General features: G+C 44.6%; 1 protein-coding gene across 1 annotated transcript; it reads left to right on the top strand.

Annotated features, from left to right (window-relative positions):
- The first annotated feature begins 37236 nt into the window (after positions 1 to 37236).
- On the top strand, positions 37237 to 70980 carry LOC309555866 (regulator of G-protein signaling 9-binding protein B-like). Its single transcript, XM_082258033.1, has 3 exons — positions 37237 to 37540; positions 40046 to 40355; positions 70624 to 70980. The coding sequence occupies exons 1-3, from the start codon at positions 37445 to 37447 to the stop codon at positions 70920 to 70922; spliced, it is 705 nt and encodes a 234-aa protein (XP_082114159.1). The 5' UTR covers positions 37237 to 37444; the 3' UTR covers positions 70923 to 70980.
- The last annotated feature ends 1109 nt before the right edge of the window (positions 70981 to 72089 follow it).

Genomic DNA, 72089 nt, shown 5'->3' with positions numbered 1-72089 from the left:
CGTGGATAATGTGCAATAAATGTAATATAGTGCAAAAAAGTGGTGAATAATATAATATCTGGCTGAAAACTATATATTTAGTCCTAGTAGCCGGTGATGGTGATTGGAATAGTCCCAATATAGAAAAAAAGTGGAAGATCTGTGAAAGAGAGATCCAAAAAATGAATACAATAGGATTCAGGTGACCCCGTGGTGGGCAACTGGTGAGGTGCAGGGAAAACCCCCTAGTAAATGCCCTACTAACCAGATGTATCCACCCCTCACCGGGGTAAAGGGCGGGTATTAGGGTGTAGATGGAACTCCTTCTATTGGATCTTAGCCTCCTGGATCAGGGGGATATTGAAGGCCGTCCTTGGGGGTCCCAGGGGCTGCAGAGGACGTCGGATGATGAAACGCGTACAGCGCCGTTGCATCACTTCCGGTTCCGGTATTTCGGTGGAACGCAGTGCGTTCCGGGACGCTATTACCCTGCCTGTACTTTCCATTTAGATTGTGAGTACCCTGTTTTATTTACTGTCTCAATAAAGAAGCATTACGGTATTACACTATCGAGCCTTTCTCTTGCCCTGCATGATTGATTGCTGAGTGGCCAGCCTATATCTACGTGCTTCACACCATCCCTATTGGAGAGGACCTTAGGATCCCATTTGTTCCTACGGTGACACCGGGACCCCCAAGCCATATCATGAAAATGAAAAAATCATGATTTTGTATAGCCTCGTTTGAGTAGGCGTGTTGTCAGGGCATCAGATTCCCTCTGAAAGTCTTCATACTTCGTACTATTGCGTTTAATGCATAAGAATTGACTGTATGGAATTGAATGTTTCAATGATGTTGGATGGAAACTTCCTGCATGTAGGATGGTGTTTCCTGCAGTTTCCTTCCTGTACAATTTGGTATTGAGTTTCCCATGCACATCTTTTTCTACACTGGTTTCAAGGAAGGTCACATGATTCGCACTATATGTCATTGTGAAGTATAAATTGTAGTTGTTTTGGTTCATCTTTTTGAGGCGTTCCCCTATAAGGTGTTCAGGACCGCTCCAGATGATGAACAGGTCATCAATGTACCTCTGCCACAACAAGATGTATTGGGAATATTCAGAGTTTTCTTCTTCCGCAAGAAATTCCTGTTCCCACACCCCCAGTTATAGGTTGGCGTAGGATGGGGCACAGCTAGTCCCCATCGCTACGCCGCAAACCTGGAGGTAATGGGAGCCAGCGAATACTGGGAGACTTCTCCCCTTTATTCTATGTTTTCATATGATATGATATTCATGTATTTTATTTATTTTTATTGTTCACTGCAGCCTTGTGAATGCATTCCATTGTGCAGATGGTCCTCCTCTGGGAGGGATATGCAGACATCACCCGGGCCCCACCAAGAGCTGCACCCGGCACGGCAAGCCCCTTTCAAGAGGCTTCTCTAGTTGCTCAGAACATCCCTGGTACCACCTTTGGTGGTCCTCGAATCCAGTGATCACTGGGTCGCTGCTACTTATCTCCGTGTCGGCGGCACTTCTGTTTGTGTGAGCTGAGGCGAACGAGACTGACAGGCTGCGCACGCAGCCTTCCGGTGCATGCGCAGTTGTCGGCCATTCGGCCGAAGCCCTGGACTCCAGGCATCACGCAGTGTGGCACGTGCATTCGCAATGCATATAAATAGACGCCGGGGATCTCCAGAGCGCCATTCCTCACCAGCCAGCGGGGAATGAACATCTCTGAGGTCAGCGTGAGCAGGAGAATACCAGGACACCACTGAGGGAGACCAATACGTTTCAGCCACCCCTGAACAAAGTGAGTTACATTTTGGTTATAAGGGAATTGTCTGGCAAATTGGCAGTTCATTTATTTAGCCTGTTTTAAACACCCCTCCCGCCTTGTTTTCAGGGGACGGTGAAATCCCAGTAACAATCCACTGGGAACCTCTATACACAGAGCAAAGTAAGTAACCCCCCTAACACATCCGAGATAACCCAAATTATTGGGAAACCCTGGAGAAAATTAACACTAGTCTCTTTACAAACGCATACATACTAATATATATATATATATATATATATATATATATACTGTATATATATATATGTCTCCCAGGCCCCCATGTAGACCTATTCTTGAGATCTTGTTGCAGCCCTCAAGGCCCTTGGGTGAAGCTGCCCCCTTAATCCCCACACAGGAGTCTCTGCACAATCTGTTATGCACTAGGAATAAAGATTATGTTATGATATAATGAAGAAAGTTTAACACATTGTCACAAATTTCATGTCTATTCACTTTTTAGAGTTTGGTGATTACCTTGAAAAGGGCATTTTTTTTATTTAAAGCCGAAACGTGTCAGACCCTATGTTTCAACATCGAGAATCACCATACCTGCACCGAAGTAATATGGAACCATGCGGCCTAGCCGCTACTGTTTGATATGTACAGCACTTGTATGAATATGAAATGAATGTTTTTTCTACTTGATGATTAAATAAATACTATTTTATGTATAATACTATTGCCTGCACAATCCCAATTTTTCTTGGTTTGCGGAACCAACCACTTTTGTTACAAATTATGTCAGGGATGATGGCAACTACTTATCCACTTATATAGCTCTAGAGATAAATTAATTTAATTTATTAAATGCTTTCTTCAGCTCTGTATATACAAAGGAGCATGGGGAGCTCATGACCATAATGAGGATTGTATTGACGCAGCCCCAAAGGATCCACAATGGCTCAAAAATGATATGGTCCAGAAATATTTTGACAGAATAAGGGTGGATAAAGCTCCTGGACCAGATGGCATCCTCCCACGCATCCTAAAAGAATTGAGCGCTGTAATTTCAAAGCCTTTGTTTCTAATTTTTAGGGACTCGTTAAGGACTGGAATAGTACCACTGGATTGGTGTAGGGCCAATGTGGTGCCTATATTTAAAAAGGGATCAAAATTTTTGCCAAGTAACTATAGACCTGTTAGTTTAACTTCTATAGTCGGGAAGATACTGGAGAGTTTAATAAAGACCACATACTGTAGATGAGTTCTTGCTGGAAAAAAATATTTTAAGTAATAGACAGCATGGATTCATGAAAGACAGAAGTTGTCAAACAAACCTGATTTCTTTTTATGAGGAGGTAAGTAAAACCTTGGACAGAGGGGTGGCTGTGGATATAGTATACTTGGATTTTGCAAAAGAGTTTGACACAGTTCCCTACACACGGCTAATGTGTAAGGTAAAGTCTATTGGCTTGGAAAGATTGATTTGTAATTGGATAGAAAATCGGCTAAAATATAGAATTCAGAGAGTAGTGGTTAATGATTCTTACTCTGAATGGTCTATGGTTATCAGTGGTGTACCCCAAGGTTCAGTGTTGGGACCCTTACTTTTCTTTTTATTATCTTTATAAATGATATAGGGTCTGGGATTAAAAGTACTATTTCAGTCTTTGCAGATGACACCAAACTTTGCAGTGGAATAACTTCCTTACAGGATGTCTCCAACTTACAAGCTGACCTCAATGCACTGTTTCATTGGGCAACTATGTGGCAAATGAGGTTTAATGTTGATAAATGTAAAGTTATGCACTTTGGGGCTAAGAAAATGCATGCATCATACATACTAGGTGGAGTAGAACTGGGGAAAATTCATAGCGGAGAAGGATCTGGGTGTTCTGGTAGATCATAAGCTTAATAATAGCATACAATGCCAAGCTGAGGTTTCCAAAGCAAGCGAAGTCCTTTCTTGTATTAACAGAGGCATGGACTCCAGAGAGAGAGAGATATCATTTTGCCCCTGTACAAATCATTAGTAAGACCTCATCTGGAATATGCAGTTCAGTTTTGGGCACCAGTTCTTACAAAGGATATCGGGGAACTGGAGAAAGTGCAGAGAAGGGCAACCAAACTGATAAGAGGCATGAGGAGGAGTTCAGCTATGAGAAAAGATTAGAGGAACTGAATTTATTCTCTCTTGAGAAGAGGAGATTAAGGGGGGATATGATCAACATGTATAAATACATAAGGGGTCCATATAGTGAACTTGGTGTTGAGTTGTTCACTTTAAGGTCACCACAGTCACCACAGGGGACAAGGGGGCACTCTTTACATCTAGAGGAAAACAGATTTCGTCTCCAAATACGGAAAGGTTTCTTCACCGTAAGAGCTGTGAAAAATGGGGAATAGACTCCCTACAGAGATGGTTCTGGCTAGCTCACTAGATTGCTTTAAAAAAGGTCTGGATTCTTTTCTGGGTGTACTTAATATAAGTGGGTACTAAAATTTTTTTTTAGGTAAAGTTGATCCAGGAAATCCGATTGCCTTTCGGGGGATCAGGAAGGATTTTTTTTCCACTGCTGTAGCAAATTGGACCATGCTTTGCTGGGGTTTTTTCACCTTCCTCTGGATCAACTGCGGGTATAGGATTGTGTATATGGGATTGTATGGTTGGGTTTTCAATACTGTTTTTTTTTTTTTTTTTTTTTTTTTTATTGGTTGAACCAGATGGACTTATGTCTTTTTTCAACCTGACTAACTATGTAACTATGTAAAAATGCCATAAATCTATCCCCTAGTTTGTAGACGCGATAACTTTTGCGCAAACCAATCAATATATGCTTATTGGGATTTTTTAACAAAAAAATCTAGCAGAATACATATTGCCCTAAATTGATGAAGAAATTTGTTTTTTTAAAAAAATTTTATTGGATATGTTTTACAGCAGAAACAAAAAAATATTTATTTTATTTTTTTTTTCAAAATTTCAGGGTTTTTTTGTTTCTAGCGCAAAAAATAAAAAAAACCACAGAGGTGACCAAATACCACCAAAAGAAAGTAGGTTAGCAAAGAATATTATGGGTACTTCTTCTCTGTGAATTGGGGGACATGGAAAGGATCAGTGGATGGATGTGACCCTCTTCTGATCCCGTGTGTGTAGACGGGCACATTCAATGCTTTTTTTTTTTTTTTCCACTTGAAAGGACAAGGAAAATGAGCCTCCCACAACAGAAACAAAAGTTAGCCAACAAAAGCTTTGTCAGGAGAAGGAAGAAAAAAGGAAGCATGTGGGACTAAGCAGCCCCCATCCACAGAAGATCACCGATCGCTCTCTTACCTTCCTCCAGCACTGACTCCTCATAGGAGCCGGGCTCTCTCCCCTGCCCTGGATCATCCATAGTTTTTAATTGATGCTTCCTGCCTCTTCCCTCTGCTGCCGCCCGGAGAAGATGGAGCCTTTTGGCATTAGAGGGAGGTGGGTGGAGCCAATTATAGGCAAGGAGGAGGAATTTAAATCCTCCTCCGCTCTGAATGCTGGGGCCTCGCTCTCTCCAGGCTGTCATGTGACGACGATGACGTCACTGGTTGCTAGACGCCAAGCAGCAGGCGATACTAGCAACCAGTACAGGAGAGGCCGGGCCAGCGGAGCGGAGGATCGGATTGGGCCTGCCTGCCGCCTGGCCTGGACTTGACTTGCAGCTATCAATTCAGGACCAGCACCATGAGACCCGGGGCTTTTTGGGGGCCCACTCGGGGTTATAGCCCCGGTTAGCCATCCCCCCCCGACGCCACTGGTTGTTGTCCTAATAAACTGCTTTATTTTACTTGCATCTTCGTGGGGTCTGGTTTCCTGGCACCCTGACACCTCACAAATGTGCTTCTGGAAGAATGGTCAAACATTCCCGTAGACACACTCCTAAACCTTGTGGACAGCCTTCCCAGAAGAGTTTAAGCTGTTATAGCTGCAAAGGGTGGGCCAACTCAATATTGAACCCTACGGACTAAGACTGGGATGCCATTAAAGTTCATGTGCGTAGAAAAGCAGGTGTCCCAATACTTTTGGTAATATAGTGTAGCTTTCAATATAACTGAAACAATTGCTGAGTTTGGGACTTTTCAAAATATGGCCAAGATGATGCATAGGATTTATTTGACACCCCATATGTTGCATAAAATGTACCTGAAACTTTCTCCTCAGTGCTGGAGATGTTTGAAGGAACCTGACGATTTTAAACATATATTCTTGACATGTACAAAAATACAAATCTTTTGGGCTGAGGTTACTCGGTTCATTCCTGAATTGACCACTGTGGTAACCAGTTCCCCTACGTATAGAGGTTTCTTACTGGGCTTAGTGAGATCCCTAGCCCATTGCAGGGCAAATAGAACCTTTCTTAGCCTACTCCTTCTTTATGCCCGCAAAGCTATCATCCTAAAATGTAAGTCAAAGGAGGCCCCTACTATGATCTTTTGGCAATCCTTGATTAGTGCCGTGATACCTTTATAAGGCTACTTACCTCTCTCGTGGATGCCCTCACAAGTTCTTTAAAGTGTAGGATATTTGGCTCGACTCCCCCTTGAATGCCACATCCTGAAACACTACGATCCCCCCGGAAACAGTTGGGGAATGTGCTCTTTGGGGTTATTGTAATTTGTGTATTAATCATATGTTCAGGGCCATCTTACCGAATGGGCACGCTGGGCAGTTGCCCAGGGGCCCCACTTGCCTGGGGGCCCCCACTTGCCCAGTGACCCAGCCCCAGCCAAGCATTAGTCCTGATTCCCGTGTGCATCCCACTGGCAAACTTAGCAGGTGGCAAGCGCATGTCGGCCCTGTGCTACTGTCAGGCCACTTGGGCCATGCAGGGGGAGCCCACAACTGCAGGAATGCCTGTCTGCCTCCACAGGAACAGGCACACACAGGACAGTCAAGTCTGACTCCCGTCCCTGTGTGTGTTCACTGGACCCAGCCGCCGAACTTAGGAGCTGTCATTAGCCTGGCACTGCTGTACCAATAAATATCACCTTATGGATAATTTGCATTTTTATTCTGGTGGGTGATTGTGTAGGCGGGGCCCCAGTGCACTGTATTGCCCGGGGGCCTATAATGCTCTTAAGATGCCACTGCATATGTTTTGAGGGTGCATATAGTCTCAACCAATAAAACCTTGGAGATGTTCTGTACCATTTCTTAGTCTCCTATATACCCCTTCATTCAGCTCTGAGCAGAGAATTGGTTATGTTGTGTAATCTTTCTGTTTTTCTTTTTTGCTATTTTGAATTATTTTTTTTTTCTTTTAGTTGGGATATGCCCCGAGGCCCAGTTTTATACTCTTTGCTTTACATTTTATGAAACCAATAAAAATAATTTTTATTAAAAAAAAAATAAGGTCAAGATGCTAAAGTGATAATTTATTAAAAATATATTTTCAATGACTCTAATACTACAGTATATAGCTGTCTCAATTTTCATTCCTGAGCTTTCTGAAGTAAACAAAGTAAATCAAGCTATTTAATGCCATCTAGTGGAAGATATAAATTATGCAGAGAAAGATTCAAGAGAGTCTAAAAAATAAAGGCCTAGCATTAGCACTGAGTAATTTACTACATAGAACAAATATTGATGTTTTTCATATATTACATACACAAGAAATTGTAGACCAAGATCGCAGGAAAGAGGTAAATGTAGAGACAATTAGAGCCAGAATAGAACTTTTTTTAAACTGACCCTACTGCTTCCAAAAATCATAGGCCTCATTCACATAGGCGTTTAGGGCCAGGCAATAACTAGTGGATTGTGTATAGAAATATGCTGCACTAATTCATATATAAAAAAAAACAACAGCCAAATCAAAATAATGCTACATATAATCATGGGTATAATTATGATCCAAAATCACCATATAATAGCCCTTCATACCAAAGTCAGTGACTAAAGTTGTGATACAATCCGCCAATCATGATCAAGTCCATATAATTAGTTCAATTTGGTGAGAACAAATTGTGTAAAAACAGAAACCTCCACCATTCCCCCTTTGCACACACGCTCACCTTATGGATTGTCTCTCATTGGGAGGTCTATATTGCACCTTTAATCAAATCAGTCAGACGCCATGAACCCAGCAGGACTCTCCCAGGGCTCAAACAATCCTCCCCAGAATGGAAAACACTCTCTCTCGCGAAGCACTACCAAGCCATGCTCTATACGTTTCATCGGTCTGACAGCATTGGCGCACCAGGAAGACAGATCCCAAGAGAGGATTATGTAGACAAGGTGTCTAACTAATCACTGCAGTAATTATGGAGAGCGCCCGCTTGAGCCATAAGTAGATTGGTTGATTTTACCACAACTCTATTGTAACGCTGAGCGCTCCAGTCCCTGCTTCTGGCGTTCGTTCCAGATCCACTCACCTGTGCCCGCTCCGGCTCCCTCCTCCGCTCCCCGCTCACGTGGTTCCCGGCGCGTGCGCCCCCGCACCATAGGGCGCGCGCGCGCCGGTTGTTTGAAATTTAAGGGGCCTGTGCACCAGTAATTGGTGCCTGGTCCAAACCTCCCTTCCTGTTTCCTGTGACCTGTGACCTGTGACCTGTTTCTGTTTCTTATATAAACCCACTCCCCCTTCCTGTCCTTGCCGGATCTTGTTGCCTTAGTGCCCTGAGAAAGCGATTTGTGTTTTGCCCAGCCTGTGTATCTGACCTTCTGCCGTTGCCTCTGACTTCGAACCTTTGCCGCCTGCCCTGACCTTCTGCTACGTCTGACCTTGCCTTTGCCTTGTCCTACGGTACCACGCCTGTCTCAGCTGTCATTGAGGTTGAGCCGTTACCGAGGGACACGACCTGGTTGCTACCGCCGCAGCAAGTCCATCCCGCCTTGCGGCGGGCTCTGGTGAAAACCGGTAGCAACTTAGAACCGGTCCTCTAGTACGGTCCACGCCAATCCCTCACTGACACAGAGGATCCACCCCTAGTGCCTTCACCTGCCACCAGTCCAGACCCTGACATCTATTCATGGACATATGTATAAAGGACTGGTATATGGTGATTTTTTTTATTTTTTATATGTAACGCGATTTTAATTTCGTTGTTGTTTTTGCCCTATGAATCAGCGCAGCATATTTCTATATACATACTGTACAGTATGTTGAGTGATTTTAAACTTTTGTGCTTGCAGCTTGTGTTTAATTAAAACTGGTGTGCAGTATTGCATTTCTCATACAATAATTAGTGGATTCTTGCAGCTGGAATCGCCTCTGTTTTGGTTTAGCTGAAGCCGTTCTTCCCATGTGAATGAATGACAAGCTGACAGTGGCCCTGGCCGTCTGTGGGTAAATGCACATGCAAGGGTAAGGGACAGATGATTGCCACTGGATGGAGAAAGATGCATCCATGCTGAGATATCAAGCCCTAACCACAGATAACCACTGCATGTGTGGATAGATATGAACAGCCATGGCTCATCTCAACCTATCATCACTTTGTATATGGTTAGCAGCCACCACTGTTTGCATACACCTGTGATCCCTGCTGCAAGAAACCTTTTCCCTCTGGAATCTGGTGTACGCCCCAAATCACACATGTGAAGGAGGCCTAAAAGGTAAAATGTTCTTATTAGAAATTTCTGTCCCTAGAAGGTACGTATAAGCAGGTATGCAGTGTAAAGAGCAATTATAGTAAAATAAACAGTAACAATAGTAGACTCTTCTAGAACCTATGACCCCAAGGACAAAAGGGGGAGGAATGACCTTTTTTTCCCGTCAGACTGCTCCTTCCAACTCCTGACGTCACAGGCCCACAACCTCTGAGAACAAATATCAACAGTGATTTATCAGAAATGTAGCACGTAATTTCTGGGAAGAAATTCCCCTTATATGTTAGCAAATGTTACGCACAAAGTCCTTCAAGAAGTTGGGGGCGGCGGTGAAGAAGTCCTGATGATGTAGGTTTCCAGTGTCTTCAGCTACCTATACAAGGGCCCAGAGGGAATCTCTATGTAATAGCATCCAATACTGTAAGTAGCTTGTGCAAAATGTCTCCTTGTTAAGACTTTGGTGTACAGAAATGGGATAAGGTGTCTGAATGCAGTGTCTCCTAGGGTGTATAGAGGGTGGGCTATTTTTTTTTTTTTGGCCTGTTTCCTGATCCAGACGATACTAGGCTCAAGGGAATAGGAAGTTCCAGGATAGACCCCTTTAGAATCTGTTAGCAGAGGAAGTTTCCCAAGCGCACACCTTTGCGATACTGGGATTCAACAGGATCTGTGTCTTGGACGATGAAGGTGACCTCTGGCAGTCATTCAGCCGACAGGAAGCTGGCTATGGTGTTCCACTCACCCATCCACAAAAGAGCTTTCCGCACTGATTAGGCCAAGGTGCTCCTCGTCGTGACCCTCCGAGCATTCAGGTCCCTGTTCCTAGCTGAAGGCTGTGGTCCCAAGAGGCTGATTCCTCCCCAACACAGGCTATTTATCACTTCTCCCAGCATTCTGTTTTTTCCCTCCAGCCGGCTAGAACTTGTAGTCCACGACGATCCATCCCCAGTGTAAATTTAGCTCTTTGAACTATATGTCCCAAGATCATTTGTTCTTTTGTCGGATCTTGCTCTTCATTCAGGATATGACCCTATAAGGACTCAGCTGAGCACTGGAGGGAACAGCCTTGCTGTGGCTAATGTTGCAGAGTGCCCCTTCCCGATGACACAGGCAATTTAGCGAGCACCTGGCTACATTAATCTTGCAGAAAATGGCAACTGCTTATCAAATCTATTTTATCAGAAAAATACTTTTAAGTAATTTTTTGTGCACACAAACACAATAAAATATCCACAAAGAAAATGGCCTCTGCCCCTACCTATAACTGGTCTTCATAGCAAAGAACACATGGAAGGGCAACGCACATGAGACAAACAAAAATAAAAATTCCTAGGTAATACAGGGTGCCGTGGAGTGGCCCTGTAGCTTACACATGCGTTTGCAAATGTGTGCTAACTAAACCCCTGTTTTGACGCAAACTGTTAGACAGGTTAATTTGGTTGGTAGGCAAACTGGTTAGCAAATTGAACTGGGAATTTTTATTTTTGTTTGTCACAATAAAATATCCACCTTTTTTTTGTAGAGTATAAAAGATGAGAATGAGTAGAGAAAATAAATACCAAACATGCCGAGAAACTGAGTGCTGCAAACTGACAGCTGACTATGATACCTAGAATTTACCATTCCATACTGCTCATTAATTTAAAGTTACCTGTATTAATAGCCCTGGGATAATTTTGCTCACTACAGAGTATGTGGAAATACCTAATGTGTCACAGGTGTAAATTAATTGATGTGTCTGAATGTGCGTCCGCACAACGGGGTTTAAAATTTTAGTTTTTTTTATTAATTTCAATATATTGTATTCTTTTAAATACATTTAAAATACATGCTGGAGGTCTTTATTTAGGACTCTGGCAGTACTCATCCTGTTCCTCCTTACACAAAGGAGCAGATACCAGTCCCGGTGATGGGTTAAGGACCTTCTATGGCCCTGTCAAGCTCTCCTAATGTAACTGCCTGTCTCCTGGAATCTCTTCGATGCTCTTGAGACTGTGCTGGGAGACACAGTTGGATGTATTGATGTGCCATCCTGGAGGAGTTGGACTGCCTGTGCAACCTCTATAGGGTCCAGGTATTGCCTCATGCTACCAGTAGTGACACTGACCCTAGCCAAATGCAAAACTAGTAAAAAACAGTCAAAAAAGATGAGTAGGGAAAAAAAGTCAGTGGCTTGCACCTGTAAAATCATTTCTGTTTCTCATTGTTGCCCATCTAGTGCACCTGTTGTTCATTTCATTAACACCAAAGCACCTGAAATTGATTAACAATCCCCTCTGCTACTTAAGTGACCAGATCAATATCCCAGGAGTTTAATTGACTTGACATTATACTCTGATTAAAAAGTGTTCCTTTCATTTTTTTGAACATACTTATGGGAACATACTGATACTGCCGCACAGTAATACTTATGGGAACAGCAGTAAAGGCTCATGCAGTTGGGGGATGGTTAAAAATGCCTGGTTGAACTTCCTGCTTATATTTTCCTACAAGGCCTCTTGGTGCCCACTACTGGTAGCTGAGGCACCCAATGTGAGACTCTATTTATGGAGCGATAATTCGAGTCCAGCAGTCTAATATAGATGAAGCACCCTACAAGGTAGGTGCTAGGTAAAGCATAGTGGGCCTTGGTTGCCTAACAGCAGGGCCATGATTTTCAGCTGGGCTGTCATGCCTCCCAGGTGTGGCTGTTGAGACTGGGGAGTCTCCCCACTGTGCTCCATGAGAGGGTTCTCATTGGGCAGTGGAGGAAATCCAGCCAATGGCACACTCAGGCCTGTATCTACCCCAGAAAGGCAGATTCTGCCAAACAGCATTCTGGGAGTGGGTATAAGTTTGAGGGGAGTACATGACGCAGCGTCTTTGGCGGGAAGCAGAGTCCCAGGAGGGAGAGTACGGCTGTCTCTCCTCCTGTCAAAGGAATTGGGTGTCCCAGGCGGCTTGCCTAGTGAGAGGGGACAGAAGGCTGAGCTGAGCTGCAGACAGGATCCGGTGCGGAGGACCAGCGGAGAGAGAGGGGTCCAATTTCAGGAAAGCATTCCCAGTTCTTGAGTACTGCAAACTGCCCCCTGGGGGTCTGCATAGAGATAGAGGGGATCACTCCGGTGAAGGTCATGGGGATCCAGGAGCTAGCAAACCGGTGCAGGAGCAAGAGTAAAGGGGGTGCCAGTGTTGACCCTGAAGAGAAGCAGAGAGGGTGCCAGTGTGTGGACCCTGAAGTGTAAAGGGGGTGCCTAGTGAGAGGACCCTGAAGTGTAGAGGGGGTGCCTAGTGAGAGGACCCTGAAGTACAGAGGGGGCGCCAGCAGTTGGGCCCTGAAGTGTTAAAGTGTACGGCGTGCAGTGTACAGTGTTGAGAGTTGCAGCAGCAGAAACAGTATACAGAGGCTACCTCAGTCAGCAAGGACTAGAGGGAGCAGTGTTCGGGACTTTTGAGCTAACCAGAGTGTCAGAAGTCAAGTTCAAGTACAGTTCAGCAAGTCAGTGTTCTTCAAGCGCCGGCAAGCATTGGTCGGCATCCAGCCGGCGTCAAGACAGCGCTGAAAGGCATTTTTTCTTCAAAGTGTCCCATTTTTACCTAGTTGAGCCAGAGGAGTATCCCACTCATTCCCTTCTCCCATCCCCAATCTAAAATAAACAAAACAAACCAAAGATGGTCTTTGACTCCAATCTCACACTTGGGTATTCAGCTTAAAGGGGCTGCTGGCGTTTCCGGTAACAATGGCAGACCCACATCAGGCCCAATGCCTGGAAATCCTGCTACATATATAATTTTTGTTTTTCTCTTTATTTGTTTTTTTTTTTTTTGTTATTTGTGGTTTTATATTTGTAGCACCCTACAGGTAGGTGCTAGGTAAATGAATAGTGGGCCTTGTCTGCCTAACAGCAGGGCTGTGATTTATTTAGCTAGGGTGTCAGGGCTTCCAGATGTGTCTGCTGAGGGGAGAAGTATCCCCACTGGCTCCTGTGAGAGGATTCTCATAGGGCAGTGTGGGAAGCCCAATCAGTGGACGCATCACAGCTTGTAACTACCCCAGAAGGCAGATTATGCTGCAAAGGATTCTGGGAGTGGGTATAAGTTTGGGGGGAAGTGCATGGCACAGTGTCTTTGGCAGGAGCAGAGTCCCAGGAAGGAGAGTGCGGCTGTCTCTCCTCCTGTCTGAGGAAGGCGGATGTCTCAGGGTGTCGCCTGAGTGTCCAGAGCGTGCTGAGTTGAGCTGTGGGGATCCGGTGTGCTGTGAGCCTGCGGAGAGAGAGGGGGGTCCAGTCCCAGGAAAGCCTACACAGGTCGTGAGTACTGAGGATTGCCCCTGGGGGTCTGCCTGAAGTTAGAGGGGACCACTCTGGAAGAGGTTCTGGGATCCAGTGTCAGCTAGCTGTAAAGGGGGTACCTAGGTTGAGGACCCTGAAGCTACAGAGGGGGTACATAGTCAGTGGACCCTGAAGAGTTCAAGGTCAAAGGAGGCACCTGCAGTTTGGGCCCTGAATTGCAAAGAGCGTGCCAGTTAAAGTGACAGCTATACAGAGTTCTACTATATACTACCTCAAGCTGTGCCAGGCGGGGGAAAGTATTTAGTGACTTTCATAGTACAACAGTGTCAGGAGTTCTAGAGTTCTCAGTCTTGGATCTTCTGGACTATAAGTCGAGGATTCAGCACTTCTTCTGTTCTACAGAGTGTTCTCCGTGTCAGTGAGCGTTGGCTGGCGTCCAGGAAGCGCCAACGGGCATTTTAGAATTAAAGTCCCAATTGTAATTAGTTTAAGCCTCAAGGAATATCCCACTCATTCCCTTCTCCCATCCCCCTTATTCCAATAAAAACCACAAAGAAAGACGCCGGAGTTGTAGCTGCTTCAGTTGTCACACCCAGGGTCGTAGCTCACATGGGCTGGAAAGATTACCGGTACTAATGGCAGACCCACATCAGGCCATAGGCCTGAAAACCTTGCTACATTTGGGGGCTCGTCCCGGATTTTGCCATTAGCTACTGGGCCAGTTGCCCTTGGCAACGGCACAAGAAAAAGTCCAAAAAATCGATTTTTGTGTCCAGAACTGCTACATTTTTCTTCAAAGTGTCCCATTTTTACCTAGTTGAGCCAGAGGAGTATCCCACTCATTCCCTTCTCCCATCCCCAATCTAAAATAAACAAAACAAACCAAAGATGGTCTTTGACTCCAATCTCACACTTGGGTATTCAGCTTAAAGGGGCTGCTGGCGTTTCCGGTAACAATGGCAGACCCACATCAGGCCCAATGCCTGGAAATCCTGCTACATATATAATTTTTGTTTTTCTCTTTATTTGTTTTTTTTTTTTTTGTTATTTGTGGTTTTATATTTGTAGCACCCTACAGGTAGGTGCTAGGTAAATGAATAGTGGGCCTTGTCTGCCTAACAGAAGGGCTGTGATTTATTTAGCTAGGGTGTCAGGGCTTCCAGATGTGCCTGCTGAGGGGAGAAGTATCCCCACTGGCTCCTGTGAGAGGATTCTCATAGGGCAGTGTGGGAAGCCCAATCAGTGGACGCATCACAGCTTGTAACTACCCCAGAAGGCAGATTATGCTGCAAAGGATTCTGAGAGTGGGTATAAGTTTGGGGGGAAGTGCATGGCACAGTGTCTTTGGCAGGAGCAGAGTCCCAGGAAGGAGAGTGCGGCTGTCTCTCCTCCTGTCTGAGGAAGGCGGATGTCTCAGGGTGTCGCCTGAGTGTCCAGAGCGTGCTGAGTTGAGCTGTGGGGATCCGGTGTGCTGTGAGCCTGCGGAGAGAGAGGGGGGTCCAGTCCCAGGAAAGCCTACACAGGTCGTGAGTACTGAGGATTGCCCCTGGGGGTCTGCCTGAAGTTAGAGGGGACCACTCTGGAAGAGGTTCTGGGATCCAGTGTCAGCTAGCTGTAAAGGGGGTACCTAGGTTGAGGACCCTGAAGCTACAGAGGGGGTACATAGTCAGTGGACCCTGAAGAGTTCAAGGTCAAAGGAGGCACCTGCAGTTTGGGCCCTGAATTGCAAAGAGCGTGCCAGTTAAAGTGACAGCTATACAGAGTTCTACTATATACTACCTCAAGCTGTGCCAGGCGGGGGAAAGTATTCAGTGACTTTCATAGTACAACAGTGTCAGGAGTTCTAGAGTTCTCAGTCTTGGATCTTCTGGACTATAAGTCGAGGATTCAGCACTTCTTCTGTTCTACATGTGTTCTCCGTGTCAGTGAGCGTTGGCTGGCGTCCAGGAAGCGCCAACGGGCATTTTAGAATTAAAGTCCCAATTGTAATTAGTTTAAGCCTCAAGGAATATCCCACTCATTCCCTTCTCCCATCCCCCTTATTCCAATAAAAACCACAAACAAAGACGCCGGAGTTGTAGCTGCTTCAGTTGTCACACCCAGGGTCGTAGCTCACATGGGCTGGAAAGATTACCGGTACTAATGGCAGACCCACATCAGGCCATAGGCCTGAAAACCTTGCTACATTTGGGGGCTCGTCCAGGATTTTGCCATTAGCTACTGGGCCAGTTGCCCTTGGCAACGGCACAAGAAAAAGTCCAAAAAATCGATTTTTGTGTCCAGAACTGCTACATCAGCATCAGGCCGGGTGTGAGACTGCAACTGCGAGAGGCAGGGAGAGTGGGTTGAGGCTAGAGGCCCACAGAGAGGGATGCTTGTGGCAACGCAAATGCTCTAAGAAAGACTGTAAAGTGACAAAGACTCTTCCTATGGATTATGAGATGTATTCTGCTGTCAGGAAGTATAAAGCAGGAGACAAGTGTGTCAGGATGCGTGAATGCAGCAACTGCCTGATAGCAAGGAGTCCTAGTGTGGACAGTGAAAATGGCGTCAGGGGTTCAGGGAAGGACAGAGAAGTGGACGCCGGAGGTCCTAGTGTGGACAATGAAAATGGAGGCCAGGGGCACGGAAAGAGAGGTGCCGGGTGGTGGAAGAATGTTGACCGTGCATCTGACAGCGGGACATTTATTCTTTATGGCTGGTGCACACATACTGTGGGGATTATAGTTGGCCACGCCAAGGAGGGCCGTGGAGCTAGTCCCGGAGCCAGTATGGAAGATGTTAATTGCACGTGTGTGGCAAGGAAGAGGAGTATCGACCGTGCAGTCGATGGCGGGATGCTGCTCTTGCCGAGCAAGAGAGGGTGGCTGGCTTTAGGCAGGAAAAGCGCAGTGGAGGTCCTAGTGCAATTAAGGTGGGCGGATGTATGTCTAGCAAGTGGCATACTCCACTTTGCAGCTACTTCCCAAGTGTTTGCAACGCAGCAACATGGCAGGGGAAGAGTTACAGTACTGCGCAGGAAAGCGCGCCACGAGCAGAACTGCCCAAAGGGAGGAGTTATCGCCCAAAATGGTGAATGGGTGGAGGTAGCGGGAACTTCTGGCCAATCAGGAGCGACCCAGGGGACTCTATTAATATCCCCTCCTCCGGGCGCATCAGTGCGGGAGACACGTGAAGGAGAAGGAGGCATGTCGTTTACCAGAGGAGCGAAGAGTGTTTCCGCTATGGCTACCACCGGACGGCGGACTCACGTTGTGCACCGGAGGAGGTCGGGAGTCCCTGGGAGTGGTATGTCCCCAATGTGCCACTATTACTCTGAGGGTGCAGGCGTGGGTTCAATGTGGGCAATGCGGTGATTTGCTGCTCAGGGCAGAGAAGAGTGAGGGCCGTCCCAAGAAGCTTGCAGTTATGTGGGAGACAGGCTTCACTCAAGAGATGAAGGGGAGCGAATCAAAGTTCCTCCGCGGAGCAGGTAGAGGCATCTTCAGGCTGATGATGCAGATGGAGGCCCTGCCTGCAGTTGGTGGGCTTACAGTCTGCGGGAAGGGGGTTCGGTCCCAGAGCTCACTAGGGAGGGGATCCGTGTCCACCCAAACAGTAGGGACCTGGCCAGAAGCATCGTCGGTCAGGGCCATCACGGAATCTGCCCCTATAAGTATTCCCCAGCCTATCCAGATACAAGTTGCCCAGGGATCTTCCTCCACCGTCAGCAGTGAGGGTGAATATTGCCCCGTTCGAGTGGACTCCCCATCCTTCTACCTGAAGCATGGCTCTGTGGAAGAAGGTATGGACTACTGGGGATTCATTGAGGAGACTGAATGGGAATGGGGATCAGAGACTGGAAGTAGCTCCCCAGGTCCCGAAGTTGGTACATCCCTAGACCAGGAAGCCAAGGAGGCTATTGAAAGAGGGGAACTGGCTCAGAAATTGGGGTTCTGTGAGGCCTATGTTACAAGGGCCTATGTTACAAGGGTCCCAGACCTCACCCCACCGGGAAATATTGCCAGGGCCAGGGATCAGAACACTGCTTATGAGGAGATGATCCAATGGGTACATACCCCATTTTCTCCACCAGGGAGAGGTAACCGGAGAACCCTCCCCAGACTGTCAAGAATGCAGCGGTGGATGCAGAAAAAGGTTGCCTTGGAGTATGGCTATGATTACCCCTCTGCTCCAAGGGAGGTCATGCTGTTAGTGGAGAAGTACAGGGAATGGTGGTGCGATGAACTTATCTGGGACTACCTTTTTGTTCCCAGGCTGTACCGAGACTCTCCGGAGGAAGGATTGAAAGAGAAATTCCATAAGGTCAAGGTTCAGTGGTATTATGGGTGTTCCATCTACATAGGGTAGAGGTCTACCGCCCAGATGGTTTAAGACAAGCTTGGTCCATCCGGGTCAAAATTGAAAATGGAGAATATGTTCAAGTGCCTCATCCAGAGTACTACATTTAAAAAGGAAAAACATTTGTCAGTATTCACCAGTGACAAGAGGAGAAAAGAGAAACTTAACAAGAAAATTTGTGTGGCCGACCGGCTACCACAACTGACCAAGGAGATTTTTTGTTCATGAAATAATATAGTGCTGAATTCAAGTTGCATCTGTTCAAGGAAAAAAAAACCCTTGGGACATCAGGCCAGGGTCTTTGGAAAAGTAAAGTTTTGTGTGCTGGATTCTTTGGGCCATCGGGCCGGTATCTATTGTGGATTACAAATGGCTGTGTGAGACTTCACCCACAGTCTGTACAGAAGAAGAAATTGCTGCAAAGTTCGTGAGTGGTCAAGAGCTTTGGTGTGGGGTGCCCTGCTGGACCCCTGTGATGTTTCCCTGACTCAGTCCTGGATCTTCTCAGTCCTGGAGTTCTCAGTCTTGGATCTTCTGGACTATAAGTCGAGGATTCAGCACTTCTTCTGTTCTACAGAGTGTTCTCCGTGTCATCCCCTTTATTCCAATAAAAACCACAAACAAAGATGCCGGAGTTGTCGCTGCTTCAGTTGTCACACCCAGGGTCACAGCTCACATGGGCTAGAGAGATTACCGGTACTAATGGCATATCCACATCAGGCCATAAGCCTGGAAACCTTCCTACATATTTATTTGCGGTGGCTCTCGCTACTGCCTCTTGTTACTGTTGTACATTTCTAATCTAAATAAAGATAGAATTTAATGAAAATAAAAATGTCCAGTTGAGCTGCGTTTTAGAACCCTCCTAAACCCCCCCCCCCCCCCGCACTTAAGCCACTAAGGCAGTAGATGAGGGTGTACACATGCCAAAGTTGCAATGCCTTGCTTTGCCTACAACTACCCTTTATTTCGCGTTCGGCTGGCTGTATATCTGCTGAATGTGACCCATTCACATGAAAGCAAAAGTAATAGACAGGGGTGTTCAATGCAATAGACAGGGGGATAGCTTTGCAAAAACGATTGCTCCTGTTGCATTTAGCCCTTTGTAAACCTGCCAAACATGACCTATTCACGCAAATGGGGAAGAGCTACAAACCCCCCGCAGCCATATGTAATGCACACTGTTGTGGCATGTTGGTCCTGCAATTACGGGGTTAAAACAGGCAGTGGGAGGCTTCAAACCACCTCCTCACCACCTGTCATACGCCTCTGAATTGCGACCTGAATGTGGATTGTTTTTCAGTGGTACAGCAGTTTAGTCACAAGACTAAAGCTAGCCTAAAAGGGTTAAGAGGTGAGCAAATCATTAGTGTGACCTTCTCTAGTATAAGACTGATCACTGTACTCTGAATTCCATTTCCTCTAAAGCACTATTATAAGGAACCCAACACTTGCGAAAGAAGAACAAGCCATGTGTTAATTATAACATTATGGAAACTGTCCGTAAAAGGTCAGTTACAGACTGCATTCAAATATAAGAGGTGAAATGAAGTGCAAGCTGAACTGGTAACTGGATCAGGAGATTGGAGTAGCATCGAGTACATTATGTTATGTTACTAATAGAAGTGCAAAATGAGAGCTGAGCTAGTAACAAGAGCAGGAAATCAGAGCAGTGTTTGGCAATTATGGGTTTGTAACCATAGACAAAAAGGCAGGCATATACCAATAGATCTGTATTTAAAAGCATTAAAGGATAACTCCACTTTCTTGGGGGGGGGGGACAGCAAATAAAGAAAAAACAATATAGTGTATACAATTATGACACAAATCATATTGTTATTGAATGTTATTAAAAATTACCGTTTCCTTTTCAATCTGCAGATATTGTAATTTTCTGAAAATACAATGCAATATGGCTACCTGGAGGCATTCTATACACAGAATGTGTACTGACCACACCCCAGAAACATAATTTCCTGCTTGTGTGATTGGCCCACCAATTTTCCCAGAAATCTGCCCAAGATACAAGCAGTGGCGTCGGCAGGGGGGGGCTGACCGGGGCTTCAGCCCCGAGTGTGCCCCCAAAAAGCCCCGGGTCTTGTGTGGATCGTATTTAATTATTAGCCCCGAGTGTCAAACATGCTCCTCCTTCCTTCGGCTCTCAGCTCACCTCAGCGCTGCAGTCAGAAGAAGACGGAGGGGAGTGGAGGCGGAGCCAATGCAATCCTCCTCCTCTCCTCATGTGACAGCAGAAGAGGTTCTCGGAGCGGAGGAGGATTTCAAATTCCTCTCCTTGCCGCCTAGCATTGGCTCCGCCTCCACCCCCCTCCGTCTTCTGGCTGCAGCGCTGAGGTGAGCTGAGAGCCGAAGGAAGTAAAGCACGGGGGGGAGGGCGAAGAAGAAGAATGTGAGTGCCGGGGGGGGGGAGAAAAAGAAGAATGTGAGTGCCGGGGGGGGAGAAAAAGAAGAGTGCCGGGGGGGGAGAAAAAGAAGAATGTGAGTGCCGGGGAGGGGGGGGGGGGGAAAAGAAGAGTGCCGGGGGGGGGGGAGAAAAAGAAGAATGTGAGTGCTGGGGAGGGGGGAGAAGGAGAATGTGAGTGCCTGAGGGGGGGAGGAAGAAGGTGAGTGCCTGAGGGGGGGGGGGAATAAGGTAAGTGCCTGAGGGGGGGGGAAGAAGGTGAGTGCCTGGGGGGGGGGAGGAGGAAGAAGGTTAGTGCCTGAGGGGGGGGAGGAAGAAGGTTAGTGCCTGGGGGGGGGAAGAAGGTAAGTGCCTGAGGGGGGGAGGAATAAGGTAAGTGCCTGAGGGGGGGGGAAGAAGGTTAGTGCCTGAGGGGGGGGGGAAGAAGGTTAGTGCCTGAGGGGGGGGGAAGAAGGTTAGTGCCTGAGGGGGGGGGGGGAAGAAGGTAAGTGCCTGAGGGGGGAGGAATAAGGTAAGTGCCTGAGGGGGGGGGAAGAAGGTTAGTGCCTGAGGGGGGGGAAGAAGGTTAGTGCCTGAGGGGGGGGAAGAAGGTAAGTGCCTGAGGGGGGGGGGAAGAAGGTAAGTGCCTGAGGGGGGAGGAATAAGGTAAGTGCCTGAGGGGGGGAGGAATAAGGTAAGTGCCTGAGGGGGGGGGAAGAAGGTGAGTGCCTGAGGGGGGGGGAGGAAGAAGGTGAGTGCCTGGGGGGGGAAGAAGGTTAGTGCCTGAGGGGGGGGAAGAAGGTAAGTGCCTGAGGGGGGGAGGAATAAGGTAAGTGCCTGAGGGGGGGGAAGAAGGTTAGTGCCTGAGGGGGGGGGAAGAAGGTTAGTGCCTGAGGGGGGGAAGAAGGTAAGTGCCTGAGGGGGGGAGGAATAAGGTAAGTGCCTGAGGGGGGGGGGAAGAAGGTGAGTGCCTGAGGGGGGGGGAAGAAGGTTAGTGCCTGAGGGGGGAGGAAGAAGGTGAGTGCCTGGGGGGGAGTAGGAAGAAGGTGAGTGCCTGGGGGGAGGAGGAGGAAGAAGGTTAGTGCCTGGGGGGGGGAGGAGGAAGAAGGTTAATGCCTGAGGGGGGAGGGAGGAGGAAGAAGGTTAGTGTCTGAGGGGGGGTGGAGGAAGAAGGTTCGTGCCTGAGGGGGGGGAGGGAGGAGGAAGAAGGTTAGTGCCTGAGGGGGGGAGGGGGAAGAAGGTTAGTGCCTGAGGGGGGGAGGAGGAAGAAGGTTAGTGCCTGAGGGGGGAGGGGGAAGAAGGTTAGTGCCTGAGGGGGGGAGGAGGAAGAAGGTTAGTGCCTGAGGGGGGAGGGGGAAGAAGGTTAGTGCCTGAGGGGGGGAGGGAGGAGGAAGAAGGTGAATGCCCAAGGGGGGGGAGGGAGGAGGAAGAAGGTGAATGCCCAAGGGGGGGGGGGGAGGAGGAAGAAGGTGAGTGTCTGAGAGGGGGGGGAGGAAGAAGGTGAGTGCCTGAGCAAGTCTCCCTGTGTGACTGGATAGGAGGGGCATCCTTGGAATCCATCCACATAAGGTTGTAAAAGACCCCCAATCAGTGGCGGCCGGTGTACAGGGGGCGCATGGAGTTCAATGGGATTTTTTTTGGCATCACCTGATTAGAGCCAGAGGCTCTAATAGAGCGATGCAAAGGGTGGACCCGGGGCGCAGAGCAGTGCGTCCCGATCCCACCCATTGTGTGACAATAGCGAATGAAAATTCGCTATTGTCACACCGATCCTCCTCCTGGCCAATCAGGAAGCGCGTCCAATACGTGCTTCTTGATTGGCCGCAAGGCAAACTCCTTGCCATTAGCCGAGTAGGAGGCAGAAGCGAAAGGACTCGTGGAGACGCGCCGCCGGTCACCGGGACTCAGAAGAAGCCGCCCGCCGCCGCTGCTGCTGGGAGGACTCGTGGAGACGCGCCGCCGGTCACCGGGACAGAGAAGAAGCCGCCCGCCACCGCTGCTGCTCCAGGTAGTTAAGGGGGCACACACGCTGATCTCTGCATTGGGGGCATGTATGCTGATCTCTGCATTGGGGGAATGGTACGCTGATCTCTGCATTGGGGGAATGGTACGCTGATCTCTGCATTGGGGGAATGGTATGCTGATCTCTGCATTGGGGGAATGGTATTCTGGTCTCTGCATTGAAGGGGGCATGTACGCTGGTCACTACATTGGAGCATGTACGCTGATCTCTGCATTGGAGCATGTACGCTGATCTCTGCATTGGAGCATGTACGCTGATCTCTGCATTGGAGCATGTACGCTGATCTCTGCATTGGGGGCATGTACGCTGATCTCTGCATTGGAGCATGTACGCTGATCTCTGCATTGGGGGCATGTACGCTGATCTCTGCATTGGAGCATGTACGCTGATCTCTGCATTGGAGCATGTACGCTGATCTCTGCATTGGAGCATGTACGCTGATCTCTGCATTGGAGCATGTACGCTGATCTCTGCATTGGAGCATGTACGCTGATCTCTGCATTGGAGCATGTACGCTGATCTCTGCATTGGGGGCATGTACGCTGGTCACTGCATTGAAGGGGGCATGTACGCTGGCTCACTGTGCATTGAAGGGGGCATGTACACTGGCCACTCTGCATTGAAAGGGGGCACTCTGGCCACTCTGCATTGAAAGGGGGCACTCTGGCCACTCTGCATTGAAAGGGGGCACTCTGGCCACTCTGCATTGAAAGGGGGCACACTATACCTTAATTACTGAAGGCCCCTTTCACACTTTTGCAACCTCAAAGTCACGCAATTTTTTACAGCGTTTTTTGCCGCAAAGCAATACCTATTACATTTTTCTGTTTGCGCCCCCCCCCCCCCCCCCAAAAAAAAAATTTTGAGCACCAGCCGCCACTGTCCCCAATATACCTAGAATAATGTGCACATATTAATCTGCAAGTGTTCACAGATATGTATAGGTCAGAGTGTTTAACTGACAAAGAATGATGTGCCATAGAACTGCTGATGTTGATGTATTTTTCTTCTCTGTATCTAATAAATGCATACTTTACACCCCCCCTTTCCAGTACCCCCCAGAGCTCTTCAGGCCCCCCTCCACCAGTGCTCTTTAGCCCCCCCCTCCCCCAGGGCTCTTCAGCTCCCCACAGTGCTTTACAGCTCCCCCCCCCATGCTCTCTGACTCCCCCAGTGCTCTCCACCCCCCTGTGCTGCCTGGCTCCCCCCTCAGTGATCTACAGCCCCCCCCCCCAGTGCTCTTCAGTTCCCCCCCCCTCCCCCGTACTCTGTCCCCCTGGTTTTCCCTGCCCCCCCCTGCTCTCCACCCCCTTGCTTTCTAATCCCCCTGCAATGCTTTCCAACCCCCCCCCCCTATTTCTTTCCAGTGCCCCCCCATGCCCTTCAGCTCCTCCTGTGCTCTCCAGCCTCCCTAGTGCTCTTCTATCATGTCTGCAGTCTCTGACCATCTCCTGTACTATGTCTGCAGTCTTTGACCATCTCTTGTATCATGTCTGCAGTCTCTGAACATTTCTTGTATCATGTCCGCAGTCTCTGACTATTTCTTGTATCATGTCTGCAGTCTCTGACCATCTACTCTATCGTGTCTGCAGTCTGACCATCTCTTGTATCATGTCCGCAGTCTCTGACCATCTCTTGTATCACGTCCGCAGTCTCTGACCATTTCTTGTATCACGTCCGCAGTGTCTGACCATCTCCTGTATCATGTCTGCAGTCTCTGACCATCTCCTGTATCATGTCTGCAGTCTCTGACCATCTCTTGTATCATGTCCACAGTCTCTGACCATCTCTTGTATCATGTCCGCAGTCTGACCGTCTCTTGTATCATGTCTGTAGTCTGACCATCTCCTGTATCATGTCTGCAGTCTCTGACCATCTCCTGTATCATGTCCGCAGTCTGACCATCTCCTGTATCATGTCTGCAGTCTCTGACCATCTCTTGTATCATGTCTCCAGTCTCTGACCATCTCCTGTATCATGTCCACAGTCTCTGACCATCTCTTGTATCATGTCCGCAGTCTGACCATCTCCTGTATCATGTCTGCAGTCTCTGACCATCTCTTGTATCATGTCTGCAGTCTCTGACCATCTACTGTATCGTGTCTGCAGTCTGACCATCTCTTGTATCATGTCCACAGTCTCTGACCATCTCTTGTATCATGTCTGCAGTCTGACCATTTCTTGTATCATGTCCGCAGTCTCTGACTATTTCTTGTATCATGTCTGCAGTCTCTGACCATCTCCTGTATCATGTCCACAGTCTCTGACCATCTCTTGTATCATGTCCGCAGTCTGACCATCTCCTGTATCATGTCTGCAGTCTCTGACCATCTCTTGTATCATGTCTGCAGTCTCTGACCATCTACTGTATCGTGTCTGCAGTCTGACCATCTCTTGTATCATGTCCACAGTCTCTGACCATCTCTTGTATCATGTCCGCAGTCTGACTATCTCCGGTATCACGTCTGCAGTCTCTGACCATCTCTTGTATCATGTCTGCAGTCTGACCATTTCTTGTATCATGTCCGCAGTCTCTGACTATTTCTTGTATCATGTCTGCAGTCTCTGACCATCTACTGTATCATGTCTGCAGTCTCTGACCGTCTCCTGTATCATATCTGCAGTCTCTGACCATCTCTTGTATCATGTCTGCAGTCTCTGATCATCTCTTGTATCATGTCTGCAGTCTCTGATCATCTCTTGTATCATGTCTGCAGTCTCTGACCATCTACTGTATCATGTCTGCAGTCTCTGACCGTCTCCTGTATCATATCTGCAGTCTCTGACCATCTCTTGTATCATGTCTGCAGTCTCTGACCATCTCTTGTACCATGTCTGCAGTCTCTGACCATCTCTTGTATCATGTCTGCAGTCTGACCATCTCCAGTATCATGTCTGCAGTCTCTGACCATCTCCTCTATCATGTCTGCAGTCTCTGACCATCTCCTGTATCATGTCTGCAGTCTCTGAACATCTCCTGTATCATGTCTGCAGTCTCTGAACATCTCTTGTATCATGTCCGCAGTCTCTGAATATCTCCTTTAGCAAGTCTCCAATCTCTTACTCAAATTTAAACACATTGCTAATAGTATCAGCGATCTGTTTATGCCAAAGGTAGGACTGTGCAGGGAAGGCAGAGAGTGCAAAAGGGGGCACTGTGATTAGAGAGATGGGGGGGGGGGGCTGTGAAATGTTTGCAATAAATATTCTTGAAAAAATTACAAATTTTTTTGGGTGTTTGTACATTTTTAAGTTTGGGGGGTGCCAGATTTAGGATCCGCCCCGGGTGCCAAATGCTCTAGGTACACCACTGCACAGATGGCTGTGGGTGAGTGACAGAGGGCTGATTTTTGAAACCTTAGCCCATATTAGCCTTTTAACTTAATTTACTGAAACTGTACAAAGGCACCCTAAACCCTGTGGCAACCAATTAGAATTCATCTTTTGCTAGTGTGATGTCAGATAAGTAAATGCTGATCGGTTACTCTGGGTTGCCGCATTTTGCACTTAAAATTTTGCTTTGTGCACGGTTTCTTGAACAAGCCCTTGATGTTCAACTTTCCCAGGAAGTCATAGAGGAGCTGACTCACCATTTTCTGGTTACAGCTTCTTTGGAAAGATTTGGTGTTAGTGCTTCATCTAGACTACTGGGAAATCATTTCTCTTGTGTGTTGTGGATGTTCTGGGACCTCTGCTATTTCCAAAATGGCTGAAGAAGTTCTATAGGAGCCTCCAGAAAGGCTTCTACATGGGGCACCCTGATTGCCATAATTGGTGTTCTTAATTGCTTTATGGGAAGAGTTACAAGTAAAAGTGGAGATTAGAAAGTTGACAGATTAACATGCGTGTGGTCACATTTTATAACATTTTATGGTGGGGCATTGGGCAGGGTTGAGTGGGGAGCGGCATTGGGTGGAGCTTGGGCGGGGCTTACTTTGAAATGTGGGAGGGGTTATCAAATTTACCTTCGGGCTGAAGCCCCTGGTCTTTTTCTCACCTAGCAACGCCCCTGGATACAAGTCAGATTTCTGGCATCCCTTGCAACAAAAATGTAATTTTTGGTGAGATGCGCCCAATAGGAACATGTCTAAAGGGATGCAGGCCCAGCAGCTTTCTTCATTAGAGCACTGCAGCTGCCACAGCTGATAGATAATTATGAAACCACTCCCACCATTTGACCCACTCTACACAGAGGCACAGAGGAACAAGTAATGATTTTTTCAGAATAACAGAAAGGCAGAAATCTGCAACAAAGTTTGTTAAAATCCTTGTAATGTACAGAAGCAAAAAGGGTAATGATCTGGTTTCCTCCAGAGCACTCCTCCATCCCTAAATATATATATCAACACAAAGAAAATGGCCCGCGGGACTTTGTATGAGGTACGTGCTCAGTGGCTGGAAATGGATATCATGCACAATATATGAATAAAATTTGATTTTATTACATAATGTATAAAAACGACAACATATGCTCAATGGCACATATAATAGCTCAATGGCTTGAAATACATATGACATGTAACATGAGTAATGCAATAGGATATATTAACATTTTAGATTGACACCTTGGTGTAGCCTCTTGAATTAATGGCAGAGATGTTGTAATAGGATGACATTGCAGTAGAGTATATATTATTTGTGATCTGACGCGTTTCGGGAGCAGTCTCCCTTCTTCAGAGATCAAGATAATCAAAATGTCACTACAAAGAAACAATGTTGTTACAGGGTGCAAATAAAGATAAATTAAAATATGAAAAAGGTTTAGACAAAAATGATAAGAGCTGTGGGAGTACTGTATACTCACCGATCAAAAAGGCTCAAATGGCAAAAGTGGACTCCTATAGAGCAGCGCAGTGCGTCATGTCTGACCCGGGAGCTGAAGGGTCCCAGAGTGCCGGCAAATACAGAGGGGGGCCCATGGCAGGGAAGTGTATGTGTAAGGAAAGGCCTTCCAAACCTGTTGTATATATATTTAAAAAAACATGACGTTAGGGTCCCTCTTTTGCTGCCGGCTGCGGAGGATCCTGTCAGGTTAGTCACTGGGATTGTTCTACCCTTTCCCCTCACACACCCCCCCCCCCCCTTTCCCACACTCATCTCCCCCAGACCAACACACATCCATTTCTCACTTTTTCACCCTGCACACCACTTTCTATCACACACGGTTTCTCTGCACTATGTCTTGGTTTCTGGGCGCTCCCCCCCCCTCCTTTTTCCTCTCCCCTTTCCTCCCCCCTGTTCCTCTTCTTCCCCCCCCCCCCCTCCTCATTCCCTCCTCTTTTCCCCTCCTCTCTTCATTCCCTCTTTCACTCTCCTCACACCCCTTCCGGTATCCCATATAACCATCACACCAGCCCTTCCCACCTGGTACAAATTATACCAGTGTATTACCACTGTGAGCACATATGCCACATCTTCACTACTTTGTTTTTTTAAATATATATACAACAGGTTTGGAAGGCCTTTCCTTACACATACACTTCCCTGCCATGGGCCCCCCTCTGTATTTGCCGGCACTCTGGGACCCTTCAGCTCTTGGGTCAGACATGACGCACCGCTGCTCTATAGGAGTCCACTTTTGCCATTTGAGCCTTTTTGATCGGTGAGTATACAGTACTCCCACAGCTCTTATCATTTTTGTCTAAACCTTTTTCATATTTTAATTTATCCTTATTTGCACCCTGTAACAACATTGTTTCTTTGTAGTGACATTTTGATTATCTTGATCTCTGAAGAAGGGAGACTGCTCCCGAAACGCGTCAGATCACAAATAATATATACTCTACTGCAATGTCATCCTATTACAACATCTCTGCCATTAATTCAAGAGGCTACACCAAGGTGTCAATCTAAAATGTTAATATATCCTATTGCATTACTCATGTTACATGTCATATGTATTTCAAGCCATTGAGCTATTATATGTGCCATTGAGCATATGTTGTCGTTTTTATACATTATGTAATAAAATCAAATTTTATTCATATATTGTGCATGATATCCATTTCCAGCCACTGAGCACGTACCTCATACAAAGTCCCGCGGGCCATTTTCTTTGTGTTGTAATGTACAGAGATCACCCGGAGGGGAATGTTTTTTTCTTAACAAAAGTGGAGTTATGATTTAAGGCTGGGTTCACACTTATGGGAATTGGATGCGGGTTTCCCCGCATCCAATTCACATGACAGGAGAGTGTGACCGGCTCTCAGTTCAGCCGGTTTCCACATCTCCGTGGCAGTTGCGGAGCGGATAGCACAGGAGTCCTGTGCATCTTTGCCTCCGTTTCAGGTCAGAATTCAGAAAAAAATTCGGGCCTGATTCGTCCCTGAAATGGAGAACAGGGACGCACTGGTCGGTGGACCCCCTGCTGTGAGCCGTATCCGCATTAGGTGTGAACTCAGCCTTAGCCAAACATCAAGTATTACTTTATAAGCATTTACACCAAACAGATTTTTTTTCTTTTGGGATAAAGGTTTTAACATAGATAAATATAGTTGATCAGACTTACTGGTCAGATCCCCAGGTAAAACTAAGGGAAAGAAAGCTTAAAAAATTAAAAACAATGCCGTCATCACACCACAATTGGTAGGCTGCAACATAATAAATGTTTGCTTTTGGGTTTAATCAGGGGCAGCCCGTCCTTTGGGGGCTCAGGGGCGCCGCCCCCCCATCCATGCATCCGGCCCCCTAATCTACATGCAGGGTGCCGGACAGATGGATTCCAATGGTGTTTTTTTTTTTTTTTTGAAGCACGTGATTAGAGCCAGAGGCTTAACAGGCTTCAAAAAAGGGTGAGCTCAGGTGCAGAGCACTGCACCCTGAGCACACCAGGTTGTGTGACAATAGCAAATGAATATTCGCTATTATCACACTGATTCTCCTCCTGGCCAATCAGGAAGCGGGTCCTGAGACCCATTTCCCAATTGGCTGAAAGGAGAAGCCATGACATTGAGGAGGAGGAGGGAGGAGATGCAGGAGATCGTGCGAGGGGGAAGCCGCCGCTGCTGACTGCCGAGATGCAAGAAAACAAGCGAGGGGGAAGCCGCCGCCGCCGCTGCTGCTGACTTCTGACTGCCCTCCACATGTCCAGGGTGAGTGAGCCAGCGACTGGTGTGCGGGCTGGTATGGTCCGGGGGGGGGGGGGGTATGGTGTGTTCCATCTGCCCCCCCCCCCCCAGCCCATGGAGCACCAGCCGCCACTGGATTTAATACTGCTTTAAAGCTGACCTGTCGCAAACTGGGGCACCTAAACTAATGCAATCACAAAATAAATGATCAGAGGTTAATTTCAGTGCAAACCACAAGTAAAGACAGTTAGCAGATGTAGAGATAAAGGCAGCTAAGATAATGCGTAAATCACCATTTTTCCTGTAAGTCTTGCCCTCCCCTTCCCCATTCTCCTAGTCAGTAAAATTTCTTCTCATTTTAAAGAAGCCCATCTCAACCTTTTTAACACAGAAGAACCTTTGAAAAAATGTCCATATCTCGGGGAACACCTGCTAAATTAATATATCTCTAGATCATAGTATATTTGCATTGCCACTGTTTGTGCCAACCCACTGGGATAGTCATAAAAGCCTGTGTGTCACTGGCTGGGTTTCCTCCACTGTCCAACAGGCTCCCCTATTGGATACAGTGGGAACACTCCCTCAGACCAGATAAATCACACATGGACACATGCAACAGGCAAAACTAACAATCAGGCTCCCCTGATAAGCAGATGAAGCTGCTAAGCTTTTATCCACCTAGCAGCTACCTAGGAGGGTGTCACACATTATTTTACTGTATGCATGTTATATATAAAAACGTACCTTGCATAGACATCCAAAAGCTCTGAGACTGCTGCTGCATGCCACCATGTTGGACAGGATGTCAGCAGTCTCACATGACACTCTATAGCAGGGGTGTTCAACCTTTTGATGTTTCTGGGTCACATTGGAAGAAGAGGAATTGTCTTTGGCCACACAAAATATACACTATATTGTCAAAGGTATTGGGAGGCCTGCCTGTACACGCACATGGACTTTAACGCATTCCCAGTCTTAGTACGTAGGGTTAAATATTGAGTTGGCCCACCCTTTGCAGCTATAACAGCTTCAACTCTTCTGGGGAGGCTATCCACAAGGTTTAGGAGTGTGTCTATAGGAATTTTTGACTATTCCTACAGAAGCACATTTGTGAGGTAAGGCACTAATGTGGACGAGAAGGTCTGGCTCGCAATCTCCACTCTAATTAATCCCAGAGGTGTTCTATCGGGTTGAGGTCAGGACTCTGTGCAGGCCAGTCAAGTTCCTCCCCCCTAAACTCGCTCATCCATGTGTTTATGGACCTTGCTTTGTGCACTGGTGCGCAGTCATGTTGGAACAGGAAGGGCCCATCCCCAAACTGTTTCCACAAAGTTGGGGCATGAAATTGTCCAAAATGTCTTGGTATGGAACTAAGGGGCCAAGCCCAACACCAGAAAAACAACCCCACACCATAATCCCCCCTCCACCAAATTATTTGGACCAGTGCACAAAGAAAAGTCCATACAGACATGGATGAGCGAGTTTTGGGATGGAGGAACTTGACTGGCCTGCACAGAGTCCTGACCTCAACCCGATGGAACACCTTTGGGATGAATTAGAGTGGAGACTGCAAGCCAGGCCTTTTCGTCTGCTTCTGGAAGAATGGTCAAACATTCACATAGACACACTCCTAAGCCTTGTGGACAGCCTTCCCAGAAAAGTTGAAGCTGTTATAGCTGCAAAGGGTGGGCCAACTCAGGACTGAACCCTACAGACTAAGACTGGGATGCTGTTAAAGTTCATGTGTATGTAAAGGCAGGTGTCCCAATACTTTTGACAATATAGTGTATTTATCATTAACCACTTAAGCCCCAGAAGATTTTACCCCCTTCCTGACCAGGGCCTATTTTGCGATTCGGCACTGCGTGACTTTAACGGACAATTGCGCGGTCGTGCGACGCTGTACCTAAACTAATTTGACGTCCTTTTTTTCCCACAAACAGAGCTTTCTTTTGGTGGTATTTGATCATTTGGTATTTGATTTTTTGATCATGCGCTATAAACAAAATAAAAGAGCGTCAATTTTGCAAAAATAACAATATTTTTCACATTTTTTTATATGAAATTCCCCAAAAAAAAATGTAAAAATCCAAACATTTTCGGCCAATTTGTTTTATGCTACATATGTTTGGTATAAAAAATCACAAAAAGCGTATTTTGATTGGTTTGCGCAAAAGTTATAGCGTTTACTAACAAAGGGAAAGATTTTTGTCATTTGTGTTGTTTTTTTTTAACGCGTAATGGCGGCGATCTGCGATTTTTTTGCGGTACTGCGACATTGGGGCGGACAGATCGGACCCTTGACTGACATTTTTGACACTTTTGGGGTTACCAGTGACATTACTACAGTAATCAGTGCTATACATATGCACTGTTACTGTAAAATGACACTGGTAGTGAAGGGGTTAACTTTATTTGAGAGGGAGGGGCTGTGTGTGTCCCTAGGGGCGTGATTCTAACTGTGATTGGCTGTGGCTTAAGGTGTAGGAACAATGATCAACGGTCCTACATAGCAGAACCGTGTGATCACTGTTTCTACACAGGGGAGAATGACAGGCGGCTTGTTTACACTAGCCGCCTGCCTTTCTCCCGATGTCACGGACGATCGTGAGTGAGCGGCGGACATCGGGTCCGCCGCACACACGCGCGGGGGGGTCCGTGACCGCGTGGGAGTGCGCCTCCGGCGGCGTGCGCTCACTCCCCAGAGCCTCACAGGCTAGTGACGTACCGGTACGTCACTTTGCCTGTGAGGGACTGACCGCCGCAGTATATGTACTTGCAAGTGGTTAAATTGTTTCTTGCTTTGTTTTTCCTGCCTTCTTGTACCGTCCCCTGTGAGCTTCTGAACCTATTCCTTAGTCCCTCGCTTTGTGTGTTTGAAACGTGCAGTGCATGTTAGTTGTGGTCTTGTGCACTGCTCTATGTACACTACAAAGCCCATAATCCTATGTCCATAGTCCATCTTGGGAGTAAGCAAGAGGTCGGCTATGTTCCTTTGTTATCAGCCTGAATCACTTCTGACAATTTTTCGTGACAACTACAAGAACACAAACAATAGAGGGCACACCAGCCCAGTGCATTTTCCCCATGGGTACTTTATTAAAAATTAATAAATTACATTCTCACAAACCATGCAAGTTAATAGCATATCAAGCTTCTAGCTTGTGGCACAGTGATTTTTCTGACCCAGAGTGTTCCAACGTCAGAAAGACACCACCTGGGATACAAACTGTTTTACACGTTGTGAGGGAGGTATCTCTCTGGCGTTGGAAAACTCTGGGTCAGAGATATCATTGTGCCCTGAGCTAGAGGCTTGATATGCTACTAACTTTCATGGTTTGTGAGTATGTAATTCATTGATTTTTAATAAAGTACCCAAAGGATAATGTGGTATGCTTGTGTGGCCTGCTTTGTTTGTGTTTTTGCTAGTTGGACCTCCCCAGTCATTTCCCAGAGGGCAGCAAGGACTGTTTCATCCCTGGGTGGTGCCTCAAAAGAAGTGCATGTGAGGAATTGTCCCTAGTCCACCACACTCATGTGCAGGGGGTTTATATTCTTTGTGCTTGCAAATTTTTCCTGACACCAGGAGAAAAATGGTGACGGGGGGGGGGGGGGGGGGGGTCTTCAGCTGATTGACAGACTTAGCTTTGTACCTGTGTTGAGAGGGGTGTCCCTTTCCTTCCATCAGCTCTCAAAGCTCTCCTTTGCAGAGTGTAACTTCAGCTGTCCACCCCCTTTTTCCTTAACTCTCACACAAGCTTTATAATTCAGCATTTTGAACAGATGTAGAGAAGAGAGGGCTGCAGATAGAAAGGTACAATTTATGTAGGAGGCTGTGTTTCATCTCTGTGTATCACCTAAGGACAGTCACTTCACTGGGTATATGTAAGGGTTTATAACTCCTTTAAGTGTCACTGACTGTGACTGTGTAGTTGTGGAGTAAACAGTGCATCTCCAGACCGGAAATGCTTAATATAAGGGTGACCAGGCGTCCCCGGTTTCCGGGGACTGTCCCCGAACGGAGGACACTGTCCCCAAACCAAGTCTGTCCCCGGTTTTGTCCCTGGATAGGGTTGCCACCTGTCGGATATTGCCCCTAACAATCCAGGTTTAGGCACTTGTGCCTGGGTCTCTGTCCACCTGTGACCCGAACACAACATACTTCCAGTCTCCACTCATCCATCCAGTAAATATCTCCTGGGGATGGAGCTAGTGCCGGACCAAGTTCCGGCACTGCACTCCACACAATAAGATTCCTGTCCGCTGCGCCTCTCTGCCTTCCCCGCCTGGTGCCTGTTTCACCTCCCACTGCCACTGTCGCTGCCTCGATGATCTCCTTTGCAGTCATTGGTTGCTGTTCTAAATTACATGCTTTTTCTGACGTTCACACTGCATAGTGGGAAGTAAATGGTCCTAGAGCGGCTCCACCCACCAGCTCTGCCCTCCAGCTCGGCTCTCACACTTCCCTCGTTGGTTACAGTAGCTCCTACTGGCAAGGCAATCTGAATGGATGTGTTTAAAGAGGGCAGGAGGGGCTGATACAAGGGGGGTGGGCTCTCTGATCTCTGGAGGTCTCTAAGGAAGGAGGGGAGGGCACTGATATAAGGGGACTGTAAGCTAATGGGGGGTTTAAGAGGGGGTACCGACTGCTGATCTAATGGTTGGTGATCAACCATTAGATCAGCAGCACCCCCTTTAGAGACGCCCCATTAGCTCACAGTCCCCTTATATCAGTCCCCCTCTTCCTTATCAGTAATGTCCATCATTGCCGCCTATCAGTGCTGCCTCATCAGTGCCCATCATTGCTGCCCATCAGTGCAGCCTCATCAGTGCCCATCATTGCCACCTATCAGTGTCCATCATTGCAGCCTCATAAGTGCCCATCATTGCCACTTATTATTGCCCATCATTGCCCATCAGTACCGCCTACCATTGCCCATCAGTGCCACCTATGAGTGCCGCTCATTGCCACATTTTAGTGCCGCCTATCAGTGCCCATCATTGCCACCTATCAGTGCCCATCATTGCTGCATGTCAGTGCCCATCATTGCCGCATATCAGTGCTGCCTATCAGTACCCATTATTGCCCTTTATCAGTGCCCATTATTGCCGCATATCAGTGCTGCCTGTCAGTGCCCATCATTGCCGCATATCAGCGCTGCCTGTCAGTGCCCATCATTGCCGCTCTATCAGTGCCCATCATTGCCATATATCAGTGCCCATCGTTGCCGCATTTTTCTTTTTTTTTACCATCTTACAAGGATTCAACATGTCTTTTAAGTGTTGCTTATGACATGAGTGCCTAAACACTATGAGGTGTATTTACCATAGCAAAACTGAAGCAGTTCTGAGGCAAAGTGCTGAGTTTGGAGCAATGAGTAGAAACATGACATTGGTTTCTAAAGCGATAGCTCCAAATTTAGCACTTTGCCTCCACATTGCTCTAGTTTTAGTTTGATAATATTGGCCAATTGGGGATATGTATTAAGAGAACTTCTGGTGCAAATCACTTTGCCCCAGAACTGCTCTTTATGGATGTAATGGATTGTGTAAAACCACACTGCTCCACTGTTCTATATGTATTAATTATATAGTCTTATCACAAATAGATCTTCAGCTTTTAGCTTTAACTTGTCCCATAAAAACGGCATGTGCTTGGAATATTAAAGGAACATTCCGGGCACCGAAAAAAACGTAATCTAAATGAAGTTGTTATGGTGCCAGGATGTCCCTGGCACTGGCTCACCATTCTCGAATAGTTAAACGGCCAAAGTCTGTGTTCCAGCACCAATCTCCCAGCATCCTGTCTCTTCCAGTTTAGAAATCTCTCTAAATTGGAAGGCTCCTCCATGGCCGGCCAGCGGCGGCTCTAAATGGCTGAAACCGGTTAGCTGACGCTCTAAGACATTCAGTGACTCCCATTCATAAAACTGGCTTGAAAAAGAAACGTACCTTTTTTTGAAGCCAGTTTTATGAATGGGAGTCACTTGTTGGCTGAGAGCATCAGCTGACTGCTTTCAGTCAATCAGAGACGCCACTGGGAGATCGATGCTGGAACACAGACTTTGTTGTTAAACCTTTTGGGAACGGTTTAATCCCATAAGGTAAGACAGCGCTCAGGGACATCCTGGCACCATAAAAACTTCATTTCAATGAAGTCGTTACGGTGCCTAACTGTTCCTTTAACATTTGTAATCTTATAACAGTCATCTATTAGTATTCAATTATTTATATTTGAAGGTATCCTACGTGTTGTTACCATGCAATTTTTTTATTGTTCCGAATTGTTCATTTATATTGGTATTGTTAAACCAAAATTCTTTGGTAAGGATAAAATACATAATATGCATTGAAACTTTTTTTCTCTATCTTTGGTAGTCATATCCCCAAAAACTCTAAATATCTTTTTTTTTTTTATGTCATGGACGTAATGTGAGATATAACGTATATATCATACAATTATTCCAAAAACACATACCACATACAATGCAAATATCATTTAAAGCAGAGTTTCACCCTAAAAACTATCTTTGCACCTCCGCTAGCTTAGATGAACCTGAAAAAGAATTGGATAATTACAATTTTTTTTTTTGTTTCACTTACCTTGTTTTTAATGAAAATATACTCACCTTCCTTCCTCTTCCTCCCTCTGCGGCCGCGGCCCACAACGTCACTTCCTCCTTGCATTGACTCCTGGGAGATGAGCGTCATCGATCCCAGGAGTCAATGCGCCTGCACAGGAGTCACTCGTCACTTCCGGTGCAGGCGCGTCATATCCTGCTGAACAGCTTCTGGGCATGCCCAGAAGCTGTTCAGGGATGACACGCCTGCCCTGGAAGTGATGAGCAGGGCATTCTGGGACTCCGACGTCACCGAAGAGGACACAAAGAGGGACGCTCCGGCTTCAGCTGCCCACACCTGGGATGGCAGCACTGGACAAGACATTTTAAAAGTAAGTATTTCTTCTAAAAGGTAAGTGAAATAGGGGACAGTTCAGAGGCTACCGTTGCTTAAATGCACTAGCCCTGACTGTCCCGGGGGTATTTTTAGGTAAACAAAAAAAATTCTGCCCTGAACTCCGCTTTAAGGAAATAATGCTTATAAAATAGTTTACCATTTGCCAATGAAAAAAAATAAAATATGTCCCGGGATTTCATTTAAAAAATCTGGTCACCTTGTTAGTATACTGTATAATCCTATTGTGGGTCTATGAGGACCCACTGTGGCTGTAAGACACAGGTTATTACTATATGAGAACATAATAAATATGCATGTGGTGTGGGGTTAGACTGGCTCCTTACAGGTTTCTCCATACTATGGCACTCCAGTTGTTCAGGAACTACAATTCCCATGATGCCTAGTCATGTCTGTGAATGTTAGAGTTTTACAATGCCTCATGGGACGTGTAGTTCCGCAACAGCTGGAGGGCCGTAGTTTGGAGATCCCTGCTTTAGAGGTTAGGCAGCAAGGATAAAATTACTTTAAATGAATTTGCACTGATGCTCTAAAACAATATACTACATTTTAATTAGAGCAGACTAATTACTTTAACAGGCAGTTCTACAAATTGTAGCCTCCTTTTTTAATCAGTTTTCCAGAAGACATGGCGGACATATTTTGTATTTCTGAATTTAGAGACTTGAGCATAAGAATTCCTCCAGAGCTAAGAGTCTAAGATAAAGAGCTTACAAAGGCCTTGTCATTTCACACAGGGTTAGGACCTCCTTTCATAATCCCTCGGATTACTTCTCAGCACTCTTCTTGTTAGTGTTTGTTTCGGTGGTGAATACAGGAAAGCTTCTTCTACTATTTTTTTTTCTGTGTTTTATGGGTGAACATTTACAAAACCATACTCTTCAATGGATTAAAGGGTGATTTAGCATTTCTTGAAATGCTAAACATGGCAAACTCAAGTACTGAAGATCAAGAACAACATGCAGCTTGATAGACTGCAGAGAACTTAACTTTGGAGGCTTCTCAGGAAAAAGGAGCCCAAATGCCTATCCAAAATAACAAGGTAGGCAATGAAGCATGCATAAACTCCCAGAAAGTCAAAGAAGAATGCTCCGCAGTGGTGGAAGCACTGAATAAGGTACATATTCTTAACTGATTTACCAATACTAGGGTCATCTATACTATACTATGAGCAATGTGTTGTCTATAGCTGAATTTTTGCAAGCCATAATACATACCGCTAATAAGGTAAATATCAATGCATTTTTTATTTTTTTTTATTCATATTTACATCCAAACCACCTATATAAAATAATTCTGTTTGATGCTGATGTATTTCTAGAATCCTGCATTCTATTAACTGTGTTATGTTTACTGCTGAAAGTCATTGGAAGGATATGTGCTGCATACTGAAGGCAATCCATGGAAGAGGAGAGTGTAGTAGGATAAGAATAGATATAGTAGGATTATGTGTGTAGGTGTAAGACTGCGGGGAGCATCCGTTTCACTGCATGAAGTAGAGGCATATATTACCAGCACAGACATATATTTGCTCTTTTTTGCTTTGATTTTACTGAATGACAAAATCAATATATCACTATATTATCTGACTGTTGCTATATAAATACATCCATGCATGTTTCATTAACACGTGCTTTCTTGTGTTTAATAAAGGGCTGACTTTTCTGGCTATACAAGAAAACAGATTATCCAAAATTAGCTGTGACAGTGCCACATTTTGGACCTCAGTCCCGATGATGTTGTGTTCTGGACCATGTCCTGGGATCACAGTGGGGTTGATTTACTAAAATTGAAGAGTTAAAATCTGGTCCAGCTCTGCATAGCAACCAATCAGCTTCCCTCAACAAGCTGAAGTTAGAAGCTGATTGGCTACCATGCACATCTGCACCAGATTTCTAGTTTTAGTAAATCAACCCCAATGTCACACTTTTTTTAAAGCGGAACTATACTCACCACTATTCTCTTCAGCACTGCAGTGTTCTGGAGCTCCGTGCCAGCCACTGGCATCTTTAGCCAGTCAGGTCCTGGGTACTATTCTTCAGCCATTTTCATTGGCTGGTCCGAGATGATGTCACTCCCTTGCATGTGCCTGTGCAGCTCAGTGAAGAAGGTGTACAGGCAGGTAAGGATAGCACAGGCCTGGGACAAGGGGTGGGCAGCAGGACCAGCTGCCCTGGGCACTGTAGTATCATGTAAGGCTCGGGGGCACCACAAGGAGATCGGGGGGTTGTTCTAAAAAGGGACATTTCGGGAGGTATGCCAGGAGTGGTGATTTGGGGGAATTTGTGTTAAAAAGGGGAGATGGGGGGGAAGAGGAATGCTCGGATGAGGGTTTGGGAATGGGGGTTGTGCTAGAAAAGGTAATATGGTGGGGGAGGGGGGATTTGTGCTAGCAGGGGAATTTTTTTTGGGAGGGGGATTTGTGCTAGTAGGGATGATGGGGGGGGCATACATAACTAGAGACAGGGTTTGGACAAGCGTTTTCAGTAAGTGGACAGGATCTGGATGGGATAATCCGGTTACTGGGCAGAACTTCCCAGTCACTGGGCAGGCCTAAGGTGGACTCTGGGCGGGGCTAACTTAACTTTGCCATGGGGAGTAAGACTGAAAAGTTGGCAAGTATGCAATTAACGTTTAGATTGATCTGTGCTTTAGAAAGACTTAAAGCTGAACTCAAGGGATAATCTATTTTTAAAATTTACATTGGGCTAGCTTGGTTACTTGTGATTATCAATATATCACACCTTAAGGGCTTTAGGTGAGTCTCAAAATCAGAAATAGTCTGTGCAACATAGAAGGAAGTGCTTTTCTGTTCCAGCAGTGATTCCCCTTTTCCCTTCGGCTAGCTCTATTCAGAAAATGTGTTGTATTCGTTTTAATTATTATAAGGCATTCTTTGGTTGGACGAGGTGGACAGGGGCTAATGACATTATGATCTATCCTTGTCTAATCAAAAATGACTTTGTATTAATTGAAAAGAATACAACACGTATTCAGAATGGAGGAGGTGCCAAGCAAGCGACTCTCTGCCTTGGCTGTACCAGAGGGGAAGTGTTTCAGCTCTTGTTCACTGTGTGTGTGTCTATGGATGCACAAAGCCCGGGTCAGGAGTGCACCCCATAGCACACGGTTTGCTACCGGGTACTCACAAGAAGAAAGAGCGAATAGCACTGGCAGAAGAATGCCAAAAGAAGTAATAAGGGACCGCTCTGTGCAATATCATTGCACAGAGCAGTTAAATATATCCTTCTTTTTGTTTTTAAATAGCCTTTAATATAAATATTTAAAAAAAGTGGCAGAGCATATTTGAACCACTCACCCTTCATGCTGCCCAAATGCATAAGGTTGGCACAGAGTTTAAACCAACTTTGGTGATCTTACCTTAAAGATGGACAGTGGCTTACTAGGAGGTGGCAGGGAGCAGGGTCTTGCAAGATCTAAAATGATCCCCTATGAATCATCCTATCACCTATACCCCTTGTCACTGATTAGGTGCTCTACAAAATGCTTCTACAAAATAACATTTTTTGAAAATGTTACTGTTGATTGACTGGTATTTTCTGTAAGTATAAAAGCTATCATTTAATATTCTCTCTGTTTTTGTGTATGTATTGATGGGAAGGTGGTGGCATGCTACAGACACTTGGCGGTCTCTATTGGAGGCTCCTCCGACAGTAAACGTCTTCGTGATGAATTGAGACGCACCCGAGAAAGGGCCCAAGAGCTGGCAATAAGCAACAGAAACAAACTGACAGCTGCGCTTCGGGAAAAACAACTGAGCAAAGAAGACCGCATGGAGTTAGAGCGCCTGTGGATCCAGTTTTCCAGTAGCTTGGAGCATTTCCACAATGACATGTGTAAGGTGTATGAGCTAGGCCTGTCTGTTCCCCTCTGTGCAAACAATCAGCCAGCGATACAGACTGGCGCCTCAGGTAAGAGGAAATGTATAGTGTTAATGTATAGAAGGATACAAATATAATGTTCGGAATTAGACTTTTAATCACTTCATTAATAGCCTAATCTGTTATAAGCGGAATTTCAGAGTAAACGATATTGTGAGTAAACATTTTTTTTTTAACATATATAAAAGTGCTCATTTTCAGTAAATGCGTTCCATGGGTTACCTTACTGGACATTTCTCTGTGGCTGAACAGTTTTCATGCTTTTGAATATGTACTGTATATGATTACAAATGGCTATAATGCATTCAGACACTGCGGCCACGTTACCTCCACAGCAAAAGCATTTCCACCCCAATACTGGCAAACGTGTTCATACTTCAAGTCTATCAAAAAAGTCAAGGAATTTCCAGTCACAACTTTCCAGCCAGCCTGCGACCAACCGAATAACCTGTCTAACAATATGCGTTAAAAACAGGGGTTTAGTTGCACACATTTGCAAATACATGCGTAAGCTGCAGGCCCCGCAAAGGCACCCTGATATCTGCAGTCCCTAACTCTACCGGTAAAGAGTCTCCACAGTGGGAGCACATGTATTCTGATGGATAGATGGAGAACAGGTGACTGGGGGGAGTCCCCCTCTCCTTAATCACTTGCCGACCGCCGCCCGACTATATACGGCGGCGGTCAGCCCCTCCCAGGCAAAGTGACGTACCGGTACGTCACTAGCCTGGGAGGGAATAGGGGGCGAGCGCACGCCGCCCAAGGCGCGCTCCTGCCCCCGCTCGTACCCGAAGAAGCCGGCGAGTGTGACCAGCGGACCAGATGTCCACCCGTCACTTGCGATCTTCGGGTGGAGAGAGAGAAAGGCAGGCGGCTAATGTAAACAAAGCCGCCTGTCACTCTCCCCTGTGTAAAAGCACTGATCACTCGGTCCTGCTATGTAGGACCGTTGATCTGTGCTGTTACACACAAAGCCACATCCAATCACAGTAAGAAACACGCCCCTAGGGACACACTTAACCCCTCCCTCTCCAATAAAGTTAACCCCTTCCCTCCCAGTGTCATTTTTACAGTAACAGTGCATATGTATAGCACTGATTACTGTAGTAATGTCACTGGTACCCCCAAAAGTGTCAAAAATGTCAGTCAAGGGTCCAATCTGTCCGCCGCAATGTCGCAGTACTGAAAAAAAAATCGCAGATCGCCGCCATTACTCGTTAAAAAAAAACAACAAAAATGACAAAAATCTTTCCCTTAGTTAGTAAACACAATAACTTTCGCGCAAACCAATCAAAATACGCTTTTTGCGATTTTTTTTACCAAACATATGTAGCAGAAAACAAATTGGCCTAAAATGTTAAAAAAATTTGATTTTTAAATTTTTGGGGGGGGGAATTTCATATAAAAAAAATTTGAAAAATATTGTTATTTTTGCAAAATTGTCGCTCTTTTTTTGTTTATAGCGCATGATCAAAAAATCGCATAGGTGATCAAATACCACCAAAAGAAAGCTCTGTTTCTGGAAAAAAAAAGGACGTCAATTTTATTTGGGTACAGCGTCGCATGACCGCGCAATTGTCCGTTAAAGTCACGCAGTGCCGAATCGCAAAATAGGCCCTGGTCAGGAAGGGGGTAAGATTTTCCCGGGGGTTAAGTGGTTACAGGCGCACGAAACACACTGAACCACCCAGCACTTTGCACAATGGCAGCAAAGGTGTCAGTCTGTTGTCTGACCAATATAACAACAATACAAAACGTGGTCACTTCCCCCACCTATAACTGGTCTAAACAGCAAGGAGCACTGGAAGAACAAATGCATGTCAAAAAAGCCAAGAAATTTCCAGTCAAAATTTACCAACCAGCCTGCGGCCAACCGAATGAACCTGTCAAACAGTATGCATTAAAAACAGGGGTTTAGTTGCACACATTTGCAAATACCTGCACATGCGTAAGCTGCAGGCCCCGGCAAGGCACCCTGACATCTGCAGTCCCAGTTATAGGTGGGGGAAGTGACTGGAAATTCCTTGGCTTTTTTGACATGCATTTGCCCTTCCAGTGCTCCTTGCTGTTTAGACCAGTTATAGGTGGGGGAAGGGACCACTTTTTGTACCATACCTCAAGTCTATGCCTGACCATGCAGATATTTTATATATCCATAGTTCGGTTTTTCCTAAGGTTACTAAGCTGCACATTTAAACAATATTAGCCCAGGTTCACACTGCTGCAACATGAAAGTCGCATGACTTCCAATCCACCTCTGCCCTGCAACTTCAGTCCGACTTTGATCCAACTTAATGTAACTTTTTACACTCTATGGCATTGAGGTTGTATCAAAGTCAGACCAAAGTAATGCAGGAATCTTTTCTAAAGTCGGAGTGACTTGTGTCGGATCAGTTAAGATGGCTCTCATAGGGAAACACTGAATCTGACATGTCATGCTACTTGTGCTCTCCCAAGTCGCATCCCATGTCGCACCAGTGTGAACCGGGCCTCAGGGACAAAAGCATTGGGTTGTATATTTTGTTTGAAATCATTAACATTCTGCACGCATGCAAAGGAATTGCCACCATAGCAATCAGTAGGCTTCTATGAAACTTAACCAAACGCTTTATAAAATTCCTTTATGATTGGTAGTGGTCTACTACACATAGAAACATTATGGATTGAGATGAGCAAGCATTCTTAAATTAAACCTGTACATCATTTTACAGTTTTAAATGCTCTGCTCACAAGGTGCCTTATATTACCATTGCTAACCTGAAAGTAATTTTTTAAAATAATCCAAGCACATAAGGCTGTGGTTACAAAGGGTGTCATGGTACAAAACAGAAAATGAGCTTTACAAGAGAATAAGACAGATTCAAAATTCATAACATGGTCCGGAGTTCTCCATAGTTGCCCTCAAGCATGATTAGTATTGAGTGATAAGATGAGATGTTGTGTAGGGGTTGGGTAGAAAAGGAGAAAAAGAGGAAATGGGGGGGGGGGTGTTGGATAGGTGAGATAAGGGGGATCTCTGTGTGCCTTTTGAAACCAGTGTTGCTTTGTTACTAGAGGCCTAACTTTTCTGACTTCAGGGGTAAGCCCGGTAATGACCATCTCTCCCTCTCTAATGACAGTTCATCAGTTGCCAGGTAGCCGGTCAGTCTATTTTAGATTTAAAGGTAACTTTTTATGCACATTAACTTTTTTGCCTGTCCAGTAGGCGTTAAAGTAAAACTACACCAAAATTATTTTCCCTGAGTTGAAGTGTTACTAAACCCACAACATTACAAATCAGTCTGTATATGCAGTAAAGTATGCTTGTTATACTCACTGTGGAACCTAAGGGGTTAATTATCTGCATTGTGTAAAGAGGCTGTTTAATCCTATCTTCGCTGACCCCCCCCCCCTTCTTCGACTGTCCCCAATCCATCTCCTGATAGTACTGAGCCTTTGGAGTCACTCTGCACATGCTCAGTTTGGTGTGTATTGCTAGAGATCTTTTTTTTTTCTTGGGAGGGTGGATGTGATTAGCACAGGGCCAATCAGCACTGTCATAGGACCTCATAGGATAGTCAGAGTAGAATTAAAACTGCTCCTACAAGCTTTAAGCAGACACTGATAGAAGTCACAAGACTGCTATATACTGCTGAGGAGAAAAGGCATTTAGCAGTTTATATTTACTAAAATAATTTCATTTTCTATGTTCTGTGTACTGAGAGACCAGATATAGTGAATACAGGGTCTTGGGTTTCGTAACAGTTTAACCACTTCCGGATCGCCCGCTGCAGTTTTATGTCGGTACTTTGACGTTAAATACTGGTGTTATGGCAGCAGATAGCTGCCATAACACCAGTATTTTCTTACAGGGCAGGCAGTCCTCTTTCTTTCTTTCTTTCGAATCTGCCGCTGGGACCACTTACATTTCCCCACTTACCAGAGCTGTCGGTCGCGGGGAAAACAATCCGGTCCTCTCAGGTGCTGTGCAGTAAGTCCAGTGAGGGCAAGATGGCCCCCACTTGACTCTATGGCCTTGGAGGACTGTAGCTAAGTCATACGTCGCTTCCTCCCAACAGCCTTAAAGGTCCATTTTTTTTTCTTGCTTTTAAGGGTAGATGTGAGATCTGAGGTCTTTTTGACCCCAGATCTGACATTAAAGAGGACCTGTCCTGCTTGTTTCTATTACAAAGGATGTTGTAATAGGGTTGTAATAGGAATAAAAGCGATCAAATACATTTTTTTAAAGGGACAATGTAAAAATAAAAAATAAAAGTTAAAATAAATAAGAAAAGAAAAAATTGAATGCATACGCAAGTCGCTCCCACATATGTAAACAGTGTTCAAACCACACATATGAGGTATCACCGCGATTGTTAGAGCAAGAGAAATAATTCTAGCCCTAAACCTCCTCTGTAACTCTAAACTGGTAACCTGTAGAAATTTTTAAGATGTCGCCTATGGGGATTTTTAGGCACCAATGTTTGTCGCCATTCCACAAGCGTACGCAATTTTGAAGCATGACATGTTGGGTATCTATTTACTTGGCGTAACATTATCTTTCACATTATAGAAAAAAATTTGGCTAACTTTACTGCTTTCCTATTATTTAATTTAAAAAAAGTGTATTTTTTCCAGAAGAATTGCTTTTGTAAGACCGCTGCACAAATATGGTGTGACATAAAGTATTGCAACAATCTCCATTTTATTCTCTAGAGTCTCTGCTGAAAAAAATAGATACTGTTTGGGGGTTCTAAGTAATTTTCTAGCATAAAATACTGATTTTAACTTGTAAACAACAAGTGTCAGAAATAGGCCTGGTCCTAAAGTAGTAAATTATATATGTACCAGGGAGCTTAGAAACCTTAGCTGCAAGATTCATATTTGCTTCTGTTCTATACAGGGCTTTTTTTCAGCTGGAACTTGCTGAGTTCCACCACCTTTGGTTTAGACTCTCTGGGCTAAGGGCTTGGAGTTCCAATAGATCCGAGTCAGCTTTGTTATATGGTATCACAATCAGGGCTTTTTTTTCAGCTGGAACTTGGTGGAACTGAGTTCCACCACCTTTGGCTTAGGCTCTCTGCTCCCGCTCACCACTGTCACTTGTAAACACAGAAGTCTGGCTTCTGTGTTAACAAATGACAACTTGTCTCCCAACATCTCCCACAGATCTGATCTCCTGAGCAGATCCCACTGAGTGCAGGAAGGGGACAAGGGAGATGCAGGTGCCCGGGGTGCAGTGTGGTCATGAGGCAGGAAGGGGGCATTGTGTGGTAGGCTGATCCTCTGTGATTTCCATTTTTCCCTGGTGCTTGTATGCCAGTACCCCTGCTGGATGAGCTCCCTGCAAGTGAAACAGACAAAACTACAGTTTGTGGGGAGATACTAGAGCCAGCTGGGTGCTTCAGCTTAATATGGCAACAAAAGTAAGACATGCAGAAGATGGCAGAGCTTTTAGGAGTGAGGGAGAAGGCGGGGCAGTGGAGGGGGGGGGGGTTTGAACAGAGCTCAGAGCTAAAGAGGGGTAAAAATGAGATGTGGATGGGGAATGCAGAGGTAAGCGTCTGAACTCTGCACCCTGTGTGTAGTGCCACCCCTGAACTCTGCACTCTGTGTGTAACCCCCCCCCCCCCAGAACTCTGCACTCTGTACATAATGCACTCAGGGTATTTATTGCCCTTTTATGACTTGGCTACACCCATTATTTAATGCAGTTTGGTGTGTGTGTTTGGGGAAGGGGGGGGGGGGGTTGAGTTCCTGCACCTATTCTCTGAGAAAAAAAATCCCTACCCCTGGTTGTAAATAAAATATGAACACTTGCAAGTGAATGGATTGTAACAGTTCATTATCCTCCTAACCCCCCTTATCCCTCAGTGCTTTATCACCCTCACCTCCCTTCCCTACAGCTCAATTTGAGAAGGAAACAACTTTTGCTCTGCATTCTTTAGAAACAAATATATATATACTATTGTAAATGGGGACAAGCTCAGCTGGTATTGGCAGGAACAGTGCATGATTTGTTTTTTACTTTTATTCAGCAAGGCAGCAATCAACCACAATTAATACAGGATGGCTTTGTACAGCAAGTCCAAAGAAACAAAACACGTGCTTGTCCAAGCTGCTGTCTAATCACATTGACTCCCGACTAACAGAATGCCCCTAATGTATTCCCGAAAATAGGCAACTTTTGTACTTTTTAGCATTCTGTCAGCAGTCAGCCTTATCACTCAGCAGCAGGCCCTCATAGCAGAGTGAAAGAGAGCCTTCAGCATAACTCAGCTCACACATATGAAAAAAAATGCAGTGGATAGCTGAGACTAATCATTAACTTTCAGCTACCAGGTTAATTGTGGATCTAGGAATGAAGGCTTTTCTCATCCAAAGCTCTACACAGCCTTCAGGCTCCAAGACCCAGCACAGGACCTTAACAAAGAAAAACATTTTCCTTTCTCCAAATTAGACACAAACCCTGGAGCCCCTTACCACCTGCAAGCGAGAAATATAGGTGACATAAACACTGTCCACAATTCTGCCAGCAAGTATTGCAAACAACAACTGAGACGTAGTATCTTGTTAGCGTAATTTTTTTAAATATACATAGCTGCCAAGATAGAGAAAACTCCCGCAATAAACTAAACTATAAGACAAATGTCCCAAAAATATAGAGATGTCTCTATCTAGACTTTGGCTATGACTGCATTCAGTTTATGCTTGTGCCTTTAGCTATATATTCTGCTAACATCTGTTACTATATAAGAGTGCAGATACTCTATCACACTGTGGCCCCAAGATGTGATATAAAAACAAGTTTTTTCTAATAGTACAAATCTCTCCCTCTACCTCCATGTCTCTCTCTCCCCCCTCTCTATCTCCCCCCCCCCTCTCTCTCTCCCTCTCACCTTCTCTTTCTCTCTCTCTCCCTTTCTCTCTCCCTTCCCTTCCTTGCCCTCTCTCTCCCATTTCCTCTCCCTCTCTCTCTCTCTTCCTCTTTCTCTCCCTCCCTCCCTCTCTCTTCCTCTTTCTCTCCCTCACTCTCCCCCTCTCTCTCTCTCTCTCTCTCTCTCTCTCTCTCTCTCGCTCACTCTCTCCCTTTCCCTCTCTCTCTCTCACTTCCTCCCTCTCTCCCTCACTCTCTCTTCCTCTTTCTCTCCCTCACTCTCCCCCTCTCTCTCTCTCTCGCTCACTCTCTCCCTCTCTCTCTCACTTCCTCCCTCTCTCCCTCACTCTCTCTTCCTCTTTCTCTCCCTCACTCTCCCCCTCTCTCTCTCTCTCTCGCTCACTCTCTCCCTCTCCCTCCGCTCTCTCTCTCTCTCTCTCTCCCTTCCTCTCTCTCTCCCTCTCTCTCTCTTACTCTCTCCCTCTCACTCTCTCCCTCTCTTACTCTCTCCCTCCCACTCTCTCCCTTCCTCTCTCCCTCTCTCTCCCTTCCTCTCTCTCCCTCTCTCTCTCCCTCCCACTCTCTCCCTTCCTCTCTCTCCATTTCTTACTCTCTCCCTCCCACTCTCTCCCTTCCTCTCTCTCTCTTACTCTCTCTCTCTTACTCTCTCCCTCTCACTCTCTCCCTTCCTCTCTCTCCCTCTCTCTCACTCTCTCCCTCTCTCTCTCTCCCTTCCTCTCTCTCTCCCTCTCTCTCACTCTATCCCTTCCTCTCTCTCTCCCTCTCTCCCTTCCTCTCCCTCTCACTCTCTCCCTTCCTCTCTCTCCCTCTCTCTCTCTCCCTTCCTCTCTCTCTCTCCCTTTCTCTCCCCTACTCTCTCTCTCTCCCTCTCTCTCCCCTACTCTCTCTCCCTCTCTCTCTCCCTCCCTCTCTCCCTCTCTCTCTCTCTCCCAAAGTGATTCCAGCGGCAGATTCGCCACGGGATTAGTTCTATAGGCGGCGGGAGAGGAGCCTGCCACCGCTTCCAGGTTGTTTCTGGAAAACTGATCCAGTCTGGTTGATGTCTGGGACTCTGGGCAGTAAGACATGTGAGGGCGAGATGGCTCTCACTTGGCTCTATGCCCTTGGAAGACTAGAGCGATCTCTGATGTAACTTCCAATTCTCGGCCACCAACATTTTTTTTTTTTTTATTAACCACTTTAGCCCCGGAGGATTTGGCTGCTCAATGACCAGGCCCTATTTTGCGATTCAGCACTGCGTGAATTTAATGGAAAATTGCGCGGTCGTGCGATGCTGTACCCAAACGAAACTGACGTCCTTTATTTCCCACAAACAGAGCTTTCTTTTGGTGGTATTTGATCACCTGTGAGATTTTAATTTTTTGCGCTATAAACAAAAAAAGAGCGACAATTTTGAAAAAATAACAATATTTTTCACATTTTTTTATACGAAATTCTCAAAAAAATATATATATAAAAATCTAAATTTTTTAACATTTTAGGCCAATTTGTTTTCTGCTACATATTTTTGGTAAAAAAAATCGCAATAAGCCTATTTTGATTGGTTTGCACAAAAGTTATTGCGTTTACTAACTACGGGAAAGATTTATGTAATTTTTATTGTTTTTTTTTTTTTTTTTACTAGTAATGGTGGCAATCTGCAATTTTTTTTTTTTTTTTTGAGGGACTGCGACATTGCGACAGATTGGATCCCTAACTGACATTTTTGACACTTTTGGGGGTACCAGTGACATTACTACAGTGATCAGTGCTAAAAATATGCACTGCTACTGTAAAAATTACACTGGCAGGGAAGGGGTTAACTGTACTGGTGATCAAGGGGTTAAATGTGTCCCTAGGGGCGTGATTCTAACTGTCAGGGGGCGTGGCTTGTGAAGTAATGACAGAGACATGGGATCCTATATAGCAGGATCACATAGCCTCTGTGATTACTACAGGGAGAATGACAGACGGCTGTGTATACATCAGCCGTCTGTCTTTTTCTCTCAGCTGTGGAAGATTGCGAGTGGCCGGCGGCCATCGGAGCCGCCGGTCACACGCACTGGCTCCCTGGCTCGCCCCCTAGAGTCTCCTGAGCGAGTGATGTAGTATAACGTGGCTTTGCCCAGGAGCGGCTGCCTGCCGCAATAAAACTGCGGCAGTCGGGGCTCAAGTGGTTAAAGTCAAAATGTCAAACCTTTTGTTTAAAGGTAAATGAGAGACCTGGGGTCTTTTTGTCTCAATAAAGAGGACTTTTTATGCTTATTGCTATTAAAAGGGATGTTTACATTCTTTGTAATAGGAAAAAAAATGATAAAAAATAAAAAAATAAATGAAGGGACAGTGTAAAAATAAAAGTAAAATAAATAAGACAAAAAATGATTGTTAGAGCAAGAGCAATAATTTAAACATTTAAAGCATGACATGTTAGGTATCTATTTACTCAGCATAACAGCATCTTTCCCATTATACAAAAAATTGGGCTAACCTTACCGTTTTTATTTTATTTTTTTTATTCATTAAAGTGTATTTTTTCCCCAAAAATTACATTTGAAAAACCGCTGCACAAATACAGTGTGACATAAAATATTGCAATATCTGACATTTTTTAATCTCTAGGGTCTCTGCTAAAAATATATATATATATAATGTTTGGGGGTTCTAAGTAATTTTCTAGCAAAAAATACAGATTTGTACTTGTAAACAACAAATGTCAGAAGAAGGCCTTGTCTTTAAACAAGGCATGTATGCACGCTGTTTCTTCAACTGTTTCAAGCATTATTGAACATAAAGTACTAGGTTTGTTATATTTAGAATTAGTCACACTCCCATGCCTCCCTGTGGCGTTAGAAATTCCTCCTAAAATACCTGTTCAGTCTCCTGGTCACTGATAAACAAACCTAACATTGTAGATTGTGCAGAGTTAGAAATAGCAGAATATTTTTAGCTAACCAGGAGCTGATCCTACCTCAACCAGTCATTTTTTAGCAACCTGTAATCTCATTTGTAAACTAGTTTTACATTTTCTTTTGGTGCACCTCTTCCCTTTTTCCTAATCCTGAATGGCCATAACCAACACTGTTAGATGACGAAGGACCTTTTCTGTGTTGAGGTCGGCTTTCCATCTTTGACCTGGTGATGACCCTTGGGTTTAGGGGTCAGTCTTTTTGAAAACAAAAAAAATAATAACATAAAAAGGCTTTAGGACGTGAGTCCATGGCTAATTTTTGGGCTCAATTAAGGAAAAATTGGTGTGCTTACCTAAAACAAAGGCCCCACGTTGTCAACTTTTTGAGCACATCTATGTTACTGTACATATTGATTATTGAACGTTGACCCTGGGATGGCAACACGAATGGGGCACTGCTGCTAGAGGACATCACAGCTTTACATCTTCTTTGTTGTAATTTGGCTTTGAGTTATCATCAAGATTGGTGAAATGCTACTGGAAGACATCACTGTGTTGCATCTTGCTTGGTGAACATTGACTTTGGAATGGCTTCAAGAATAGGGCAGTGCTGTTTGGCCGATTGGAGAACATCAATTTGTCCGTGTTACATCACAGTTGGCATCTGTTGGCTTGGGAATGGACTCACTAATGATTCTGTTGGAAATTCTGAGGTTTCTATATATGACTTTTAGGCTGCATTCACATGTCAGCGTTTGGATCGCGGGCAGAACCGCCGCGGTTCCGCCCGCTATCCGGAGATTATTGCAAATCGCGGGACGCCTAGCGTTGCCCGTTGATTTGCAATAGCCCCCCAAACGCTGAGCGATGTTGCCGCGATTTCCGCCTGCCGAATCGCGGTAACATCGCGCAAACAAAATCGCGGGACGCAATACGCTCCAAAAAAGTACAAGAGCTTCTTTGGAGCGTATTGCGTCCCGCGATTTTGTTTGCGCGATGTTACCGGGATTCGGCAGGCGGAAATCGCGGCAACATCGCTCAGCGTTTGGGGGGCTATTGCAAATCAACGGGCAACGCTAGGCGTCCCGCGATTTGCAATAATCTCCGGATCGCGGGCAGAACCGCGGCGGTTCTGCCCGCGATCCAAATGCTGACATGTGAATGCAGCCTAAAGGTTTACGGTCGTTATACCTTGGGAAAAGGGAAATAATGAACATAAGCCATATTATTTACACACAGTAGTTAGTTTAAGCCCTTTTTAAGCCCTTTTGTAATTTCAAAGCTGTAGATTAGTGAGATTTGGACCTCTGATTTCATTGTGGCTTGCGACTTCAATTAACAGAAGTCAACAATTTAAACGGTTCCATTGCTGGCAATGGGGTGCGACTTGTTATTAAATTTTGAACTGTCAAATCAAATGGCAAATTGCACCAGGACTAATTATTTTGTAGCTAGCAGGTGTTGATGCAGGGATCTCTCCTGCTGCGCTATTGTATTCTGACAGGAAAGGAACTCTGATCAAATGCTGGATTTCCAGCATGACCGTTTGAGAGAAGCTGGTTGATAGACTGGCTTCTATTGAACAGACAGCGGCACACAGGTATCGAAATTCGGCTGAATTCTGCTGAGCCAGCCAAATTTGAGTATGTGTGTACCGGGCTTACGATTGCAATACAGCAGCAGCTTGTTTCTCCCCAAACTAAACAAAATGTTTGGTCTGGGATCGGGCTTAGCATGTAGGGTGAATGAGCTGCTCAGATGTGAAAGGGTGGAAATGCTCAGGATAGAAATACACTGAAAACTGAGCATGTGCACTAGCTGCCAACACTGCTCTGCAAACTCATCAACTGCAGTGGAGGCACGGACAGGAGGGGGAGAAAGAGCAGCAGGATCAACCAGGTTTTTTGCAGAATACAGAAAATGAATCCCATAGTGACTAAGTGATTATGAACAGCATCTAATACAGCATTTATTGATAGTTTTTATGATGTGGGTTTAATGACACTTTAACATATTCTGGTGATACTTTGGTTGATAAGTAAACATGCTGTTGGCTTTGGGTGGATGTTCATTATTTTTCCTCAGTCACCCTCATGGGAATAATAATTTTGATCAAAGTGATCTTGAGTTTAAGTGGTGAAATAGTTCCACTCCAGACCAGCTAGATTCTCAAGAGTTTAAAGTGTTACAACACCCACAACAGTAAAATCAGTCTGTATATGCTTGTTATAGGCATGCATGCTAAGGCATGCTTGTTATACTCACTGTGTGTTATATAAGAGGGGGAGGAGTACCGCGCTTTAAAGGTGCATCTGTGCTCTTGTAAATAAATATATAAAAACCTAGAAATATTATGCTAATATATATAGAAACTGTCTCGTTATTAATATATAAATAAATAAATATGTGCTTATTATAAACAATTCATGTGTATAATACCTTCCTTGTGATATTGTGTAAAATCATAAACATATATAATCAATAAAACCACATCTTATAAAATTCATACAAAAATTCATACAATAGGTTTTGTGCTAATAATATTCCAACTGTTCCTTTAAATCTCTGTATAAGTCCCCACGTGGTTCACTCCAATTTATAAATATAACCCTGGAAGAAGCTGCGTGAGGACGCAGCGTAACGCGTAGGATCAAGCACCGGAAGTGACGTAGCGGCATTCGGACCCGCATTTGGTATATGCTTTTAACCAAGAAAGTTTCATGTAAGTGTTACTCTATTATTTTATTAAAAAACCTGGCGGTACTTCACCATTTGAGCCCGTTCTATTTTTTGGAGATCAAGAGGTCCTGTAAGAGACCTGGCTACATCGATCCCATTTATAAGGAGAAGGAGACATCTAACTGATCTAAATTACCTTGGAGGCGTGGAGGAGCAAGAAACACACATTTGAGATATAAGGCCTAAAATTAAAGAAATGGAGGTGAGTGCATAGGACACCTAGTGGTCACAGCACTGAAGAGCACCTGCATGCATATTTAGAAGAAAGTTGTTTTTGAGCACTATCGACACTGATTTGGGACACTTGAGCACTTTATATTTATAAATTGGATTGAACCACGTGGGGACTTATACAGAGATTTAAAGGAACAGTTGGAATATTATTAGCACAAAACACCTTTTGTATGAATTTTTGTATGAATTTTATAAGATGTGGTTTTATTGATTATATATTTTTATGATTTTACACAATATGACAAGGAAGGTATTATACACATGAATTGTTTATAATAAGCACATATTTATTTATATATTAATAACGAGACAGTTTCTATATATATTAGCATAATATTTCTAGGTTTTTATATATTTATTTACAAGAGCACAGATGCACCTTTAAAGCGCGGTACTCCTCCCCCTCTTATTTATTAGAATTGTGTGGTTCACAACAATAGTACCTGCGGCATTAGAGGTCTTCAGAAACCTATACCTGACAGCGCGAGAATTACACACATTTATATCACTGTGTGTTATACTCACTATGGAACCTGTGCAATCCTCTGCGTTGTGTAAAAAGGCTGTGTGATCCTGTCTTCTCTGATCCTCCCCTTCTTTTACTATCCACAATCCATCTGCTGATAGAACAGAGCCTTGGAGGCACTCTGCACATGCTCAGTTTGGTGTGTATTGCTAGAGAGTTTTTTTTGTTCTTTTTTTGGGAGGGTGCATGTGATCAGCACAGGGCCAATCAGCACTGTCCAGACAGAAAGTCGGGGGTTATGCAGCCTCATAGGACAGTCAGAGGAGAAAGAAAACTTCTTCTACAAGCTTTAACCAGACACAGATAGAAGTCACAAGACTGTTATATACTGCTGATGAGAAAAGGGTATTTAACAGTTTATATTTACTAAAATAATTGCATTTCCATGTTCTGTGTACTGTAGGAGACCAGATATAGTGAATGCAGGGTCCTGGGTTTAGTAACACTAGAAGGTAATTTGCGACCCAACTCATCAGTTTTTAGCAAAACAGAGACTCCAAGGCTATGACATGGGTACAGTCGGGAATCTGATGTGGGTCATTTTCCCACCAGGATTCCTTAGAGATATAAGAAGCCAGCACGTAATTAAATATAGCAGTATCTACAAAACACAACTTTGGGTAGATTTATTCTATCTTATATGTATGCAAAGTTCTATGTTTAAAAAATGTGGCCTAAGATATTAACTTTTGTTTTATACACAGGCACATTAAGAACCCTTTAGGCTGTTCACACTGCACCATACCTGTGCGGGTTCCTGCATCGCATCTGACTCGTAGGCAGTTCACACTGCTCTCTGCGATGTCAATGTAAAGTTAATGACACCCCCAAATTGGTTCCCAGAACACAGTGCAAACTGTGAAATCAGATGAGTATTGGATCGCATGGGTCTGAACACCTATGCGATCCTATTCTAGTGTGTACCAAAAAAAAGGTCTTGCACCATTTTGGTTTGAATCCAATGCGATTTCCGCCATACAAACTGTATGTCTGAATTCTTACTGCACAGACATCGCCTGTGATGTGCACAGCAATGCAGTGCGAATCACATGCGATGTCTGGTATCGCATTAGTGTGAACCCAGCCTTACTACATACAAACTCACTGAACATAGCAGGCTATTTAATCTTACAAAGTATTTATGTCTAATCTCCTTTCACCTTCATAGTGACCCAGTAAACATGCGCACCTTAACCCTAATAATTATCCGCTTTCATAATGTTGTACTAACCAAGTCATTGAAGAAAGATTTAAAAGCTTTGTCCTCAAGCACTGGTCATACGCACAAACAAATTGAATGGAAACACTGACAAAAGTTACTAGTTTGTACCAGATTGAGACGTGAGGAATGCAAACAATTGAGAACTCTGATAAACTTCTACAAAACACATGCTCACATTACCATTTAGGAATGCAACAAGTTGATATTCTCTGTAAGCACGTCACAAAGGCATTCAATTTTAAATATACTTTTATAGCACTGAGTAATAACTAATTAGTAATAGCTTCTTACCCACTTCTGGACCTGAAGGTTTTACACCCTTAATGACCAGGCCATTTTTTACAAATTGGCACTGTGTGACATTAACTGGTGTAGCACCCTCCTAGGTAGGTGCTAGGAAAGAGGGTATGGATGGCCCTGTCTGCATATCAGGGTGGCCTGATCATTTAGTTAGGCTGTCACATGTTTCCAGGTGTGACCTGTTGAGCCTAAGGAGTCTCCCCATTGTTTCCAATGAGGGCTCTTATTGGACAGTGGAGGAAACCTAGCCAATAGCACACCAGGGCTTATGATTATCTCAGTGGGTGGAGTTTGTCGCAATGCACCCTGGGATGAGTTATAAGTCTGAGGGGAGCATGTGACAGGGCATCTTTGGAGGGAAGCAGAGTCCCAGGAGGAGGGTAACGGCTGTCTCTCCTCCTGTCAGCGGTAGTGAAGGTATCATGAGCAGTCGGCCTAGAGTACGAATGTTGAGCTGAGCTGCAGAGAGGGATCCAGAGTGCTGTGGACCGAGTGGAGCTGCGGGGCAAAAGTTTCAGGGAAAAACAGTGTCGTAAGTACTCGAAACCGCCCAGGGGTCTGCCTGATGGAGGGGACCACTCCAGAAGGTCAAAGGGATCTGGGAGCCAGCTAATCAGTAGAGAAGGTTTAGAAAGGGGGTGCCAGTGTCTAAACCCTGAAGAGAAGTGAGTAAAAGGGGGCGCCGGTGTGGTCATACAAGTAGCTCAGCAAGGAGTGCTTAAGGGAGCTCAAAGAGGACTTCTTTATGCAAGAAAGCAGTCCAAAGTCAGTTTGGAGTTAACAGGCAGCAAGCCAGTGTTAACCAGCGTCAACCCGCGTTGACCGGCATTTAGCCAGCGTCATGTCAGCGCCAATCAGTATTTTTTAGTTGTCCGCAGCAAGTTGTGCATAGTTGAGCCAAAGGAGTATCCCACTCATTCCCTTCTCCCATCCAAGTTCTCAATAAATACAAAAAAAACAAAGATACTGGACTGGTCATTGTCTCAGTGCTCACACTTGGGGGATCATGCACAAAGGTACTTTTGTTGCACCCGGTGACCCGGGGGGACCCATATCCAGCAAAACGGCTGGGAATTCTGCTACATTGCTAATTGCACAGTCATGTAATGCTGTACCCAAATTAAATTGTCCTTTTTTTTACCACAAATAGAGATTTATTTTGGTGGTATTTGATCACCTCTGCAGTTTTTATTTTTTTGCCATATAAACGAAAAAGAAAAACGAAAACTTTGAAAAAAAATTTTGAGAAAAAAATTACATTTTTTACTTTTTCTTATAAAAAAAATCCAATAAACTAAATTTTTGTCATACATTTAGGCCAAAATGTATTTAACTACATGTCTTTGATAAGAAAAAAAATCTCAATAAGCGTATATTTATTGGTTTGCGCAAAAGTTATAGCGTTTGAAAACGATGGTGTATATGCTGGAATTTACGCAGCTTTTACTTTCTGACTGCCTATCCGATTTCTTGAAGTGCTGAATTGGCAGGGCAGTTCAACCCCCCCCCCCTCCCAAAAAAAAAAATGACCCCTTTTGGAAAGTAGATACCCCAAGAAATTTCCTGAGAGGCATGTTGAGCCCATTAAATATTTAATTTTTTTGTCATAGGTGTTTAAAAAAATGACCAAAAAAAAAAAACATTTTTTCTTTTTACACAAAGTTGTAATTGAAATTATATATTGCTCACGCATGCCATGGGTATATGTGAAATTACACCCCAAAATACATTCTGCTGCTTCTCCTGAGTACAGGAGAATGTCCCCTTTTCGGGAAGGTAGACAGCCTAAGCTATTTGCTGAGAGGCATTTTGAGTATTTTGCAGATCTCGCTTTTTGGCAAAATACTCACCATGCCTCTTAGCAAATACCTTGGAGTGTCTACTTTCCAAAAAACGGTCATCTGGGAGTCCTGTACACGGCTAGACTGCTTAAAAGTCTCACACATGTGGTATTCCCGTACTTAGGAGAAGCAGCAGAATACATTTTTGGGTGTCATTTCACATATAGCCATGGCATATTTGAGCAATATATAATTTAAGTGACAAATTTGTGTAAAAAAAAAAAACAATTTTTTTAATTTTTCCAAAACTTGTGGCAAAATATAAAATATTCCATGAACTCAACATGCCTCTCAGCAAATAGCTTGGAGTGTCTACTTTCCAAAATGGGGTAGTTTGGGGGGGTTTTGGGCTATCTTGACATTTCAGGGCCTCCAAAACTGTGATAGGTACTGAAAAAGTAAAATAAGCAATTTACACCCTTTGAAAACCTGAAGACGGTGATTGGTTTTCGGGGTCCCGTACACAGCTAGGCTCCCAAAAAGTCTCACACATGTGGTATTCCTGTACTCAGGAGAAGCAGCAGAATGTTTTTCCGCATGGCATGTGTGAGCAATACTGTATATAATTTAGTGACAACATATCCAGGGTCACCCCGAGGACGACAGAGTTCATTGTCACTGAAGTGCATTAACCACAGGATTTGCTCGTATCTCGTCCTGGCCAAGGCAGAAGAGAACACGGGCATATGATGAATTGGGTCAATGGACCAATATGACCACAACTCACTCTTTTTAGTAATGCCCATGATAAGGGATAGGCCCAGAAAGTTTTAAATTCAGAAACAGTGATACGTTTCCATGCAAATTCTCTGGCAAGGGTGAAATTTGGATTTGCGGTGATGAATTGATCAGCATATAAATTGCTTTGGTCCACAATAGATCTTTACAGATCTTCCATGAAAAACAGCTCATAAAAACCAAGGGGAGTAAAATAGTCTGTTTCCACTTGAATTCCGGGTTGGACAGTGAATGGGGGAAGTACGGGGGCCGCAGATGTGAGGGGCTCCCAATCAGGATTTGCAAAAATTGTCAAGTGCTAGCTTGAACTGCACTTACGGGACTCGCTACATCACCAAGTGTTACTGCAGTGCTGGTTTGACTATGACCAGGTTGTACTAGGCCACTGGTGCTTGCCAGTTCACCAGAAGGTTGAGTGGCACTAGTACCGACACTCTGCTGCATACAAGGACCCTGCAATTGTTGCACCTCAGCAACAGAAGAACGGGGTTGGGTACGCCTGATCTTAGCAGGGACCACTACCACATCATCAGAGCTATCTGTCAGGTTGCCGCTGTCCTCTTTAGGTTTGAATACTGAGCCTGATTCTGACAGTCATGCTCAGCATCGTGTAGGCCTCTTCACTAGTGTACCTCTGTTTGAACATTTTGGGCAATACATTTATAGGTACCTAGTGTAAAAAAGCACCTGGTAGTCAAGGACTGTTTGAACTGCTACCAAAACTTTGAACTACTAGTGCTAGCAGAGATCAGGCCTGACTCTGCTAACGCTGTGGTTTAGTGTGCTGGGCAGGCAGGCTAAACGCAGGCGCTGGCAGGTGTCGGGGCTGATCCTGCTAACGCTGCATTTTGGGAACACTATACTAAACTATTGGAGGCGCTAGTATAGTTCTGATCTGATCAAAGATGTTGATCCGTTCAGACACTATACTAGTTAAGGAGGTGTTTAGTGTGTGTGTGTGTGTGTGTGTGTGTTTGTGTCACTGGCAATCAAAGGGTTAAACATTTTTACTAAATATGCGGTGGCCAATCTGACGCTGTCCTGGATTGATGCTAACTAACGTTAACGTTAACTGATGTCACGTGTGACACTAATACAGTGATCAGAAAAAAAGATCTCTACATTATAATAGTGACACTGTGACAGGGCAATGAAGTGGTTAACTGGGGGTGATCAGGGGGTTAACTCTTTATTAGGGAATGTATGGCGGGTACCCTAAACCTATCTGGGACAGACACTAACTACCACTAACTGCCTCTCAAACTAACTGAAGTCACAAGTGAAACTAATACAGTGATCAGTTATAAATTATAAATTATCTGTATACTGTATATAGTGACACTGTGACAGGGAGTGAAAGGGTTAACTGGGGGATGATAAGGGGGTTAAATATGTGCCTATGTATGCTGGTGTCAGTGTAGTATAGTGTCAGTGTACTACTCACTGTCTGATGCTTTCTTCTCTCGCGCTGAAACCGAAAAGGCCATCAGGAGAGAAGATTGCATAATTTCTTGTACCTGTGTTTACATTACACAGGCACTGGACACTCTGCAATAGGTCAGAACCAATCACCAGATGATTTTTGGCCTGAACCTGATGACTGATCGGTTCTAAACTGAATCAGCACATTGCGGGGACGGCGGGCACGCGCGCGCACGGCCCCCGGCCCCCCGCACGACCAACGTACAGTTACGTTAATTTGCGCAGCCGAGCCACCTTGCCACAGTACAACTGCGGCGGGATGTCAGCAAATGGTTAAAATAAATACATTAAATAGTTGTTTGTTTTAAATAATGTAAAAAGTAGAAGAAAAAAATGCATTGAGTGGTTCTAGCCTCAAAAAGAGAAGATTTGCTATCCTAAAGGAAACATTTAGGATATAAATTGTGTCTAAACAGTATGCTGAAAGACTTAAAATGATACTAAACACACACTGTTTAATTTACATTGTCCCTTTCTGTACATGGATGATGGCACTGTAATTTTTTTGATAAAAAAAAAGATCTGATTACTTTTTTCCTAATCGATATACAGCTGCCACATGACCCAACCTGTCTGCAGGGAAACATAAGCAGGAGGAACTTCTGGTCCTCTTCTTGCTGGTCCCATGTTCAAAATAACTTTTGGAATACAGAGTAAAAATAAATAATGAATAATAATAAACTGAATATACAAATATATACAGTGGGTACGAAAAGTATTCAGACCCCCTTAAATTTTTCACTCTTTGTTATATTGCAGCCATTTGCTAAAATCATTTAAGTTCATTCTTTGCTGTGACACTCATATATTTAACTCAGGTGCTTTCCATTTCTTCTGATCATCCTTGAGATGGTTCTACACCTTCATTTGAGTCCAGCTGTGTTTGATTATACTGATTGGACTTGATTAGGAAAGCCACACACCTGTCTATATAAGACCTTCCAGATCACAATGCATGTCAGAGCAAATGAGAATCATGAGGTCAAAGGAACTGCATGAAGAGCTCAGAGACAGAATTGTGGCAAGGCACAGATCTGGCCAAGGTTACAACAAGATTTCTGCTGCACTTAAGGTTCCTAAGAGCACAGTGGCCTCCATAATCCTCAAATGGAAGACATTTGGGACGACCAGAACCCTTCCTAGAGCTGGCCGTCCGGCCAAACTGAGCTATCGGGGGAGAAGAGCCTTGGTGAGAGAGGTAAAGAAGAATCCAAAGATCACTGTGGCTGAGCTCCAGAGATGCAGTCAGGAGATGGGAGAAAGTTGTAGAAAGTCAACCATCACTGCAGCCCTCCACCAGTCGGGGCTTTATGGCAGAGTGGCCAGACAGAAGCCTCTCCTCAGTGTAAGACACATGAAAGCCCGCATGGAGTTTGCTAAAAAACACCTGAAGGACTCCAAGATGGTGAGAAATAAGATTCTCTGGTCTGATGAGACCAAAATAGAACTTTTTGGCCTTAATTCTAAGCGGTATGTGTGGAGAAAACCAGGCACTGCTCATCACCTGTCCAATACAGTCCCAACAGTGAAGCATGGTGGTGGCAGCATCATGCTGTGGGGGTGTTTTTCAGCTGCAGGGACAGGACGACTGGTTGCAATCAAGGGAAAGATGAATGCGGCCAAGTACAGGGATATCCTGGACAAAAGCCTTCTCCAGAGTGCTCTGGACCTCAGACTGGGCCGAAGGTTTACCTTCCAACAAGACAATGACCCTAAGCACACAACTAAAATAACGAAGGAGTGGCTTCACAACAACTCCGTGACTGTTCTTGAATGGCCCAGCCAGAGCCCTGACTTAAACCCAATTGAGCATCTCTGGAGAGACCTAAAAATGGCTGTCCACCAACGTTTACCATCCAACCTGACAGAACTGGAGAGGATCTGCAAGGAGGAATGGCAGAGGATCCCCAAATCCAGGTGTGAAAGACTTGTTGCATCTTTCCCAAAAAGACTCCTGGCTGTATTAGATCAAAAGGGGGTTTCTACTAAATACTGAGCAAAGGGTCTGAATACTTAGGACCATGTGATATTTCAGTTTTTCTTTTTTTATAAATCTGCAACAATGTCAACAATTCTGTGTTTTTCTGTCAGTATAGGGTGCTATGTGTACATTCATGAGGAAGAAGAATGAACTTAAATGATTTTAGCAAATGGCTGCAATATAACAAAGAGTGAAAAATTTAAGGGGGTCTGAATACTTTCCGTACCCACTGTATATTTATTATTTTTTGGTAATACCATGGTGTGTGTGTGTGTGTGGGGGGGGGGGGGTTCTGCCAGTCACAGGTTGTTGCATGCCCCTTCGGACTGTATCTTAGAATAAGAGGGAGGTGAAGCCTCAATCAATCTACATGTAATACCCCATTCCCATTGTGTTAACTAGTTAATGGCTATGGAGGAGGAGGGAGGGAGTGAGCTGTCATTTACCACTGTGTATACGTCCATATGTGTGACCTTATAGTCACATGGGCTGCTCAGATGTGATAGGAAGGAAATGTTCATTACAAAAATGCACTGAAAAGTGAAAACTGAGCATGTGCAGAGTTGCCAACACTGGTCTGCAAAATCCCTAGCTCAATTTGGGACTTGGACAGAAAGGGGGATAGAGAACAGCAGGATCAACCAGGTTTTTTCCAGAATACAGAAAACACATTTTATAGTGACTGAGTGAGTATGAACAGCGTGCAATACAGCATTTATTGGTAGTTTTTTATGATGTGGGTTTAGTGACACTTTTTTTTACAATTTCTTCTGTGAGATATGCAGTGTGAGATCATCTAAGGAATTGTGCCACTGACTGCTAGTCTCAAAACATTTGGTTATGGCACTACTGTGCTGCTCAGTGTTCTCCTTGCTGGAGAGTTAGTTGATGCTCACGACCTGTAGTGCAAGGATCTCTCTGCTTCTGCATATGCTTCATTAATTCTATTGATCTGGGCTATCTGCATCTCTCCTGCTGCTTCTTGACTACTCCCCTACCTGCCATCAAGGGAGCAGCACTGACATTACAAACCAAGGCTCTGCTAAAGGCCTATAGATGATACTGGTGACTAGTGCTTTAACATTTGCTTCCCTTTCTTCCACACAACTTCCAATGCTCAGGTACTCTTTAAATAGTAAGGAAAATATTACTATTTAAAGTAATATTAAAGGCAATTTTTAAAATAACAAACATGTCATACCTACCTGCTTTGTGAAGCAGTTTTGCACAGAGCAGCACCAATCCTCCTCATCTCAGGTACCCCACCAATGCTCCTGGCCCCTCCCTTCTGCTGGGTGCCTCCAGAGCAAGCAGCTTGCAATAGGGGTACCCAAGCAGGCTTGCTCCCGAGCCACTGTTCTGTGTGTCCATTCACACACAGAGCTGCGACTCGGCCCTGCCCCCTCTCTCTTCTCATTGGCTCACTGGCTGTGATTTCCAGCAGTGATTGCCAATGAGGAAGGAGAGTCCCTGGAGAGTCAAGGCTCTCATACACATCACTGGAGGAAGATCGTGCTTAGGTAAGTATTAGCGTGGCTGGGGGAGCTGCTGCACACAGAAGGTTTTTACCTTCATGCATAGAGCTTGAGCCCTTACAACCAAAGAAAAAAAATGACAAGGTGGTTGGATGTCTGGACATGATACGACTGCAAATATAGTCTTTTAACATAAAGGGACTCAGACATAGGTGTGTATAGCCTATTGTACTAGGGTGTGCACCCCAAAGCTCAAATGCACATGCCTTTCTCTGCAGCCTCAGCTGCACTAGACAGTGAATAAATGGGAAGTGCTCTGTGCTGAGCAGCTTCCTGTTCATTCACAAACTGAAGCAGAGTAAACACAGTTTACTCTGCTTCAGTTATGAATGAGCACAGTGAGTGAGTGTGTTAACTGTGTTCATTTAGAAAAGGAAGGGGCCAGTAAATTACATATTTACTAGCCCCTTCCCCCAATCTCCATTCTGGGAGTGCAACACGGGGTGCAGCCCAGGCAATAGGAGGAATCAGCACCACACGCAGTGATTAGGGTGTGCCTAGGCACGCCCCCTGTGCACGCCTTTGGACACAGACATTGTCAGTGAAAGAGACCTATCCTATTGGAAACAAATGATTGGCCAAAACTATCTAACGTGGCCAACTGATATTTTCCTCAGTAGTGGCTAGCTGGGGTATCTGATTCTGCAGACGCTCTAAAATCATCTGGATCTGGCAAACATCCTTTCTTTTATATGGGTGCAATAACCTTATTAGCAATCCTGTAATCATATAGCAGCCTTTGATATGGTATATTTGTTTTAGGGACTGTTCTCCTAAATAACTGTTTTAATATTGTTGCCAAGCATTATGAACCACACTTGAATATGTATTATTAATATTATTATTGTACATGATTTATATAGTGCCAACAGTTTGCACAGCACTTTGCAATCTAAGCAATCGGTCCTACCCATTTATACAATTAAAGTGGTTGTAAACCGCTGCACTTTTTTTTTCTCATCTGCAAGGCATAATGTGCTAGTAAAACAAAGCGTTCCAGCAATGCAATGCCATCGCTGAAGGCAGCGTCCATCCCTACCCCGTCTTCCTTCCGGGTTCGCGGCTCCGGCTCTGTGTCATGGTACACTGCTCCGAAGAAATGGCACGGGTGGCCGTTCCTTCAGACCGCATGCGCCAGTGACTTAACTGGCTGCATTCAAAGTAATTATCTCCTAAACGGTGCATGTTTAGGAGATATTTACACTACCTATAGGTAAGCCTTAATATAGACTTACCTATAGGTAAAACTTAAAGATGGAAGTTTACTTCTTCTTTAAAGGTTTAACATAATGCTGGTTTAAAGAAAAATGCCATACTCAGGAACCACTATTCTTTACAGAGAAGTCTCATTCCCCAGGTGTACTACCACCTTCAGCATTAAACATGCAATCTACAGACCCATTATGCTGGATGAAATTAGATTTGTGCCCATATTTATTTTTTGATTTAGCGAAATATACACATGACATATGAATGTGAACTGCTGAAAGCCTTATCATCTGTCTTCTAAAACTGTGCTCCGATATTGGTGTAGGTCAAATAAAAAATATCTTCAGTGCAACACTGCTCATTGGAAACTGGTGATATGCTCAATTATAATTTAATTTGCCACAATTTATGTGCTGAACTCAGCTTTGCTATATTTGATAATCTCCACTGGCAGAAATTTACCCTCTACCATAGCGCATAAATTAAGATAGCCATTGCAATAACTACCAAGTCTTGCTTTTCTGAACACAAAAACTCATTCTGTTAACCTAATAACCGAAGACTGTTACATGTGTTTATGGAAAAAAACAGAAAGGAAGGAGTTTCCCTGTTGCATCAATAAGATATGTGCATCTGACCTATTACATAACGCAACAGGGGACTGTCCCAGTGCTTATTATCAGGACTGTATTTCATCTTTGTAGTGAGCACCAAAGTTAATGATACATGAAATCTCTGATTGCTGTGTTGAAATGATCTAACCTTCAAAAGATCTTTAGTGACCCGTCACACACATTACTGTTAAGGCGTCAGTTTATCAGCTGTCATATAAAAACTTATCTCTAAAGTCACAACTAGAAACAGTGGTAAACTGGGTAAAAGTGTGGGAACCATCTAACTTTTTTCCTACTATTAACTTTTTGAGGTTATCCTTTAGCAATTACCTGTATGTACCCCATACCCATACAAAATCATTCACAGGATTCAAGTGGATCCTGCAGAGTTTCTTATAACTTGCATGCTGCTTGACTAATGCACTTTAGATTCCTTTAAATGGGCAAGGTTGGCCTACAGTATCCCAGCCTGCAATTAAGGGATTCTGAAAACAATCTGTGGACACACCATATCTGTTTTCCACATGAGATCCCATCTGGGAATAGAGATGTAAAATTTCCAAAAATTTTAACCACTTGCCGACCAGTCACGTTGACTGTATTCCGTCAAAGTGGTTCGTTATCGTCTGGCGACGTAGACCTATGTCACCAGACACTCCCCTCTCTCGGCGGCGCACGCGCGCCGCCGTAGACTCGCTCCCGCTGTATTCAGTTACAGTGGGAGTCAGGCCAGGGGAGGAGCGGCGGTGATCACCGCCGCTCTTCCCCGATCGTCGGGGATCTAGTGTGAAAATCCGCCCGCTTGTGTAAACAAAGCGGGCGGATCTCCTAAGTGACAGGCAGGGTCAGATTGCAGGGTTCAGCATAGCTGAACCTGCGATCTGTCCCTGTGTCACTCAGTCCCCTCCCCCCACACACATTAGTAAGCACCAGGCATACATTAACCCCTCCCTCTCCAATAAAAATTAACCCCTTCCCTGCCAGTGTCATTTTTACAGTAACAGTGCGTATTTTTAGCACTGATTAGTGTAGTAATGTCACTGGTACCCCCAAAAGTGTCAAAAATGCCAGTCAAGGGTCCGATCTGTCCGCCGCAATGTCGCAGTCCCGCAAAAAAAATCGCAGATCGCCGCCATTACTCGTTAAAAAAAAAACACGAAAAATGACAGAAATCTTTCCCTTAGTTAGTAAACGCAATAACTTTTGCGCAAACCAATCAAAATACGCTTATTGCGATTTTTTTTACCAAAAATCTGTAGCAGAAAACAAACTGGCCTATAATGATAAAAGAATTTTGATTTTTACATTTTTTAGGGGGGGAATTTCGTATAAAAAAATGTGAAAAATATTGTTATTTTTTCAAAATTGTTGTTCTTTTTTTGTTTATAGCGCAAAAAGTAAAAACCGCACAGTTGATCAAATACCACCAAAAGAAAGCTCTATTTGTGGGGGAAAAAAGGACATAAATTTAATTTGGGTAGAGCATTGCACGACCTCGCAATTGTCCGTTAAAGTAACGCAGTGCCGAATCGCAAAATATGGCCTGGTCAGGAATGGGGTAAAACCTTCCGGTCATAAAGCGGTTAAAAATACGCTCACTGAGAATTTGTTTGTCAAAGACATGTAGCTAAATACATTTTGGCCTAAATATATGACAAAAATTTAATATATTGGATATTTTTTAACTGTCAAAGTAGAAAAATATTGTTATTTTTTTAAAATTGTCGCATTTTTTAATTAATATCGCAAAAAATGAAAATCGCACAGGTGATCAAATACCACCAAAAGAAAGCTCTGTTTGTGGGAAAAAAAGGACGTAAATTTCGTTTGGGTACGGCGTTGCATGACCGCGCAATTGTCAGTTAAAGTCGCACAGTGCCGAATCGCAAAAAGTGGCCTGGACGTAAGACAGCAAAATCCTCCGGTGGTAAAGTGGTTAAAGGCATAAAAAAATGTTTCCCGTGTTTCTTCCAGGAAAATGGAAATTTTTTAAAAAAAAATAAATAAATTGAAATTGAAAGTCATTTTGTTACACTGCGAAGGTGAAAAAGTATTATGCTTTAAATAAAAGTACAGCTTATTCAGTAAATAAACTAAACTTGCTGTTTAAAATGTTATTTTCTTTACAAATGGAATAACAAGAACTGTATGTTGAAGTGTTTGTTAACCCACTATTGTATAAGCATGCCACCCCTTATATAACTCCCCTATATATGTCTCTGTGCCTGTGCTGTATAAAAAAAATGTTGATTTTACCTTATATCAGAGCATTTCCTGGTGCTTACTTGACTCCTCGGCTCTCTCCTCTGCCTGGCTGACAGCTATAAAGGGCGGGGCCGAGCACTGCCGCTGACGTCGGCGAGGAAGGTAGAAAAGGGGTAAGAGATCCTAGGAGTCACGTGAGCGCAGGGATACACTCCGAAATAAGGTATAATCATCATTTTTTTTATACAGCACAGGCACAGGAACATACACCATTATATAACAGAGGGGATGGCAAGCTTTTACTATAAGTATGAGAGAAGCAGGACAGGAGGATCGTGGAGTGAATGGAGCTGACAGGTGGGGAGGGGGAGGAGGACACAGGAGTGCAGAGAGGAGAGCTGCGGATGACGGAGGTACGTAAACTGACCACGGTGTCTGGGCTCAGCAGCCATGATAAACTATGGTCAGTTTACAGGGGGGAGGGCAGAACCAGGCAGGATCAGCCAGGTATTTCAGGTGATACAGGGACCAAATTACACAGCACAAGCACTGTGTTGTAAAGCATGCTTTAAGGAAACAGGATCCATTTTCTTTTTTTTAGGGTAACAAACACTTTAAGAACTTTTTAACTATACATGAGAACAGGCAACCAACTCCCTTTTCCCTCATAATAATTGCCAATATGCATTTTCAGTTATTGAAATTGCTGATACAGAAGAAGATATTGATTTTATGGGAGCTTAATCAATGTTCCCCTGAGTTTCAGGTCTAATTTTTGCCATAAATGAAGGTATTGTGTATTTTTGGGAGCCAATGGTTTGTAACACTTCCTTACTTGAAGATGCTGCTGGTGAAGAAATACTTTATGATAATCCAGAGGCAGCAGAAAGAGTGTTTCTGGAACGAAAACTCTGGGGAGAAAAGCTACTCATACTTTTATTATCATCCTTATCATTTCAGGCCGTTAGGTATTTTTAATGTCTTTCTGGTAACTGGTATGCCAGGGTGTGTTTTGTCATCCTTGTAGCATTTGGAAAAGAATATTTCTACTAGGGCTGGGCGATATGGCTGAAAACTGTATCACGATATCAGTGTTTCATATCGGTCGATATCGATAATTATTGATATTTTTTATTACCCATTTAAAATAAGGACCCTAGGGTGAGAATGCAGGGCGGCGGGCATGGTACAGGAGAATGCAGGGTGACTGGCATGGTGCAGGAGAATGCAGGGTACTGGCATGATGCAGGAGAATGCAGGGTACTGGCATGGTGCAGGAGAATGCAGGGTACTGGCATGATGCAGGAGAATGCAGGGTACTGGCATGGTGAAGGAGAATGCAGGGTACTAGCATGGTGCAGGAGAATGCAGGGTACTGGCATGGTGCAGGAGAATGCAGGGCACTGGCATGGTGCAGGAGAATGCAGGACACTGGCATGGTGCAGGAGAATGCAGGGCACTGGCATGGTGCAGGAGAATGCAGGGCACTGGCATGCTGCAGGAGAATGCAGGGTACTGGCATGGTGCAGGAGAATGCAGGGTACTGGCATGGTGCAGGAGAATGCAGGGTACAGGCATGGTGCAGGAGAATGCAGGGTACTGGCATGGTACAGGAGAATGCAGGGTACTGGCATGGTACAAGAGGATCCGGGGTTGTGGGCATACTACAGGAGATGCAGTGCTGTGGGCATGGTACAGGTAGACCATGCCCGCAGCACTGCATCCCTTGTAGTGTGCCCACAGCCCTGCATAATGGCAGGTAGTGAAGCTGTTTCCCTTACCTGTTCCAGAGGCGCCTTCATTTTAAAAATGGCGCCGCCCGGCGCCGACACGTCATTGCGCACGCACCGCCACCGCTTGTATAATTTCGGCTATTCCCGGCCTCTCCCGAGCGGCGGCGGCGCGTGCGCGGTGACATGTATGCGACGGGCGGCGCCATTTTTAAAGCTTAAACCCGTCGGAGCGGACTTTTTTTTCCTTGACTCGAGTATAAGCCGAGGGGTACGTTTTCAGCACAAAAAAATGTGCTGAAAAACTCGGCTTATACTCGAGTATATACGGTACTTTCAAGTTTAATATCGAACGGTTTTATCGTTCAATTTATTTATTGCTATCGATCACGTGACTATCGCGATACATATCGGTATCGTTTTATCGCCCTGCCCTAATTTCTACTCACAATATTTGCAAATTGCAGCTTTGCTCTCAGCAGAAATTGCACTGTGGAAATGTTTCCAAACTCTAGATGTTGGTTTCACAATATTACTGAGAGGAGGAAAAGAAAAAACAAATTACTGACCAGACTATAGGTAAACATTATGCTGTGATGGCGGAGAACATTAATAGGAATCATTTAAATGTTATAAACATAAACAAATTTGTCAGACACATTTACCCTCGTGTCTGTCAATTAAGGCCTGAATGGACAGAAACTATCATCTACTGTATCCCTACAATTACCCAACTGCAGGAGGTACAAGAGGGAGCCCACATGCAAATTCAACTGAAACCCTTCCCCTGCAGTGGCAGAAATGCATATGAGAACTGCATTGAGAAGTAGTGTTACTTGACCTGTATTACCTGATAGGGATACTAACTCTTCCCCACTCCATCCAAAACAACTAAATAAAACATTTTGGCTTATACAAGTATATGTGACTTATGTTGCAAAGAGTTTTTAACATCACTAAATCGAAAAAGGTTAAGGTAGCCGGTGTATGACTCCCTATTGCTTGTCTAAAATGTTTGACACGAAAACTCCCTATTGCTGGAGCAGTTGTGGTTATATGTGTAATCTTATGCATGTTTTATGGACATGCAAAAGTCTGACCAGTTTTTGGAATTCTGTATTTTCATTAATTTCTCATGTCACTGGGTTAATCACTAAACCTGCACCACATTTAGCTTCATTGGGTCTCTCCATACACAACTTTCCAAAAACAATTAAGAATTATAGTTCTACACATTTTATTTGCAGCACGGTTAGCTATTACTAACAAATGGAAGCAAACTCTAGCTCCAAATATTTAAGAAATGACTCAATGAGCTAACATACAATGCTCCCATGAACTGGTTTTCTTCTTTAACTATATTTTATATACTATATACTATTTTTTGGAATCCTTGGTTGCAATCATATGGTATTTCCTAATAATGAGTGATATCTTTCACTATTTTTGGCCATTTCTGGTTTTGCTTCCTATTGCTATCAGGTCATTGTAGTATGTCTCTGGCAAGACATTCTGGTTATTTCTCTTTTGTTTTATTTTCCCCATTTTATTTTTCTATGGTTTTGTATAACATATACTTAGTGGCCCAAAAGAGGTGCTGGTACTCTATTATAGCCTATAAATTTTGTCGCCCCCCCCCCCCCCCATCCCACATCAGGGTCGCCACAGAGCACCCCCACTGGCCTAGGCTGGGACTCCGGAGCAGGGGGACTCACTTGACTGGTCTGGCTCTGGACTGGGAAATATTCTGGGGGAGGGGGGGGCGCAATTGAGGATGCAGATGTCCAAAATGAGCGTATTGGTACGCTAAGGCGCACGGAGAGGTGGCGGTATGCTCAAGAGCCATATTTGGAAGTGGCGGTACTGAGTACCAGTGCATACCGGCCCACTTAAAGCACTGCTTTAAAGGCATTGATACTTTGCTTTTGTAGTGTATATACAAGGGATGATGTATTGTTATGCAACGTATTATGCCTTTTTTTACATTATTGTTATGCTGTGATTTGTCCATGCATCTTCTTTGTGTTATCTGACAAAGTTAAAAAAATATTGGAATTGAAAAAGGTTAAGGTATGTGTACTTTGCAGTCTATATTTACTATTAGTTAAGATATCAATGCTAGATCTATTGTGCTTTAAAAGCAGCCTTCTTGTTCTAAAGTGCTTTTTGTGTTTCCAGGCAATACTTCCGCTATTGCCTCCAGGGCACTGAGCGTCCAGAACATTACCTACGAGTCACCTTCAGCAAATAACAAAGAGAAGCTGGAACACACAGAGCTAGAAAATGAAATATTCAAGGCTGACCAGATGATCACTGACATGGAGCTAAAAGTTAATGTCCTAAGATGGACTGTAGAGGCAACAGTAAATATGAATGATGAGCTTGACAACAATGATGTCTCCTCCACAGCTTTGCTCTCAGTGGATGAAAAAGAAAGTCGCAACTGCTGTAATGGGTGCACTTTACTTTGTCTTTGATTTTGGTTACTGCAGCAATAGTAGCTGTCACATGTTCTTCTGTGGTGTAAATGTGATATAAAATTCCTAGTTAGTGTTGCTGTGTTTTGATTTACTACTATTTATATGATTGCAATTACATCATGGATTTAATTACATTTATGTGTATGTAATGAGAGGAACAGAATATATATTCCAAAATTCTACTAAGTTAGTAAGTGACTATATTACAGGTGTCTAGATAGCAATACAGAATCCCAGCTGTAATAAAGGGGAATATAAGGAAAATAAAAAGTCCTTATCCCATGGCAACAAAGTTATTCCATATTTTATTTTATAAAGAAGCAGTCAAAGCTAGACTTCTTCAAGTATATAAATATTTGTTCCCAAATTAATAAAGCTGTGTAAACCTAAAGTGTAAGTTCACCTTCAGGAAGACTTTCCAAAAATCTCCCTATGCCAGGGGTATTCAATTAAAATTCACGGAGGTCCGATTAGTAAAATTTTCTTCCAGCAGAGGTCCAGATTGCATTTTTGCGTGATGATTTGATTCTTTACATCACAGCGCAGTTGTGCAGGCACGACAGCTCATTCATTTGAATGGGCTGTTGTGTCTGCGTTTTCTGCTGGGAAAAGGCCCTGGCACCTTTTTAAAAACGCTGTCGCATGGAAACTGCATGGTGCGTATGTACCATGCAATTTCCATGTGTGGGAAACCGCACCTTGTATTTCATTGCATTTAAGAGTCAATTGTACCCCTGCATGTTTTTTTGTGCAGCTGCTTATCCTCCTTCACATCACAGCACTGTCCCCTTCACATCACCACCCCCCCACACACACACAGCACTGTCCACCTTCACATCACCACCATCCCCCCACACACACAGCACTGTCCCCCTTCACATCACCACCATCCCCCCACACACACAGCACTGTCCCCCTTCACATCACCATCATCCCCCCACACACACAGCACTGTCCCCCTTCACATCACCACCATCCCCCCACACACACACAGCACTGTCCACCTTCACATCACCACCATCCCCCCACACACACAGCACTGTCCCCCTTCACATCACCACCATCCCCCCACACACACAGCACTGTCCCCCTTCACACACACACAGCACTGTCCCCCCTTCACATCACCACCCCCCACACACACACAGCACTGTCCACCTTCAC

Source organism: Pelophylax lessonae (genome assembly GCF_965119305.1).
Source record: "Pelophylax lessonae genome assembly, chromosome: 5".
Lineage (NCBI taxonomy): Eukaryota > Metazoa > Chordata > Amphibia > Anura > Ranidae > Pelophylax > Pelophylax lessonae.
This window is presented reverse-complemented; position numbering and strand designations above follow the sequence as displayed.

Coding starts and splice junctions, on each gene's coding strand:
- LOC309555866 (XM_082258033.1), top strand. CDS start 37,445: ATGCCTATCCAAAATAACAAGGTAGGCAATGAAGCATGCATAAACTCC. Junction 37,541..40,045: donor TGGTGGAAGCACTGAATAAG/GTACATATTCTT, acceptor ATTGATGGGAAG/GTGGTGGCATGCTACAGACA. Junction 40,356..70,623: donor GATACAGACTGGCGCCTCAG/GTAAGAGGAAAT, acceptor TTGTGTTTCCAG/GCAATACTTCCGCTATTGCC.